The sequence below is a fragment of the Chionomys nivalis genome, chromosome 5, assembly GCF_950005125.1.
Source record: "Chionomys nivalis chromosome 5, mChiNiv1.1, whole genome shotgun sequence".
NCBI lineage: Eukaryota > Metazoa > Chordata > Mammalia > Rodentia > Cricetidae > Chionomys > Chionomys nivalis.
This window is the reverse complement of record NC_080090.1, coordinates 88,173,952-88,244,840: the sequence shown is the minus strand read 5'-3', so window position 1 is coordinate 88,244,840 and position 70,889 is coordinate 88,173,952. Positions and strand designations below refer to the sequence as shown.

Genomic DNA, 70,889 nt, shown 5'->3' with positions numbered 1-70,889 from the left:
ACACACACACACACTACCTAGGCCCCCACCTCCATCCCTCTGCCCCGATCCACACCTGCTCTCTTTTGTTTAAATAGATGACTTGAAAATTAGCTGTTTGTTTACAAGGTGTGCCAAGGTCCCAAGGCATGCAAAACACAAATGTTACAGCCTTCGCTTCTGTTCGTTTTTAAAGAAGTCAGTATGCAAAGAAAGGATATGATAAGCAGTTCAAACGCATTTAGCCACTTACTTAAGGCGTGTTTATGAAGGGCTTAGTGTGTGCCGGGAGTGGAGGACAATGAGGTGAGAGATAGAATCCAGTCCTAACAGTGTTTCAACCGGCTGTGCTGAGGCAGGCCAGGAACAGACCAGGCAAGGGGGTGAATGAGCCTTTCTTTCCCCATGCCGTGGTGTGTAAATTTTATTATGATGGTAATGGTGAGCCATTGAAGTATGTAGTGTGTGTGTTACTTAGACTCTAGTCCAGGGAAGTGTTTTACAAATCATTACTGAATTCATTAATGAGTGAAAACATTACGATAACACTAAAAATGGATTAACCGTGTGTGGCTGATCAACAAATCAGAGTGAACGTGAACCAACAGTTGGTGCTGTCCAGGGTGTGATGTAGAACTCCTAATCTCTCGCTGGAAGGCATGTAGCTCTCTGTTCATATAGAGGTAACAGTCCTCTTTATGTGTCGTGTAATCTAAACTCAATTCTTCTAAGTATTCCATTACCTATTTTGGTCAGTACTTTAAAACTCATCCAGGGACACGTCCCTGCGTCCCCATAGGTACTGTGAATTAAGATGTGTACTTTCCGGCTGCCCCCCACCTCTGCTTCGCCACTTGACACCCAGCAGGATGAGAGTCAGTGTGATGCTCTTAGTCCATGGGATGCAGGGCAGGAATTAGAGGTGACTCCACATTTATTTCCAGAGAATGGCTTTGTAGGCATTTGGTGTTCTCTGATAGCTTGGCTTCTCCCTTTGCCCAGGTTCATCCATGACCCCTCCACACAGGAGACCCCATTCTGGAGAGCTGCAGGCTGGCTCTCCCCCTTCCAGGACGCCTCTCTGCACTATGGAAGCACACAGGGCTTCAACACCCTCTTGCTGTTGGAAAAACTCCCTTACAGGTACAGCCCCTCCTCTATCTCGGTCTGGCCAAAGATCTCCTTTGTCAAACCAAGTCCTGGTCCTGTGTAAGGTTTGTCTCCATACCCCTACCCCCAGGGGAAGACTTAGCAACACACTACTGTTCGGTAATGATAGAGATGAGTGAGATCCCAGGTCCCCCACATCCACCAGGAAGCAGAGAGTTAGCAGCAGGCTCTCCAGGTGCCTTGATCCCAAATGTCAGCCCATTCTTTAGTTCTCACAATTGACTAATACAGAATTCAAATCCTTTCATTGTTATGGAGGCCAAGAACTACTGGTTAGTCACTCACTACTTGAGTACTTGAGGTATTGGTTCTTAATTCTGGTAATAATGAAAAGTTATGTGTACAAGAGTCAATCAAAGATTCTCAATCAGCAGAGCAAGGCTGCCTCACCCCCCAACTAATGGTGCAGTGCTCCTTTTAAATGTGCCAACTCTAGAACACAAGAACCCCTAGAATTGGGGCCTGTCCTGGAACTAGCTCTTGTAGACTAGGCTGGTCTCGAACTCACAGAGATTCGCCTACCTCTGCCTCCCGAGTGCTGGGATAAAGGCGTGCGCCACCACCGCCCGGCTATTCTTGCTTTTTAAATATAAAATGTAATACCAGTAATACCAGAAACCTTGATTGTGAGTGGTGTGGTTTGGAGCATGTTGTTAAGTTAAGCCTTCAGTGGTATTGCTACAACCAAAGCGGTCATGATTGCTGATTGCTACTCTCCTGTAATTAGACCTTAGGTCACACATAAGAGACAAGCCACTTACAAATCCATCTGTACTCAGAAGGTGGCTGGCTTTATGCTCTGCTGTTGCTATCGCAAAATTTTTTGTTGCTATTGCTGGTTTGTCTTTGTCTTCTTAGTCTATTTTTTTAGTTTTATTTATATTAGTATATATTAGTTATATATAACAGTGGGCTTCATTATGTTTTATATATGTCTATGTATTTTGATCATCTCCACCCTACCACCCTCTCTGGTCCCTCTTCCATTCTAGCAGATTCCCTTCCTCTTCCTAACTAGTCACCTTTAGCTTTCATGTCGTGTGTGTGCGTGTGTGTGTCCATCCCAATTACTTTAATTAGGGTGGCTGGCAGGAGCATGAAGGCTTGTTTACAGGAATATGGTCAGCCTACTGCTGTCTATACCACCAACCATTAACTACCAATAGATCCTCAGAGAAGGGTACCTCACGAGGCCCTCCCCCGGCAGGCATTAACTACTTATAAGTCCTCACCGAGGGTGGGGTCTTCTGAGCCCCTCTCATCTTCATATTAGAATATTGGCAGACCGGTTCTGGTGTCAGTCTTGTTCACAGTGACTGGGAATTCATGTGTCTGTGTTCATCAGGAAGACTGGCTGAGAGTTTTCCTTTCTGTTGGGTCTCCAACTGGTTTTGATATCTGATAACACTGGTTTATATATATATATATATATATATATATATATATATATATATATATTTTTTTTTTTTTTTTTTTTTTTTGGTTTTTTGAGACAGGGTTTCTCTGTGGTTTTGGAGCCTGTCCTGGAACTAGCTCTTGTAGACCAGGCTGGTCTCGAACTCACAGAGATCCGCCTGCCTCTGCCTCCCGAGTGCTGGGATTAAAGGCGTGCGCCACCACCGCCCGGCTAGATAACACTGGTTTAGCAGAGACTTTAGTGGTGCCCCTTGTTTTCCTATATCATGCAATGGTTTGGGAAGCATTGGTGTAAATTCTGAAGGTCTGGGAGAATCCACCTGTGAATCCACTGGGGCCAGGAAATTGTTTCTTCCTCCTTTAATCTCACTGCCTTTCACAGACACAGTAGATTGTTTAGTTCTTTTTGGTTTAATTTAATATACAACTGGATATATTTATTTCTTTTGGATTTCAGTTTAGTGGGATGTGTTTTTAAGTTGTGTACTAATAATTTTCTGCATCTCATTCGTGTTTTTTGTTAACACACCTTTTTCATTTCTAACTTCATTGATTTGGTCTCCTCTTGTTTTTTGTTAGTTTGACTAGGAGTTGGTCAATCTTATTTATCTTATCAAAAAACAAGCTGTTTATGAAATTCTTATTACTATAGCAAAATTTATTATAATGAAAATCTTCTTTATTTCTATTGTACTAATTTATGCCATAATCTTAATTATTTCTTCCCATCTACTGATTTGGGGTTTAGTTTGTTTTTTTTTTTTTTTTTCCAAAAACCTAAGGCATATCGTCAAGACATTTGAAATACCCACATATAGAAATTTTCCTATTAGAACAGTTTTTATTGTATTCCATAGGTTTTGCTATGTTGTATCTTCATTTGAATTCTAAGACTTTTGGTTTTTCGAGACAGAATTTCTCTGTGTATCTCTGGCTGTTCTGGAACTCATTCTGTAGACCAGGCTGGCCTCAAACTCACAGAGATCCGCCTGTCTCTGCCTCCCGAGTGCTGGGATTAAAGGCGTGTGCCACCACCTGGAGTGTTCTATAGTTTCTTTAGTTATTATTGAATATTAATTTTATTCTATTGTATCCATTTAGAATATAATGGATTTTTTTCAGTTTTCCTATATTTATTAAGATTTGCTTTGTGTCCTAACCCATTGGGCTGCTGAGGAGAATGTGTATTATGTCAGATTTGGTCAGAATGTTCTGTAGCTCTCTACCAGATCTGCTGGTCCGTTAAATCTATGATGTCATCTTTCTCAGATGTTTCTGTTTGTTTGTGTTACCATGACTGTCTGTTGAGTAGGGTAGTGATGTCACCCAGTCTTACTGTGTTAGGATTAATCTATGTCATTATATTTAGCATATTTGGATGTCCTTGTGTTTTGTGTGTGTTTGGAATTGAAATATCCTCTTGAGAACTGCTCCCTCAATCATCAGGAAATGTATCTATTTGGATTGTATTGGAAAAATGATGCTTGTATGTTTCCAAGATCAATTTGCTTAGAACACCTTTCCCCACGGTGTTGCCGTAAGGTAGTATTAATCCATCTTTTATGAGAAATTGAAATGTGTGCACTAATTTCTGTCAAACTTTGTTGTGTTTGAGGTTTTCTTATTCCTGTCTTGCTTAACTATTAATATTCAAGACTGGTTTATCCTTTCCTGCGACCCCATGGGTGCCTTTGGCTTTCTCTTCAGTTGGGAGGATTTCTTGGAGTATTTTCCACTAAGCTGAGCTAGTAGTTATAAATTCCTTTAGCACATTTTAACTGTGGGAAATTTTTTCTCCTTCAATGACAGATAACTTTGATGGAGATCACAGTCTATGTTGGCAATTGTTACCTTTCAAGACTTGAAATAGAGTATCACAAGCTCTCCTGGCTTTCAGAGTTCCTATGGAGAAATCTTCTGTTACTCTGATGGGCCTGCATGTATATATGGGCCTGGATGTTTGCTGGGTGTTTCCTATGCATTTCCCCTTGTTCTCTATATTTAGCAGTTAAATTATATGATAAGAGGAGTTCTCTTCTGGGTCTCATCTGTTTAGTGTTCTAAGTATCTCCTGTATCTGGATTGGCATCCCTTTCAAAATTTCTTGAAAATATAAAGGTTCACAGGGACCTTAGCCAACTTCTTTTGCCCAACTAAATAGCCAGTTCTTATTCACTCGGCTGTGGCTAGCCAGGGGGATGTGAGGAAATCGCATCTCTGGTGGTTTCCACGGCCTCTGCCCAGGTAGCTCGGATCATCCAGGGGCTGATTTCCAGACGTGTCTGTTGGCATCCTCACGAGCTGGGTAGTGTTATTTTTGAGGCAGGCCTCACTTCTGTAGCTTAGGCTGGCACTAAATACAAAGCTTTTTCTGCTCCTGTTTCTTGATGAGATTGCAGCATGTGCTTCCTACGCAACCTCATCTTGAATCGAGATAATTCGGACAAGGAGTCTCGCATTTTTCCCTTGTGCCAGGATCCACAAGTTCATTAACTGTTCCCAGTAGGGGAATACTGATCAGAAGTTTCTTGGGGTCAGAAGCCCTAAACACACTACAAACTACCAGGTACTCACGTTCCAAGCCAAAATGTTTGGTGGCCTTCCTGTAGGAAGAAATTATGAAGCTGATTTCAACAATAGCCCAGCTGGCAGCCATCCTGGCTCCTTAGGGAGGGTAAGAACCCTAGGAGGGCTGAGGAGCTCCACGTAAGAACTACTCTGGACAGAGATGGGTCACTTCCTCTTGTTCTAATCTGAGGGAAAGAATGTCTAGAGAGAGACCAAATAAATTTGTCATGATACTTCAGGCTTTTTTTCTGACAGGAGGGCAAAGAGTGCTTCCTTTGACCCAGTTTATGGTCCTCAACAAGGAGAACCAGTCACAGGGGTTTGTGACCACAAAAGAGGTACAAATAGCCAGAAGTCACAGGGCTGTTATGGTATCCATAGAAGGCCATCAAAATGAGAAGCTGTTCTTACAATGAGAAAACTAGAGACAGAGGCCGCCAATAGATATCTGAGCAGCAAATAAAAAAGAGACTATTTTGAACACTAGCCAGGTAAAGAAATGCTGTCTTATGCAACACTACTCTCTTCTCTGTGCTCGTCCTGGAAGGTACCCAGGCCTCATCTCTGAGTAGCCAAAGAAAACAAAGCAAGAGACCCAACCCCTCCGTCTCTTCCCTGGCAGTCTCTGAGTCTAGGGGAAACAAAGAAAAAACCTTTAGCTAGATGAGACACTGTCTGCATTCACATCGGTCTGGATGTAGAATTTTAGGCTAGACTAGACTCTGTGTGCCAGAAGAGGCAGCGAATCTACTTATGCCGGGTATCTCATGAAGGAGCAGAGAATCCAGAGATGGTGGGAAAAGTCAGTGAAAGAATAAACCTTCTTCTTGCTTACACCTAATCAAACTAAAGGCTTCCTACATGCTGGCTTATATATACCCAGCTCAACTAATATTGCTAAAGCAGGTGTATTCGTGATACTTCTTGCCTGTGTTCTTGTAGCAACTGTGTGCCACATGTGTGCAGTGTTCTGTTCTATAAAGAAGGGGTTAGTGGGAAAATGCCAGCCATTGAGCTGGAGGACGTATCAACCCAGCAAAGCAGAATAGGCTTCTCTTCAGAGGAAAGCACACTGACACAGCCACACTAGTAATACTTCTCTTTTACTGGCTCTGCAAACCGGATCCCTCTGCCTGGGCTTGCCTTCTCCTTACAAGCTTGTAGATGGAGTTTAGTGGCTGGAATGCAGGCTCCAGATAGATTTGCAGGAGGACACCTAGCACACAAGTGGTAGCTAAATGCAGGTAAGAGTCTTTGAGATGAGGCCTTGAGTCCGGCTCCCTTCCGTACTTTGGGCAAGGTCTGCTTCCTCTGTGAGCTCTTCAGTTCTGTGCGCCGCCTTCACAGCTGCTATTTTCTGATGAGCAGAGTTCATAGCTACCTCCCTGACAGTGGTGATGCTCACTATCCCTTCCTTTGACAATTTCTCTGCCTGCAGGTGCAAATGCACTGAGAGGCCCAAGGCTGGTATCCGGGGAGCCTGGAGGAGCTGTCACCATCCGTTGTCATTATGCCCCATCCTCAGTCAACAGGCATCAAAGAAAATACTGGTGCCGCCTGGCACCTCCATTGTGGACCTGCTACACGGTCGTGTCCACCAACCACTACACCCACCGTGACTACAGGGGCCGTGTGGCTCTCACTGACTTTCCACAGAGTGCTCTGTTCATGGTGAAGCTGTTCCAACTGTCCCCGAATGACACGGGACTTTACCGCTGCGGTATCGGTGACCGAAATGACAAGCTATTCTTCAGGATGAATCTGATTGTGTCTCCAGGTAAGAGCTGATTGAAGGCTGATGGGACAGTTTTAGTAAGACCGAGGTTGAGAAGAAATGGGCCCAAGGATGACTCGGCTCTGAGAGGTGTGCTTTCGGCTTAGATAGACATCATCTTTGAGAAAGCAAATACTCAGGAAGAGTGCCCAGTGAAGGACATACAAGGTTATCCACCTGGTTCTTTCTATCCTGAATGCTGTAGAAAGAATGTTTGAACTACGTTTCAAAAACACTGTGAGGTAGAGTTCTCTGATTCCAGAAAACTTGGTGCTCAGATGTGCAGAGAAGAGGTAGCGCTGGTGCAGCCTACACAGAAGGACAGGTTTGAGGCTAGGCTTCCCTACAGTAGCACCTTGCTGATTCCCTCTGCAGACATCTGTAGCTCCAAGGCTCTGTTCCAAAGGCTGGTTTCAGATTCAGGCATAGAGGTCTAAAGCATGGTGTGTGTGTGTGTGTGTGTGTGTGTGTGTGTGTCTATGTGTGCACACTCCAAAAAGATTACACCTAATCAGAAGTGACCATATAAATTCCCTTGAATGCTGGAGCCCACCTTCCTGCTGCAATTGAAGGCTTATTTACTCCCTTGTTGAATAATAGCACAGGCTCCAAGGTATCTGGATAGGGAATATGTAGGCCTGAGGGACAGAAGTAAGAATGTCAAATCTGCAAAACCATAGAAGCACATTGAGATTGTCACCTTCTAATTTTATCTGACTTATTGCAGAGGATTTCATCTCTTAGTGAGCTGCATCCTACTTAATAAGCACTTTGATCAAATGTCCTTTGCTGGATCTAGTAGGTAGCCTAGAGAGCATTCCCTCATGGCCTCTCTCTGGGTGTGTCCACACAGGTCCTTCCAACACCACCTATGCAGCAGTTCCAGCTTCTGGTGAGCTCATCACAGCATCTTCTGGGATAGGATCCGCAGCAGCCAACAGAAGCACCCCAGGAGTCACCCAGATTCTAGAAGGCCGAGGCTCAGAACCAGACAGAACAGCTCCAACTACAGCCAACAGATGGACCCCAGGGGTCACCCAGATTCTAGAAGGCCGAGGCTCAGAACCAGACAGAACAGCCCCAACCACAGCCAATAGAAGGACCCCAGAAGTCACCCAGATTCTAGAAGGCCAAGGCTCAGAATGGGGCAGAACAGCCCCAACCACAGCTAACAGAAGCACCCCAGGAGTCACCCAGATTCTAGAAAGTCAAGGCTCAGAACCAGACAGAACAGCCCCAACCACAGCCAATAGAAGGACCCCAGAAGTCACCCAGATTCTAGAAGGCCAAGGCTCAGAATGGGGCAGAACAGCCCCAACCACAGCTAACAGAAGCACCCCAGGAGTCACCCAGAGTCTAGAAGGCCAAGGCCCAGAACCAGACAGAACAGCCCCAAGTACAGTCAACAGATGGACCCCAGGGGTCACCCAAATTCTAGAAGGCCAAGGCTCAGAATGGGGCACAACAGCCCCAACCACAGCCAACAGAAGGACCCCAGGAGCCACTCAGATTCTAAAAGGTCGAGGATCAGCATGGGACAGAACAGCTCCAACTACAAGAATAAGCAAAACTACAGTTTCAGCCAATGGAAGATCAACCCCAAGAATAGCCAGGACAACAGTTCCAGGGAAAAGCAGCAAAGAGGAGGGCTATATCAAGACAACAGTCCCCACTCCAGAGAGTTCAGTTTCAAAATCAAGAAGCATGTTCAGTACAACACAGGGTGCTTGGATATTGGGTGCTAGGAACTCAGTAACAACTAGTGCCGGCACCAGTGAGGGTGGGAGGACAGGTGCAGTTCCAGAGGCTGAAGAACCACAGGGGGAAACAGAGGTCAGCGCATCTCCAGGAGCACCGGGAAAGACCGCAGGAACCACCCGGCCATCAGTCCTGATCTCAGAGCCTGTGACTTGGGAAACTCTCCAAGAAGCAACAGAGGACAATTTGTCTAAGCAACGATTGTTGTACTCCGCAGAAGAGCCATCCCCAGCTCCAAGTGCATGGACATTGAATGCTACACACATGCAAGTGGCATCTGGAAGCATTGGTAGGAGCCTAGAAAACACTGGTGGAGAAAGTAGCCCCCCAACACCAAGCAGACTTTCATCCGGGGACCCGATGTGGACCCCTGGCAAGAGATCATCAATGAAGAGGTAAGCCTTAGGTCCCTGTTGGCCTTGCTTCCAGGCCAGCCCTTCCTCTTGTGGACCTCTTTCCCCTTGTATTTACAGATCAGTAAAGAGTAGGACGGGGTATGTAAGCATCAGCTACCACCCTCCAAACTTCAGGGACCCCACGGTGATAAGCTGTCTGAATGCTTTCTGGTAGTTTGTGAGCAAAAATCTCAATGATACGATGAAATAATTTTAGGCTGAAACCCTTGAAACTCTCTATTTAATGTGAGGACCAGAACTCCAGGAAAGGGAAACAATTTGATGAAGACACAAGGAAAACTTGTGACAGAGCCAAATGCCAAAGCCCACCTCCTGATTCTCACTCACCCTCTTCCTCAATATGGCACATTGTGGCCCATGCACGGGAGGGTGGAGTGATGCAAAGGATTGGGGCTTGAGGAGCTAAACTGCTGGGAGCCAGTTACAGGGACAAGGGTGCCCAATTGGCTTGGAGCTCATCTTGTCCACCTGTGAACTGAGAGAGACAGGCTCCCTGCTCCGGGCTCCTCTCACCCTTACCGTGACTCCTCCCTCTGCAGTGTTTTTACAGAAGGAGAAAGCAACTCTTGGATCCTGACTCCAGTCTCCAGTGTGCTGGTCCTGGTTCTGCTTGCGACTCTGGTCCTCTTGAAAAGGAGACTCTGGAGGACCTGTGAGTTGAGCTTACGTAGCCCCAAAACTAGAGAGAGGAATGACCCTTTCCTCCTGGTACCCTCAGGACTGGGTTAGGTTAAATTGAATGTCCAGACATTTGGATGTAGAAAAGGTAGATTCTACTCTGAACCATTGAACTCTGCTTGGTCATGGCTTCATCAAATCCCTTCTCCTCCACTTGTGCCTCAGCATCATTCCTTGGCGTAAGGAGATGTGGAGGATGACAAGAACTATTAGCCGTAGGTGTGGAACCACGCTGGCACACTTTCTGCGCAGCCTGCGCTAATTACTCTCCCAGTACCAACCCAGAGATGCAGGCTGCTAACACGAGTGATCCCCAGTGCACATCTTGGTCAAAAGAGATTGAGACTTTCGGGGGGGGGGGCAGTGAGAGAGGCTGAGGCTCCCAGGGCCAGAAATCAAGTCATCTGGACCCATCATTATTGTTGTAATGGGCCCAGCTACCAGACTTCTGTCTTGGGAAATTCTCAGAACCGTGCCTCTCACTCTTAGGAAGGCAAATCTGTCTGTGTGCCTCGGGACACTCACAGCCTTCTCTTGTGTCTCTACAGCTCAGAAGACAGAAAGGTCACCAAGGATCACTCTGATTCAGATGACACATTTCCTACCAGACAAGCTCTCCGATGTGGGAAAGAGCTTGCAGCAGGGTGACCCTCCTTCTGCCCAAGCCAGCCTGACTGTCCTAAAGGACAACTCAGGACCCTGAGGACGGAAAGACAAACAGCTAAGTCACCACGGAAAGAGAACCAAGACCAGCTATCTCCACGGCTTCTTCACCCCTTTCTCACCTTCAGCCACACGAATACTAACTAAACTCAGCCTCCACCGAGAATGCCAGCTCGGGCCTCAGAGGGTCAGGCACTCTCCGAAGCCAAAGGTGACAGACAGTACATTGACTCAAAGAAGGCTTCAAGAAAGGGCTTTGTGGTCTGGCTGTTTTTCAACTGCTTATTTTTTTTTCCAGAGAAAGAAGGAGGCAGGGGGTGGGGGGATGTATGCATACAGAATCTCTTCATTCCTGGCAGTGTGGGAAAGGAGAATCTCCATTCCATTGCTGCTGCCCCTCTGGGTGCCCTTTTTTCCCTATGCCTGTTAGCACTAAGCCTGCGGCTCACACTCAGCAGCATTCTCATGTACCAGGCTGCCCTGAGCAATCACAGCCGTCGCTCCTTAAGCACAGTGATTTTATCTTATCCATTTCACTACATCTCCAGAGAACTTGCCACTCGGTGGGATCCTAGTCAGTTAAAAGGCCCATGCCTGTTTGGCCAGGGATGGCATGGGTTTGGTGGACCCTGGGGATCTACTTGGGTAAGAGGTATGAATCCCCAACGGCCTCTATCACTTTTGGTTGGGAGCGATTTGGATGACCACGTCAGTGGGTGGTTTCTGTGTGAGACGGGAGGAGAGGACACCTGTCTGTCTCACCGCATCTCCCCGTTTGACACTGTCCTCGTCACGCTGCCCATCTTTGGTCAGGTCAAGATTTTCCGGGATTTTCCTGAACGATGGGAGAAGAGGGTACTTTTCAATAGGTTTTCACCCTCATTATCAATCCCCTCTTGTTGCCCTGTTTATGAATCTTTGATATCAAAGACTGTGGGCAAAGCTGGAAATGATTTGGGAAAGAAGACAGAGGGACAGATGAGAGGAATTTCATGTGGATTCTACCTTCTAACCATATCTGCCAGGGAACTTTTAGCCCACTGTTGACCCCGCCATCTTTTCAGGAATCATATCTGCTCTTTCTTTGCCGGGCGTGTTAGCCGGGGTCTGTATTCTGTATTTGGGCAGAAGAGGCATCGAGCAACAGAAGCTTTGGGGAAAGAAAGTGCCAACACCAATTTAAGAGCTGTGATGTTGACATTTCCAGAAGTTTCTGCCTTGCCTTCTAAGCTGTCAGTGACATCGAAGTCCTCCAGAAATACCTCTTCATATCTGGTCATGACCCCAGATACTGAACCAAGAAAGCCCAGAGAGATACCCTCAGGGCTTATGAGAGACTTGTCCTAGGTAAGGGGGCAGGTTGAGTGCAGCTAGCCAATTAGAAACACAGAAGTTCAGAGTTACAGAGACTTAAGTGGAGCAGCAGTTCTCAACCTGTGGGCTACGGCCCCTTTGAAGGTGGAACGATCCTTCCATAGGAGTCACCTATCAGATACCCTGCATATCAGATATCTGCATCACGATTTATAACAGTAGCAAAATCACAGTTATGAAGTAGCAGCGACAATAATTTTATAGTTGGAGGGTCACCACAACATGATTAACTGTATTACAGGGTCACAAACAGCAGGAAAGTTGAGAACCACTGATCTAGAGGGAATCTGAGGCCCAGTGAAAGAAGTCTCTTGTTCAAAGTCACCAGGTAACCAAGCTGGTAAAATGAGAGCAAAGATTAGAGCGTGCGTGGCCCTGGCCTAATGTCTTTGCACTTCGCCTCTTTCGTGTTAACTAAGAACTTGCCAAAAACCAATGCAACCGTCACTCCAGATTGTGTTCTTCCTGCTATCTCAGCCTGTCTGAGAAACCAGTAAGAGAGGCAGAAAAGTCACTACGGTCGCACCCCACCAATGAGCAAACAGTTCTTCACAGGTACATAGCTGAAACAAGACCACTTAGTTTATTGATGACTACAATGCATCAAAAATGCAGGCTGTCTGGTCTGTCTAACCCGTCAGTCTTTGCCAGGAATATCCATAGGCCATCTGCTTCTTGGGATGTTAAGAGACAGTCAGAGGAAATTAAGTCGTGGCTCAAAGAAGTTTGGGGAATGCTAGGCTAATCAACAGATACTTCTCAGAGCCTTAACTATCCAACAGAGCACAGTAAAAATAACTGAGAATGGACACGTCACCTGCCTGGACTATTGTGTTTGGCCAAGCAATCTCACTGAACTGGGTTTCCTTATATCCTTCATTATGGAAGCCAATATATTAAACCCAGACATGGCCAACTTCTCCTCCAAAGGCCTAATAGCAAACACCTTAGATCTGGCAACTCGGCAGCCTCTGAGGCAGTCACTCAGCTCCACCTCTGTAGCCACAAAGGGTACACAAACCACTGGCTAGCCTTTGTTCCAGCAAAACTCTCAGAGAAACAGGAAGCTGCATTTGGCTTTTAACCGTGTCAAATATTTTTCAATGCCTGTACATTAAGTCGTAAGACTACACAAGACTTTTAGATATATAAATGACCTGAATGATCAGATCTATCTTCTCAGGAGCTTCCTGCCACCCCTTGCTAGACCTTCTCTTCTCTCTGAACTGCTCTGATACTCTTTGTCCTGAACTGGGTAGCTATGGTATCCCACCCGTCTTAATAGAAGACAGAGAATGAGAAGAAAGGAGCCCCTGCAGTCAGGTGCTGAGGCTGGGGAAGCTTCCAGGAGTACTGGTGTTCCAGAGGAACCTGAGATCCACCAGGAGGAGCTGCTGGAGTCAGGCTGGGCCCTAGTATTTGGAGAGAGGAGGGAGAAGATCTGGGCAGAAGCCTCAGAGAAGGAAGTGGAATAGCCCCGGTTTATAGCTCTCCTTTATGGCCCAACGGATTCCACAAATGGGGCAGGCTGTGCTTAAAGGGCCAGCGACAAACCACACAGAGCAGGCCAGCTCCACCAGCACCAAGCTCCTGCCGCTGAAGTGAGGTCAAGCAGCACTTCCTTACCATGCTAGAATCAGAGGCATGTCCATTCCAGGGTTCAGGGTTGCCACTGATTTTTGCAAAGTGAAACAGCAGGGCACAGCCCTCGAATGCTTCTCTTTCTTCTTATTAATTAATGTAGTTAACCACATGTTACCACACAGCTCATTCTGTGTGCACTAGATGCAATATTTCTGAAAGGTAATTATGGCAGTTCTCATTTTGTGGATGAGGAAAACTGATATTCAGAGGAAATATCTCATACTTCCAAGGAAAAAGTAAGCTGGGACATGTGGCCCACCAGCACTCCCTGTCCTTGATCACAACTATTTTGTCCCCCATCTTGATTATATTTATTAATAGCTGTAAATCGATGACGCCCGTTTAAAAAAAAAAACACTAAAATGACTGCTTCAAGGTTAGGGGCAAGGTTTTTATTATGATAAGAGAGAGAGAACGTCCTGAGGCACCTGGAAGACTCCAGAGCAGAGAGAAAGAAGCAGACAGAACATGAGCAAGGCTAGGGAAGCAGGAACAGCAGAGAAGAGCGAGAGAGAATGGTGATTATAGTACACTTGGGGTCAGGGAGGGGAAATCCTTGCTGTTATATATAGGACAAACCGGTATGGGGAAGAGGGAAGATTGTGAACACATAGCCTTGGGCTAGCATAGTGGAGGAGGAGTGAGGGAAGTGAGAAGGGACAGGAGGCAAGCAAAGACTTTGAAATGTATAGCATTTACATGAAGAGTCAGCTTGGGCTTTGGGATGCCCTGTAGGCTTGTGTCAGTAGGAAGCCGGATGCCTCAGCTACTAGTGGAAAGGGAGATAGGGATGTACCTCTTTCTGGTTGACAGAAACCCTCTCAGGGGTTCCTGAGGAATTCTGACAGTATTCTTTAGCTGCACCAAGATTGTCATTTCTGGACACCTGCACTGCCTTTTGGAGTTTGGGGAATTGGGGTTTCCTTTACCTGACAATAACCCTGTCTTCGGGTGAGGCCTTTCCCTACTTAGAGTTTCAGGGGATTGCTTGTTTCTCTCCTTGAGACTTTTGTGTGGCAAGTTACACAATCACTTCCAGTCACTGGTTCTCTTTAATCACTAACTGGTTTATTTTTGTCTAAGCTTAGTGGGATGTGGGGTGGGAGAGTTCACAAAGCCAGACTGAGAGCTGAAACTTCAGCCCTGAGGTACTTGCTGGCATTTAGACAAATGGAGCTCAGATGCCAAAGTGTAAGCGTGTAAGGTGTGTAAGAGTGTAGGTACATGTATTCCAGGTTACCAGGTATAAACACTTCTTGCCGCACCCTACTGAGAGACTAGGAGTAAAACAGACTCTCTGGCAGGCAGAAAGGGAGAGGGGCCATAACTGGGTAATAAAGGCCGCAAATCTCCAGGCTTATTCCTCCCACTCCTGACTTGAGACAAAAGCCTGGCAACTTCAAACAAAGGCTTTGTGAGCTTTTGTCTCCCACCAGCAGGCCACTTGCTGGCAGACTGGACTTCTCAGGACATGTCACAATAGTTGTGGGCCAATCAACAGTCCTTCTTTTGTCAAACCGACCAACCCTACATTAAGGGAGGAAAAATCTTGACAGGGTTTTAAAGCGCAATCCCTCAGAAGAAATTGGAGCTGTCAGCTTTCCCAGATTCCCCCCGGCTTTGCTGAGGGTCCTTTTCTGGGTGTCTGCTTGCACGCGTGTGTTTCCTCGCCACCAATAAATGCCAGGTGTCAGTTTTTGTCTATGGTGCTCGAGGTTTCTCTGCGGCTGCCTGTTTGTGTTCCAGGTTTTTCCTGCTTTTTAGTTCCGTAACTGGCAGAGAAAAACCAACCTGGTCAGGACCCTTAGATGGTATGATCGCAAGACCCCTAGACTGGACCACTGCTCACACGGCAGAGGTGGTTTCTTTGCCTCAGACAGGAGGCTCTGAGAAATACTGAACCCATTTAATAGCTGCTGGCACAGATATTCTCTGGATACTAGGCACTGGAAGTGGACTCTGTAATGCCCGTGTGTGGCACCCAGGAGCACCATTCTCTCCATTCTTCATAAGTGCCGCAGCTTGGCTTCGGGCACTGGCCTGCTTCCCTCACTGTCAGCAGGAAAGTAAGCCCAACTCAACTGCCCACTTTGAAGGGAGCCTTCTGCTGAAACTTAGCAGAGAGGTGGCAGCCACATGAGGACTCCCCCTCACACCTCAGAGGCTCTTGAGAATTGTAATTCTGAAGTCAACACACACTTCTCAATTAGGGTCACTTCTTTCTCCGAGCTGCAAATTCCTGCCACCCAACTCAGAGTATTTTAGAGATGAGGGGAGAGTCAGGAGACTACGCCCTGAGGTACTGAACACTTGCCCAGACACTTTAGGGAAGATGTGACAATTCAGTTTGGTAAGAATTCGGACAAAGGTGGATGGACATAATCCCAGGATATGGGAGGCAGAGGCTGGAGAGATGGAGCAAGTTCAAAGTCAGTTTGTGTCATAGAGAAAACTCTGGGCTACACAGTAACACCCTGCCTCAAAAGATATAAAAACAACAAAACAAAACAGAAGGCAAAGAATGGAAAATTTGCTTCTTTAGAGGGTGGCACAAGAAAGGCAGATTGGTTAGAACACGCAACCAGCTCCCAACCATGACAGCGTAGCGTAGACAATTGAAAATATTCAACACCAGAAAGACTCTCCTTTTATAGCTGGGACCCCTGCAACTAAGATGGACACAGGCTGCAGGGTATCCCACAGGCTGCAGGGTATCCCACAGGCTACAGGGTATCCCACAGGCTGCAGGGTATCCCACAGGCTGCAGGGTATCCCACAGGCTGCAGGGTATTACAGAGACTGCAGAGTCTTACAGAGGCTAATTTTCCAGCATCTGTCTACCTGGCACACCTTGGGCTACAGGGACGTCCCAGACCAGGAACAAGGAAAGAGCAAATCTTCACGGGGACCCCAGTTGCTAATGAGAGGGGCTGGGCCCTGTCACCTGGCACTCACCTGTTGACTTTGGATGTCTACTCAAAACTTCTTCCTCCTTTTCCCTAGCCAAGTGTAGAGGTGAGGGGGAAGGAGAGTGGTTTTGTAACTTCAGAAAAGACTTGTTCGTCTGTCCCTGACAACTGGAATAATAAACTCAAAACTCCTCAAAGGCTGGAAGATCCCTAAAGGGGAACTGAGATCTTGAGATCCTGCTGGGTCACAGCCAACTTTCCATTTCTTTCTTTCTTTTTTTCTTTTTTTTTTTCTTTTTCTTTTTTTTTTTTCTTCTTCTTTTTTTTTTATTTGAGACAAGATTTCTCTGTGTAGCTCTGGCTGCCATGGAACTCACACCAAAGACAAGGATGGCCTTGAACTCACAGAGATTCACCTGCTTCTGACTCCGGAGAGCTGGGTTTAAAGTGGGTGTGAGCTCTGCCCAGCTCCTTCTGCATTCTTGCATTCAGCTTTGCTTTGTCCTGCCTTCCCCTCAACAGCCTGCCTCAGGGGCTCTGCCACAGTCTTTTTCATTTATCTCTCCCTCAGTCAAACTGATAAAGGGTTCCACAATGCTGCCATCCTAGGAACCCCAGAAGTTATGTTCTCTCTCTGATTGACTGTTAGGAGTCAACAACGCTGGGCAAACAGTGAAGGACCATATGTCAGGTAACGACACAGCAGGCAGATGGTCATGGAAGAGGTAATTCCAGGTGTTCATCTGGGCAGGAGAATGCTAAGGCCGGAATGTAGCTTTGGCCCATAAGTGACTCTTCCGAGAGCCGCTAAGATTAGCGGATGCCAGTATCCTTCTTCCTTCCTCAACTCTCCTACCCTTGCTTCTTCACTTGCCAGCCTCGTTTTCCTCCTTGGCGCCATACTGCCAGATGGCAGACTGCATGCCTTGAGACCTTCAGGCAAGTCCTCACAGAGCCCAGATGAAACTGGGGACAGACGGTTAACTGTGGTACATATTAGTATATCAGTGCACCTGCTGGCCTTCAGACTCTCTCGGCATTGACAATATCGGTTTCATGCTCTCATCCCCGCTCCTCTCAGCTCTTCTCAGCCTGACCTTTACCCTAAACCTCTCCAGCTCATGGGCTTCCCTTCTCCAACTTCGCATTCCTATATAACCCTGCCATTTTGTCCATGTGCTCTCTTGGCTCTTGGTCTTCTCTCTCTTGGCCCTCTTTGCGCTCTCTCTCTCTCTCTCTCTCTCTCTCCTCTTCCAGCCTATCTTATCCCTCCATGGCTCCGGTTCAGTCTACTGGGCCTGTTCAGTCCAATACTTTCTCTCTCTACTCTAGATTCCTCCAGAAGCCTCTGACAGTACTCTCCCTCATATATAAAATAAATAATAATAATAATAATAATAATAATAATAATAATAATAATAATAATAAACCTTCTCCTCAACCAAACCTGGAGTTGTCATGTCCCCAGTTTATATATCACCCAATGTTCAGGAAAATAGGGGATGCTTATAATCAATCTTGCTTCTCTTTACTTGCCCTTTAAAAGGAAGATTTGCCTGTGGAGAGAAAAAAAAATAGGCCTCAGTCTAGGCTCAACAAGTTTCAGCAAACTTGCCCAGTACTAGCCAAGTGGACTTTTTCACTTCCAACTCCCTTTGTGTGATTCAAAACAAGGAACACACTCAGTTTACTGCTAGCTAGCAGCTCTCTCTGGTTGCCAGCTGGACAAACAGAGGCAAGAGTCCCATTCACGCTCTTTCTCACTGGCCGCAGGCAGAACTGGAACAAGGAGCACTGTGTTCCCACTGAGTCAAGCAGCTGGGGTCAGAGAGCTGCAATGGGCTACTGTGGAGGGAACGATTCTAAACAGCTGATGCCCCTTTCAAATATGAAGAGGATGCAAGTTAGCCTTGGCAGAGTCACAGCCTCAATGCTCTTGTTCAGTGATTAATGGTACACGGACTATACTCTCGACTTGATAGGGAATGCTGGATTATACAACCGGCCATCCGGGGATTAAACATTGACTCCAGGACAAGGGTTAAACATTGACTTAGCTAAAGAGCTACGGTTGGGAGCAGAGCTGGTGGTAAACAGCACTTCATCTGTTCAGCCTTCTGCCATTCACCTTGCAAAACAACAATCACAGGCCCCATCCCCTGCCAGATGTGGAGGACTGGAAGGTAAATAGATTCATCAGAGGCAGACATAAAGAAAGAAGGACCAGTGGATAACAAAGAAGGCAAACGTCTAGCTTCTCTCTCACACTTCTCATTCCTAAAGGGCCTAGTGGGCTTTTTCTACCATCAGCAAGGCCATCTGCCTTTGCATGGCCCCAACAAGTTCAAAGCTATGTTAGGACATATTTATCCCCAAAGCTGTGGGCCTAGCAGCCTACCTGTCTTTGTTCAAACTGATCAACCCTAAATTAGGGGAGGAGGACCCTTAGACCCCAGAGTTTCCAGAGACTTCGGCTGCCTAGTCCCCTCTCCACTCTGCAGGGTGTCTTTCTCTCTATGTGTCTCCCGGCCCCTAACGAAAACCTGTCTTCACTAGTTGACTCTGTCCACTGCATCTGAGACTTTCCCCTGCCTTCTAATTCTTTAACTGGCAGAGAAAAGTGAACCTGAACAAAACTCTAGGCTGGGAGCAGATGGGCAGAGCAAAGTGAGGACGGATGTATGGTTTGAGGAACTCCTCTAGCAAATCTAGAGCATCAAGCTAAGACAAGGCGAGGTTGGATCTGTGTAGGGCCTTGACCTTCTACAATCCACTGGGTCAACCAAGGGGGCAAGTGGAAACCCCTGCTGTCCATGGAAATGTAACACAAAGTAGTCATCCTCACTGTGAACACTTTGGTGAGCTGCAGGGGTGGGGTGGGGTGGCAGGTACCCAGTGCAGGAAGATCTTGATTATAGGGCCTGTCTCTGTCACCTCCTTTCCCAATACACTTGGGCATCATTTCACATCCGTGCCCATGGATCTTCAGTGTTCGGTGCAGAATTCCTTAGTTCTGAGTTCCTGTTCTGTCCCATGTTTAATCAAACATGAATGACAAGTATCTGCTACGTTCCAGCTATCACACATGGTAACTTTGTAACACCTTTGCGGATTTAGGATAAGCAGGTCGGAAGACATTATGTCTCTTGTCCAAGCCTTCCTGGTTAGCAGATGGAAAGGCCTGGGTACGAATCCAGGACAATCTGGGACAGAGCCTGTCCCTTCTCACAGGCTACACTGTCTCAACATGCTTGCTTCCTCCCAGCTTGTGCAGGACACTGTTGTGCGTGAGTGATGGTTATACACCCCGAGGAAACAACGGCACACACGTCTGCAGTTCTCCAGTTTCCCTGGATGGCCAGCTGATTGTAGTCAGAGTAGATGCCTGAGGTGGACACAGTCTCCAGGCTATATCTACGTCCTAACCCCAGAAGCCGGTAAACATGGCCTTAGTTAGGAAATGGATATTTGTAGGCAGATAGGATTAAATTCAGAATGATCAGATGAAGAAATCATTCCAGATTATGGGACTGGCCCTTAAATGCTACCACAAGGGTCATCATAAGAGCAACAGGCAATGGAAGTAGCCACTCAACATAGAGTGACTAAAAGGCAGAGAGCCTGGGAGGTTCCGCGGCACATCAAAGGAACGGCAGCAAAGCGAGAAATTGAAAGAGGCAAGAATCGAATCCTCCTCTAGAGACTCCATAAGGAGGGTGGCCCTGCTGCCACCTTGGTCTTGGATTTCTGCTCTTCAGACCCAAAGAGGAGCGTATTTCTGTTGCTTAATGGTGCTAAGATTGTGGTCAGCTGTCAGAATCGCCACAACAAACTTGCACGGCGCTCAACTGACACACAGGCCCCAAACCGGAAGGCCTTGCAAACCTGTTGGCCCTGCTCTTTCATTTTATAGATGAAAAGTCCACAGACCAAAAGAGGAAGTGATTTGGCAGGGGCAGAGGCAGAGCCAAAGCTAGCATACAGGTGTGTTGACTCGGGCCAAGTGGTTCCGATCCTCCCGACACTGGATGAAATCTAGGTCATATTTTCTTAATATTAGGATACAGTTGGCTTGAGTAAGAGAAAAAAGTTTTGGAACGCATCGTTGTCACCGTTGTTACTAAGTTCAATACTAGACACATTCTTCAGCCGTGGGCCAGTCCCTCCTCCCTCAGAGCTGGACACCGGAGTCACTCACTGGGTTCTAGAAAGGGAAACAAGCAGTGGGAGGGGGAGCTAACCACTGTACTCATCCACCGGCGTGTGGCTGAACTCAAAACTGGCCACAAGAATTTAACTTCCTGGTTAATCATTGGGTTGTACTTTTACATTTCCTCTTTCCCAAAGCCAGATCCCGAAGCGGGAGAGGTGGTCTATGGGTATGTGGGGAACGTACCTAACACGTTTCTCTGTGGATGCATGCATTTAATATGGTCTGCTAAAACACTTCCGGGTACCACTGGGAGCGTGTGCTACCAGTACATGATCTAGAGGCCCGTTCACTATCTTGGAGTTACAGAGAAGGCAAAGAGAACAGTCCTCACCTCCAGGCAGCAAACAAAGCAATGGTTTAGTTGATATACTTCCTTCCCCCCTCTCAAATCTTCCTTCATCAAGTGTCTGTGCTAGTATCCAGGGGCCTCTCTCGGCACCTCCTGCATCTCAGACAACTAGATACAAGTTATTCCTTGCTTTGAGGGAAGCAAACAAATCCTACAAAGTATCTTGACTATTGCGTTTAAATAGACAAAGGCATAGAACAGAAACTGTCCAAGAAGCTCTCAGATGGCAGAAACAGGCTTGTGCCACCTCTGTCCCCATGCATCTCCGTCTCCCAGCACACCTCGCATTAACCATCCACCCGGAAATGGGGAGGAGGAAATTGCTAAGGAGGAAGAAAAAGAAGTTGGTCACTAGTGTGTCTCTGTGACCTCCCGCTGCCACCATGGCTCCGAGCCTGAGCTCCGGTAGAAGAGAAAAGGTTAACAATCATATCTAGAAAGTTTGGAAAGTCCAGAGTCAAGAGACTACAACACTGCCTGTCCTCTCTAAACTGACAGTGGTCCACAATCTCACCATGACCCATTGTCCCTCCAAGTACATGAGTTGAAAGGATACATAGGCATTATGGGAGCACGATTCTCCAAGAGACCCCAGGAAGCTACAGCTCAGTCAGTCCACTCTGCAGGCACAAGAAGGGCAAAGGGGGGCTGAGAAGCCTTGCAGTTCCACCGAAGGATCTGAGAGGTAGCGACAAGAGAGGACAGGATGGACTTCAGAGCCCTTGGAATGAGCAAGGATAAAAAGTCCCACCGACCACGTGGGTCGAGTTCTATCTTGGTTGACAGAATCACTTTTTCGTTTGGAGGAACAAGACTGACACGACCCAGCAGCACACCAGGCCAACCACAAAATGGCAGGTGTCCCCTCGCTGCCCCAGGAGTTACGTTGCCATTCAGAGGAGGAAAAGGGACACCAAAAGGAAAGAAACCCGATCCGAAACACCGCTGAATTGGACCGAGCTTTCCTGGAAGTGCCTATGGTTTTGTTTTTTCTTTCATCGATCAGATTGCAGATTTACCGTCTCCAGTTGAGTTCCATAATAAAAAAAAAATACAGTTTCTTTTCTTGTAGTCAAGATCTGCGACTGTGTTGTGGGTTAGCCCACACAAGTGAGCCCAGATGCACAGATGGCCCCTCTGTTTCTGTAGCCCTTGTTTCCCCTTCCCCTTCTGGCATTTGCATTAGGACTCTTGAGGAAGAGCCAGTGAGCCAGTGAGCCCTGTGCAGGTACAGTGTGTAGCCCTTCAAGGGGAGGGGGAGCTCGTGAGGGTATGGGGTGTATCAAACAATGGGTTTCTCTGTGTGGCATCGGGAAGTCTATGATATCTGGAGGATATCTAGGAGACCCAAACAGGTCATGACCTGGGAAGGTTCCATGGACTAACTAACTGTGGTGAGGAAGGAGGTGGCTGTCTCAACTCAGCTGGTGGGAGACCTTGTGTAGCCCTAACACAGCTTCCGTCCAGCACAGCATCAGGGAGCGTAGGCAGAGTTAGGGTGGAAAAGATCCCGAAGGCTTGGGCTGTGAAGGATCTCTTTGCAGAAGGTGCTTAAACGGTGGCATTTCAGGCTCCATGTGCTGGGGTCATGGGAACAGGACAATACATAGGGACTGGGGATGTGAGGGCAAACACTAAGGGATGTTCTGTCCCGTATCTTGAAGCTGCAGCAATGGAAGATCCAGAAGTGACATAGTCTCCCCAAGTACAGGGGAGGACAAATGGAGCCAACCAGGGAAGCTGGAAACTGTGGGAGTCACGTGCTCTGACTGGCTACTTTGCCTAATGGGACAGCAGGCCCTTTAAGAGCCAGGTGCGGGTCAAGCACAGAGCACAGTTTCGGTTTTGGCAGCAGTAACCAGTGCCTGACTGGAAGATTCTAGAAAAGCAGGGGTACACACTGGCTGGCAGACTGTGCCCCGAAACTGGAGCAGCTGGAGAAGGAAGTGGCTAAAAGTAAGTGTGCTGCCTGGGCTCCTCGGCTAGGATGCTCCTTGGGATCGTGGTTCAGATGATCCCCTGACTCTCAACTCCCAACCTCCCAGAGAGGGTGAGGTGGACAAGGCAGACTGTGTGCCTGTGTGTCACAAGGGATTGCAGGGGTGTATTTCAGTGGTACGAAGAAAGGCAGACATGTGTATGGGCATGCCTTTTCTGCAAAATAGCCTGGGTGAGAAGGAAGGAACGTCTGTTGCCAGCACACCCATTACCCTTAGTTTCCAAATTCCTTAATCCTCCTACTGCTACTAACTACCTTCCGTTATACAGGACCTAATCTTTCTGAACCTCAGTCTCAATCTGTAAGATGGGGATTTAAAACTAACAGCTATCGCTGCTGGTCCAGGGGGGTTCAAATGAGAAAATAAGTGCAAAGTGTAGCAATATAACAATGGCTTGGTGCATCTCAATTTAGTTAGATTACTCGAGAACGAATTGAGTGGCAAGCAGGTCTGGAATCAGATTATGCAGCAAAGCACCTCAGCTACCCTTTGAAGCGGGCCACCCTCAGCTGCTTTTTCTGGGCTTCTGCGAGGTTCTGAAATCATTTCTGTTCGCAATCCAGACTTGCACCCTCATATTTGTCTCACTAGAAACAAGCACGCTTTATGTTGTCACTTGGCGCTGCTCTAAATGGGGAGAATGATGTTTTTGTGGGGTGATAAGCTGGGGGGGGAGGGCAGAGCTACCTTCTAGGTACAGGCATCAGCCCTATGCCCCGGTGCACCCCCTAACACACACCCAGCCACAATCAGACAGCCTCCTCAGTCCTGTCTCTCCTGACACTGTTCCTTAGCCAGCACAGAAGCCAGTGATGGAGGACAGTGTGACAACTCAGCTTCATCTTCTGTCAGCTACATCTGTGCAACTGCCTGCAGACTTGGAGCCACCCAGGACAGGGCACATACATTTTGTATGACAGTTTCTGATAACACTTTCCCCTGCTGCTAAGGGACTTAGAGATTTCTTAATATATAAATAGGGGTGTGCCAGTTTGGGGGGTTTGGGTAAAAGGCATCTATTCAGTGGCTGAAAGTAGAAGCTCGGCTCTGAGCCAGATCCAGAACTTTCCAGTCGTGCTTCTGCCTAAACGGGGAGAATGGATGCCGTGTTATAGCCAATGAACTGGAATCAGGAGAACACCCAGCTCTATGACCGTGACCCACTTCTTAGCACACTTCTGCATCTGTGGGGTTCATTCACAAAAAGCCCCATCATTTCAGCTTCCACTTAGTAAGTCCACTTGCCCTGGGACTTCATAACTTCACCCCATTCCCACCCCCAAACACCAGGGAGCTGGGAAGGGTAGACACCCCCTTCCATCTTACAGTTGAGACAGCTAAGACTTCATGAGTTAATGGGAATGATGTCAAGTTCCCAGGCACATCTGAACAATACGTGAGTGCATTCTTTCTGATATGACTTTATCACCTATCAGAACAAATCACTTAACCTAAAAAAAAATGTTTGCAACTAAAACACATCTATAATTCTAGCACTTGTGGGGCTAAGGTGGGAAGATGGATGGATTGTGAGTTAGAGGTCAGCTACATAGAGAGACGCTGCCTCAAAGAATAAACAAACAAACAAATAAATGAAATTATGGTTGAGTATTCCTGAATCTATTATTTTAAAATCTGAAATGCTTTGAATTTTAGGAGCCAACATGACACAAGCAGAAGTTCCACACCAGACCTCAGGTAGCAGGCATCAATCGAAAACATAGGCACAGTAAAAACATAGAAAATTACTTTCAGGATATGTTTAAACTTGGATCCTTCCCAAGATCTCTTACCACAAATCTGAAAATATTCCAAAAATTAAAATGGAGGCCACTTCTGAACCTAAGCATTTTGGATAGGGGACACTCAGCTTATAAAATCTGTGCATTGGGAGATTATCTGTGTTCTCCTTTTCTCTCTGACTCTGGGTACAAGGAAGTTTGGGTTCCAGGGTTGCTGGCATTGATACAGCATGGCAGGAGTAACAGAGCTTTGGCATGGCTGCATCCAGATTCAGGAAACAAAGATAACACTCCCCATCCATGCCCAGTACTAAATAAATAGCAGCTAGTGTTTGCAGGAAGAACTCTTGGCACCACCTCTCCGTCCAAGTGACTCTTCGTGAGAATTGCCTTTCCTATGAAAGTGGGGGAGGAATCATTTTACTCCCTCTCTGAAGTTGGCCTTCCCACTCCTTCTTCTTTCTGATGATTCTTCTAACAGCAAGACCCAGCACAGAAGGGTGACTAAGCTCGTATGCTCATTTGCAAAAATTATTTTTACTATTTTGGCGTGTGTGGTGTGTGTGTGTGTGTGTGTGATATACATATGTGAGTGGTATATACACAACACATGTATGTGTGCAAGTGCACAGCCTATGCCTGTGCACACGGAGGCCAGAGAATCTATGCTGGTTGTGGTCCTCTATCCATCTCACTTGGGCACTTACCTTGGCCAGCTTTTTTTACACGTTTGTGCTTTATACCCTGCTTCCCGGGGTAGCTGTGCAAATTAAAGAGCTGACATCAGTAAAGGCCTTGGAAAGAATTCTGTATGTGTTCTTCTAACCCAGGTCACAGTGCTTGCTTCTGGAGTCACAGGGCTCAACCTACAGCTCTCTCTGAGTCTTGATAGGATGCTCAGCCGACAGCCTTCTAGTTTCTCTCACTCTTTGACCAAAAGAAAGAGAAGACTGCAGTGACTTCAGAGAGGAGATGTGGACGAATTAACACTTCCAATCCCACCGCTCTGCTAAGGACTTTGTCATTTGGTCTGTATAACAATTTCCTACGATGCAGAGTCATCTCCAGTTTATAGAGGGGGACCTATGGGCTCAGCTTAAAAATCCACACAGCCCGTAGATGAGAGTGGAAAGCCAAGTAGAAGAATAAGTGGTTTTACCACTCAGCCCAGTGCATAGTCCCCGTGAAGATCAGACACTACCCAACTCTCCCGCCCTTTAGAGCAATTGTAGCTGCTTTCCGTTGAGGAGCCCTTAATGTCATCAAAAATATTCACGTATATTATTCTTCCATCTTTCCCCGTGTTCTCCCATACCAAGGCATTCCCCTTCCAAGTTAGAAGAGTCAGGAACTCTAACACTCATTTTATGAATGAAAGCACTAAGTCAGTATTTTCCATCCAAGAGATAGGATGCTCCTTATACCCCACGATAGTATGGGATGCAGATCCCTACATTCTCTTCCATCCTCGACATTCCCCTTCACATGACAGTTTCCAGGCTCATGCTACCCTGTGCTCAACGCTTGGTCTGGGAAAGACGAACGTGATAGTCCCAAATGGACTTAGGCACAGAAGATGCTGTTCCTCGGGCTAAGGAAGAAAAGAGAAGGAAGCCTTCGTAGCTAAGCCATCCTCTTCTTATCCTCAACTCCAGAGCATCTTACTCCTTCAAGTTCATACTCCCGGGTTGTCAGAAACCATCACTCAGCTTCTGGTCTTCTTAACTCACATTCTCTGTCCCCTCTGAAGGCCCTGGAGCTTTGAGAACCCCACCTTATCTTCTCCTGGGAGGTGAAAGCTTTAGGTTGCTTACTAGCCAAGCTAAGCTCCGGGCCCAGCTGTCTCTCCCTCAGAAAAGGAACATCAGAGGTTAGATGAAGACAGGTTTGTCCCCAAAACTGAAAAGCTGTCACTTTAATCAAAGGGGCACTATATAAATTAGGTTTATCAGGAGACAAACTCAGTCTTCTGAGTGGCCCATACTTGTGCCCCAATCTACGAGCTTGGGGTCTTAGGTTATAAATACACTGGGAAAACAACAGTAAACCTCAAACAATATGGAACACCTCGGCCTCATTATTGGAAAACAGCTCAACCCTGGATTAAGTGCAAGTGTACCAGTGAATAACCCATGCAAGAGGATGTAGATCCCCACGCTTGTGCTGTATTAAGCCAACTAAGAACATAGTGAGTCCTCTGGTGTACTGAGCCTGGCCTGGGGAAAGACGCTTGGTACCCAAAGGAAAGTAGGTTTTTTTTCTTTTCCTTCCTTCCTTCCTTCCTTCCTTCCTTCCTTCCTTCCTTCCTTCCTTCCTTCCTTCCTTCCTTCCTTCCTTCCTTTTTCTGTTGTCTTCTCTTCTCTCTCTCTCTTTTGTTTTGTTTGTTTGTTTTCGAGAGAGGGTTTCTCTGTAGCTTTGGAGCCTATCCTGGAACTCTCTATATAGACCAAGCTGGCCCCGAACTCACAGAGATCCACCGCTTCTGCCTCTCGAGTGCTGGGATTAAAGACGTGTGTCACCACCGCCCGGCCGAGAGCAGGGTTTTTAAAATCAAAAGGCTGTAATCACATCATACCTGGTGTAGGCTATGGGTCTTTACAATGTCACCTTTGATCTTGTCAACCATCACACAAGGTATGCATCTAAGCAGCAGTTCTCTACCTGGCGGGGGGGGGGTGAGACCCTTTGGGGGTCAAATGACCCTTTCACAGGTGTCGCCTAAGACCCTCAGAAAACACATTCACATTGCGATTCATAATAGAAGCAAAATTACGGTTTTGACATAGCATCAAAAATAATTGTATGATTGGGGAGGTTTACCAAACCATGAGGAACTCTGCCAAAGGGTTGCAGCATTAGAAAGGTTGAGGCGCCAAACTGTTTTTACATGCCAGGACCCTTTCTCAGCATAGATGGAGAGAGAAGCACTCTTCTATTGACAGGCAAGTGTGGCTTCCAAGTGGGGGAGGTGAGGAGTCAGGTGAACCTGACCTTTCTTTAGCTAGTCACTAATAGATCTACGACCCCATAGAACCAATCTCTGGACTCGTGCAAGAAGCGATGCTGGACTCATGGTCCCGGTTCCAATTCTGATAAAGGTGTTGGGGTCAGGAATCCTTGACCATTAGGTCTCCTATCCACGGCAATAAGGTAATATCATCTATGGCGGGGTTTCCTGCGGCAATACATGAGATCATGGAAGAGGAGCCTAGCAAAGCACCTGGGGAAAGAGCTTTACTCTTTCTTTCCCTTCTTAAATCCCTTTTTAGTCACCCTGCCATTGGGATCTCACTGATTTCTGGGTTGTCTGACTGAGATGAAGATGTCTTAAATACAGGGTCCTTTTAGCAGCCACCAGAGAAACAGCTCCAAATTTTAGCTCTAGACAAAGAAAAATTCCTGTGTTTGAAAATGTCTCCTGCCCACCATCTTCCCTGGGAGTAGACTCATGACTTCCTTGCCAAGGTGACCCTCTCCCAGGTTGCCAAGGTGACCCTCTCCCAGGTTTTTCCTTCCAGGTATGTGTGCCTGATGCTCTCACACCTGACTTTGAGCTATACACAAAGTTGAAGGTATACACACATCTCTCCCCGCTTCCAAGTTGACTGAGCTAGTCATCCAAAATGCATCACAAAATGATTAGCGGCCTGGGTTAGAAGTCAGGTCCCCCACCACGGAAAGCCTGGCACCTGGTTCTCCGTAACAAAAGGAGTGTCACTTTGCCTGTCCAGAGGAGGGTAGCACCCCAGCTGAGCCTATCAGAAGAAGACCAGGTCCTGCCTCATGAGTATTAGAAGCTTGCTTTTCTAGAGCCAAGGACAAGATTGAGAATTAAACACAGCCACCGCTAGTTTGGGCTCTTAAACTAAGACCTTAAGATGAAACTATTTGGCCTTCCCACCTGTGACTGCACCCAGGACTGGCATAAGGGGCAGGTGTTCAGTCCCTTGGGACTTGGCGCCACCCATCCCAACTGTTACAGAAAAGCTAGGCCTCACAGCTGCTCTTGCTTGGGAGCTTCTAGCCTCTCAGATGACCCCTAGGTACCTGATCACACCCAAATAAAGCTGAGTTTGGCTAAGACTCCACTCCAGGACTTTATCATTGACTTGGTAAGAAAGCTCAGGCCATTAACCTCAGTGAAAAAAAAAACCTTTAGTTGCCATCTGACACCCTTCTCTGTCCCCACCCCCTGCCCTCACTCTTCCAAAGAACCAGAGAAACAGAATACCTTTATCTCCACAAGGAAATAAAAGGGTTTCTTACTGGGAAATTCCCCCACGGAAAAGAAATAACCAAGATAAACAAGTCTATTGCCTTTGGCTCAGCTAGTGAAGGAAGTCTCTGAGAAGCGGAGTTAGGGACAAGCAGGGAGAAGAGATATTGCCCAGGCTGCCTCCTGCTTACAGCTTTCTTATCTTTATGGGCACTCATTACTGCGTAGGGCCTATTATTACTGTTTTTCTCCTTATAAAGCTCCTTCAAATCCATTCCAAAGTTTATAGCCAAACAAAGTCCTCAAATTCTGTTGGAAAGTGGGGACTCCCCTCTCCTTTCTCCTCTCTTCCTCTTGGCCCTAGAGTCTAGGGTATCATTTGGACCCTTGAGACAGTTCAGCCTAGCATGGCCCAAGCCTCAGTCCTCTGTAGGTCTGGACTATGCAGAAGTCCACATGGTGGCTTGCATTCTCGCTCTTTGTCTGCTGGAATTCACCAGGTAGGAAACATGATAACATCTGTATTTTTGTCTCCGACTCCGGAGTGGAGTCATAGGAAACCTTGGGCATAGCTCATCATCTCCAGCTCGCTCTCTGCTGCTGCTGTGTCCGCTTTTCTGTCTTATTTCAAGACTACTTGTACAACTCCAATGAATACTGCCAGGTCCAAAGGAAACTCCAGTTCCTCAAACTGCAAGAAGCAGTCCAAATGTCTAGGAATGAACTCAAACTGGACTATAGACGGATTTCTGGTGGTTAAATAAAAACCAGCGTTCCTTAGGAGTTTGTGAAGCTGGTTCCCCTCTACCTCTTCTGGCAGAAGGGTTATATAGTTACCTGTGGTGCCTATTAGCATGTCATAGCATATGCTGGCCTCCAGGCTCCCCAGTATCACTAGTACCTGTTACACATTTCAAAGTCCATGCTAGCTAGCGCTGGCCCTTCTCACTTCCTCCCCTACCCTAAACTCCCTCCAGCTCACAGGCGTCCTTCCCCCAGCTACTCTTTCTCCTTATAACCCTGCTATTCTTACTATGCTTTTAATTTTCTATCTTTCTGCAGCTCTCTGCTCCTGCTTCTCTCCTCACGAATTTTTGTTCTCCCTCCCCTGCTATTCCTCCCTCTCTCATAGATAGGCCTGACCATGTCCAGACCGCTGGCTGTGTCCAGTCTATTCTTTTCTCTCTCTGATCTAGACTTTTCCAGATGCCTCTATCTGCAACCCCCCCCGCCACATTATTGCTTCATATCTATGATAAAAAATCTTCTTCTTAGCCAGGCAATGGTGGTACACGCCTTTAATCCCAGCACTTGGGAGGCAGAAGCTGACAGATCTCTGTGAGTTTGAGGCCAGCCTGGTCTACAGAGTGAGTTCCAGGATAGCCAGGGTTACACAAAGAAACCCTGTCTCGAACAAGCAAACAAACAAATAAGAACACCTTCTTCTTAGCCATACCACGGAGTGGTCATGTCAGCTTATACAAATGATAGCAAAGACAGTCTTTGACAAACAAGGGGCATTCCAGCATCCAATGTAAGCATACTATCATTGGGGAGGTTGAGAGCATAGACAAGTTAGGGTTCAGATTTCCCCAGCTCACTCTGTCCATCCCACAGTTAACCCTTGTGGGGCATGTGGGAGCCTTTGTCTACCTTTACAAACACCAGAATCGCTAGTCTGTCTCTTCCTGTCAGTTTATTGATCACCCACCCACAGCATGTCAGCCTCCTCCACTCTCGGGGATATAGGGTAGGTAACTGACACGGAGAGAAAGGGCCATGTTATGGTGTGCCCAATACTGTGTTCTAAATGATGACAAAGAAATGTCATCAATATCGGAGAGACAGGGCCATGTTGTGTGCCCAATACTGTGTCCTGGAAGATGACTAAGAAATGTCATCAATATCGCTATCCCAAAGAAACACTAAGTTTAGGTAAGAAGATAAGGTACTTATAACTGTTGAAGAGGAATTAAGAGCCAATTGTTTGTCCAAGACTGTCTTTTAATATCTTTCTTTCTTTCTTTTTTTTTTTTTGGATTTTTCGAGACAGGGTTTCTCCGTAGCTTTTGGTTCCTGTCCTGGAACCAGCTCTTGTAGACCAGGCTGGCCTCGAACTCACAGAGATCCACCTGCCTCTGCCTCCCGAGTGCTGGGATTAAAGGTTGATATTTTTTTGTATAAACTGACAATGTGGCTGCTCCATGGGTTGGTTAAGAGGAAGGTTTTTATTATAGATACGAAAGAGAGAGGGAGAGAGAGAGAGAGAGAGAGAGAGAGAGAGAGAGAGAGAGAGAGAGAGCACAGACGGGGACGGGAACCCGGGAGTTCTTAGCAATGAGGAAGCACCATTCACACATTCATCCAGTCATTCAACAGAATTTTCAATGGTTTCTGCAGACGGGAAGCAGCCAGGTGTTGCAGAAGAACTTCATCTCACTTGGTTGTTCTCTTTCAGCATCTCATAGAAGCCAACCTGAATGGCACAGCCCCCCTGGAAGCCACCAGCAATGAAGCTCTTCGTGTTCGCCATCCTGCTCGCTGTCCTCCCAGGTGGGTCTGCTGTCCCAGCTCCCCAGATTGCACTCTTTTCCCCTAGACTCCTTGTTCCTAGGATCCAGCTCCATGGAGACCCTGACATCAGAGTCATCCCTAGCAATGTCCCTCATAGGGTGTGTATCCCTATGCGACAGTCACACACAGCAATGCAGAAAAAGACATGTCTAAAAATGGGTTTTGATAGCACTGGAAATCAAAGACAGGGATGAGAATTCCCGATTTTAAGACAAGGAATCTGTTAGAGAGTCCTCTCTGCAGACTAAAAAATAAAAACAAGAAAGACTTTGAACTCCAAACCAAACATCTTTTCTGAATTGTATGATTTGGGGGAAATCAACTAAATTGACAAATTTTCCTGGCCCTTAATGTTTTTAATATAAAAAAAGAAGGAAATAATCTATCAAGGGAAATTATATAGTCACTGCAAAAACACAACATCCTGAAAAGTAGTGTAAGACGCCATTAGTCTGCCATTCACCGTCCTTAAAAAAAGATTTTTGTTAATGAGTTACCCTTGTGGAATTCAAGACCACCAGGAAAGACTAAAGACTCAATTCAGACTATAATTAGCCAAATTTATTGTTTCTGCTGGCAGGGCAGCTATCTCTAAGCAAATCAGAAATGGGCTGTACCTGAGCAGATGGGGGAACAAGTTTTAAAGGTCAGGCCACAATTACTCCATTTCTGCAGAATTTACAACTGCATAAAGATTGCCCCTCCCCCCTCCCCCCCCACATGAGGAACTGTTGCCCTCCCCTCCCCCACAGCTACATGAGAAACTGCCATTCCCCATGCCCGCAGTGATAAGTGTGTTTACAGAAGCCAGAACAAGCTGTTAATCATTGCACAACAGTTACACAGCTTAGGGGAGGGGACAAGGGGTCAGAGCTTTTAGGAATTTAGGTCAGAGGCCAAGAGCTACAAAAGTGGGTTCCTGGTACAAAATGAAATTTTCTTAGCCACCATATTCCCCACTGGCTTTAGATCATAGAATCAAACCATTGACCCTTGCTGAATCAATTTTTTTAATAGAGTTGGTTATTTAATGTATGTTAGCAACCGATTTAAAATTCAAAGGCTGATCATAACTCCAACGAGCGGTAAAAGGTTCAGCTAAGGCGGTCAAGGGTGGTAAACCATGGGAAGAGAAAACGGATGGATACCGATTAGAGGCCTCATCATGTTCTGCTCTTGCATCTAAGTTTTTCTGGATCATGTTTAATGTTTCTGAGATAACTCCCTAGCTGTTGGCATCAAATCAGCATGTTTCACATCCGATGGCACGAATCTCATCCCTGACAGTTTTGTAAAAACCATTTCTGCTAGGGAGTCTACTTGTTTTTCAAGTTGTCCTACAGCATCATTGAGATGTTGTACGCCCTGGTCTACTCTATTATTTAGAGCTTTGCAAGTCTGATCGTGAGGAATTAAAGCTGCCGTTTCCCAAGGCAGCTATGGATGTGATCCCTTCTGTCACTACGAGGGGTCTAACTATAGCCGAGTTACTATTCTTTTTCTTCTAACTAGACCCTGGCCCTCATGGCGGGAGTGTCCTTCATCCACAAGCAATTGTTTTCTACTCTCTTCTCTAGTCAACACACCTTCCTCAGGAAGGATATAGGTTAGAATACAGAGATTCCCTTCCATGTCCCGAATTCTGGATGCTCCGCTGTTACACATCTAGCGAGGCCAAATGTGCAGGCCCACCATGTCCCTAAAGGAGCCAGAAAGTGCATTCTCATATATTCAGACTTCATTGGTGTACACATGAGTACTAACTACAGGATTGGCCTTAAAGGGAAGCTGAGTTGCTATAAGTTGAAGAGATTAAACAATTTGGAGGTTCCTTGGAGGGCTCCGAGGGTGCGCTTACTTCCTCTGAGTCACAATTTAATTCCCAGATCTGGTAGTAGTCGAGACAATAGAGAGATTGACCCCTGTCCCCACATAAAAAGGAGGCCTAGAGTCAAGGCAAAGGCAATATTCATTTCCCAGGTTAGAGAGGGTTTGGTTTAATCAAGCTGTGTAGTAACCTTACGGTCTTGAGCTCAGGGTTACCTTTGGGAGATGAAGTTGTTTTGTGTATTTTTGTATCCGGGCTTAGGTTGAGTCTATTACCATACACCCCTCCCGGATGGGACTGAAGGCTGGTTTATTTCCATGGGTGGAGTGGTTCAAGGGGAGAGGATACACCCTAGTCTTTGGTTAAGGCATCTAGCTTTTTCCTGGGCCTATAGGGCTAACTTGGAGGGGTGTTAACCCTAACCCTTTCCCACAGAGAGAAATCCACAGCCCACTGAAAACTGAAACTCTTGATGTCAAAATGGAAACCCGGGGATGGACTCTTAAGCCAGGGCTGGGTGCTCAGTTCTTTCCAGGTCATGACTCTCCCACCAGAGGAGCTTTATTTCCTATGGGTGAACCCTCGGGGAGGGATTTCTCACTCAAAAAGGATTCCAGGTCTAGACAGGTGCCTAATACCCTTTCTCGGGCAAACTCAGCCTCACAGTTTGGATCAGTACAATGATAATCTCCTTTTTGCTGACGACAGTCTGTTGGCCCATCAGCTGGACATATATGGAAAAGGATTTCATATATTATATTTTTATCACATCCTAGAATGACCATGATGTTGCCTTCAACATACCGCATCTTAGGAGTGAGCAGTGACGATACTTTTAGTCAGACTGGATAGATAGTCCGCAAACAGGTCACAGATACCAACTCTAAACATAGGCTGGGAGGCAGCATTTTGTAGAACATATATTATTTTTCTTCAATCTGACCATGGGTTTAATTTGCATGGCTCTCATGACAACTCCCAGTCCCAAACCTTAACATTTGCAGTAGGTCAAGCATAGAAGGTACTTGTCACGATTCCCGGCATTAGTGTCGGTCTGATTCCGAGTGGCCGATGAACCGCACCTTAAGGGGGACCTAGTGATCTCCCCTTTAACTCTCCGCTTGTCGCCTTCGTTTGGCGAGTCATGTTCACCTTAAAGTAGGAGTGATGGCTCCAAACCTCAGTCCCTGCTACCTTGATGACCACGGGTGTTGTCAATATCACTGGGTACAGCCCTTTCCAGGAAAGTTCCAGGGTTCTGCTGGGCAAGCGGTGAATCCACACCAAGTGCCCAGGTTGGAACCTGTGCTTCTGTTCAGTCAAAAGCAGCATCAGCGGTGAGGGTGATAGACGATTCTGGGTTCTCAGGTGCTTTGCAGCATTGCCTGTTAGGACTGAAGAAGGAATCACTAGATATTTCAATGGTCTGTAACCTTCCCTTTGCAGGAATAAGCTGAGGCTACCGTCAAACATTATTTCAAATGATGTAGCTTGTCCCGGTAGGGGGCGCACCTGATCCTAAAAAGAACGGCTGGAGGCAGCTCTAGTCACCAGCTTCTTGCCAGTTTCTGCCCAGAACTTAATGACTATTTCTGTAATAGTCCCATTAGCTCTTTCTCCCTGTCCTGAGCTCTGAGACCTGTAGTGGCAACATAATCTCCAATGTATTCCTAGTGTGTTCACTGCTTGCTGAAAGACTTTGGCTGTGAAGGCCCGCCCATTGGTAGACCCCAAAGAGGAAAGGAGGGTTCGTGAGAGAAGTGATGAACCCCAAGGCTTCTGGTAGGACGGGACATCTGTCTGGAAGCATCCACCAGGCCTCTATCTCAGTTGGCCCCTACTCTCTGCCCCAGTTTTCTTCCTCGCAGGTGTATGCATTTGGGGGGGCTGAATGGTTGTGGTGGCCCCACTGACTTTGTGGTTCCCATTCTTGCTGTGGCATTAGCAAATCTGTCGCCTCAGGTTTCTACCAAATCCCGTTTGGTGTTCCAGGCAATGGATAACAGCAAGCTTCTCTGACAGCCAAAAAGCTGCTAGGAGAGCAGAGATCTCCCCCTGGTTTTTGATCTTCTTCTCTGTAGAGGTCAGCAGGCCGTGTTCCTGGACAAGGCACCACGGACGTGTGCAGTGGCAAAGTCGTATCAGCTTTCGGCACAGATATCGACAGCTCGGCTATTTCCCCATCTTAGTGCCTGAGTCAAGGCTATCCTTTCTGCCTTTTGGGCTGATGACCTTTGGGGTAGAGATTGTGCCCAGAAAGTGACGCATTTGGGAGTGTCACTAAAGCCCCTCCTGCTCACCTTGTACATAGCTGCTCCCATTGGTGAATAAGGTCACATCTGCCTTCCCAAGGGGCTGGTCTTAGGGATCCAGTTGTCCACACTGCAGGCGGTCAGTGACCTGGGCACAGGCAAGGGCCGGCTGTTCTTCAGGGTCCAGAAGGAGGGATTCTGGGTTTAGCACAGCAGATGTGAAAATTTGAGCCTCGGTGCACTTTTGGAGTGCCTGCTAATAAGTGAGGTGTATGTTTGACATCCTGTGTCCGAGGCTCCTAGAAGGAGCATCTCGATGGAGTGGGGACAACCAACCCCTTCCCTTCCCGTGGTTAGTTCATCAATTTCCTTTAACAATAGCACTGGGGCAGCAGTGGCCCAGATGCCAGCTGGCTATCCCGCAGTCACAGGGTCTAGGCATTCAGACCAACAGGCCGTCTCTAGGGCCCCAAGGGTTGAGTCACTGCTCCTTTTGCCACCCCATGTCACCCACCCACAAGTGGAAGGGGTTGTCAGTGTCAGATAGTCTGAGTGTAGGGGCTGACACCAGTCTTCCCTGAGTGTTCGGAATTTCTCCTTTTCTTTGCCCTCCCAGCTCACAGGTCTGCTTCCTTAGGCTCTGAAATAACCACTGTGCTATTTCAGCAAAGTTGGGTGTCCCCAGTGTTAGGAATATTTCCTAATACAAGCTCCCTGACGACGCAAAAATTCCCAGTCAAGCCAAATTAAGAAATATCCAGGTTTAATGGGAGATCTGTGCTCTTGGGTGGCCCTGAGGGGGAAATCGGAAAGCCGCAGGAACGTGACCCCCGGGAGGAAGAAAGGGAGACCACCTGTTTTTCTTTTGGGGGGAATCACTTAAGTACCCTGGGGAGTGGTCCTGACCCCATCCCCAGGGAGGGGTCAGGACCTGGCCTGCTGGGATTTGAAGTCCAGACCAGGCCTGGGGGCTGGGATAGATGCGAGGGACTGGGACCTATGCTCCCAACCTAACACCCAGTCTGCAGTATCCAACTGTACCCAGGAATTCTCTCACCTGCCTCTGAGATATTCAGGATAGCTTGAATCCTAGTTGATGACAAGGTTCTCCTGTTGCCGCCCCCAAAGCAATACATTACCCAGATAAATTACTTTATGGGAGCACAATTGGGCCTTTTTGCAGACACGTAGTAGCCCAGCAGCTGAAGCGTTTTGAGATGTCCCTCTGCGGCTTTTTGGTACTCCTCCAGGGTATGTGCTTCAGTGACCTCATCTGCATACTGCAAGAGGCTAGGACATTCAGGTGTCCTTTGCAGGTGCCCAAGCAAGTCCATGCTAAGAGCTTCATCAGAGATCAGGAGAGTTCTTAAACCCCTGTGGATAGTCTAGTCCAGGGAAACTGCTGCTGAACCCTGACTTGGGGTCTCTCCATTCAAAGGCAAATGTAGGTGGCTCACAGGTGCCGAAAGCAGAGAAAAAAAGACACCCTTCAGGTCTAAGACAGTGTGCACAGTTCATCCTTGAGGCAACAGACAGAGCAAAGTGTACAGATTGGGTGTCCTCTGGGGATGATTTCTGGTCTCCCCTTAAGATCTAAACAGAATGACAGTCTTTGATGCCTGCCTTAATGACAGAGCAGTGTTCTGAAGCGTGTTTCAGGGAAATCCCTGCATCTCTAAGGCAACTGATGTGCTTTCTGATGCCTGCTTTAATGTCTCTCAAAATAGGGTACTGCTTTTACTTATAGACAAGGCTGAGCTCAAGAGCTGAGCAGCAGCTCACGGCCAGTGTGAGGCCAGTCCAGGGCAGCAGGTTTCTGCCCACACTCTAGGGAATAATAGCATCCATCAATCCCATTAGGAGTATCTCAACTCTTCCCAGATCCTCATTACTCTTTTCTGTTGTTTTATATCCTTCTGATAATGAGCAAGTCACCAGGATTACTGTGTATGGACTCCTGAGGTCCAAAGTGGCTTTATTCTCATTGACCATGATGGTACCAACTTTGCTCAACAAGTTTCTACCAATCAGGAGGTGCAGAAAATCTGGTTTACCAAGGAGAGAATGAGTCACACTACCTTGCCCAAGGTCCACTTCTCAGGTGGTGGCTCAAATGTAGGTGCTAGTCCTGTGGTCCCTTGGATGGTGATTCCTTCTCAGTGGGGGGGGGGGGGCTGGGGGTTGGTTTAGCACTGAATGGGCTGCGCCCATATCCACTAGTAACCAGAGAGCTCTGCCCCATGCTTTTCCTGTGATCATGGGTTCCTGGGGGCTCAATGGTATGGAGTCCTAACCCCATCAATCTCATCCTGTTATATTGAGGATTTGCCCCCTCCTCTCTGTCTGCAATGAGGGCATTCATTCATCTTTTCCCAATGTCTCTTTTTTCTACAATTGCACATTGGTCCTTCTCTAACATGGATCGAAGCTGATTTGGCCACCTGGGGTGCTTTTGGTTTTTATCAGTCTCTTCTCTACCATGGCCATTTTATTATCTGGCCAGTTTTCTGGTTTTGTTTTTTGTTTGTTTGTTTGTTTTGTTTTGTTTTGTTTTTTTTGTTTTTTTATCTGGATCTCTATTGTTAAATTTTCTGAGCTATTCCTAATCAATGTGACCTATTCATTCCTTCAAACCCTTCTAATTTCTGTAACTTCTTATGAATATTAGGGGATGGTTAGTGACAAAAGCAATATTACTAACCTGCTGGTTTTCTAGGGCATCTAGATCTATGAAGGTAAATTCCCAGTAAGCCTCTCAGAGGTGCTCCAAGAACCAGGAGATTCATAATTTCCCCCAAATACCCCAGATACCTTTGAGAGATAAGTTGGGGCTCTACTCTTGTTACATTTACTAAGGCCTGGCAATAGGTGTCTAGTGCTGCCTTGACATTGGTCAATGTTGGGATCCCAGTTTGGCAAAGTTGAGGGCAATATTCACTCAACCCTTTCTTCAGCATTTGCCCTGGTAACTATGGACCAATCACAGCCTTCCTAGGCACAGTCATGATTATAACCCTCTCCTTAATAGTAAAAAGGAGACCTTGAAGCTGCCTGCAATCATCCCAGATGGGCTGGTGGATAAAGAAAAGAGTTTCCATCAGGCCAGTGAGGGGCTGAGGCACCTCAGAGAAGGGAGGGTTCTAAGTCCTCCTGTTATACAGGTGACTGATCAAGAGAGGAACAAAAACTAGAGGAGGTCTGGGTCTCTCCTCCCCCAAAACTCTTTGTGCCAATGGGGGCTGGAACCCACTGGGGGTGCCTTCCTAAGAGGGAACGCAGCTGGGGTCTTGTTTAGCTGAGGTGGAGACTAACTCAGCCCACCCAAAGTGTGTGAAGGGAATGGCAGGTCCAGATAGATCATTGAGACAGTGTTCAGTCTCAATTGATTCAGGCCCTCTCAGATACAGTCGGATACTGAACTGGCTGGATGCATAGGGAAGATTCTCCTCCTTCACACTGGCCAGTCCAGAGAGTCCAGGCATTTTACTTAGGTTTCTACAGTCTTTGATTTATTGACTTTAAAACTAAAACAGAACTTTGTTTAAGGGCACAACATTCCAGCCATAGAAGGGGTTTGAGAAGGAGGAGGAAGAACCAGCAAGCAATATAAGAAAACTGGTCTGGGTGGCTAGGGTTCTCTTTAGGAAATTAGGGGGTTGATGGACCCTACCTTTGGCCACCACACATGCAAAGATGGGCATTCAAGTTCACACAGAATGCAGAGCTCTCGAGATGACATCTTAACTCCATATCTGCCTCATGGACCTCCTAGAAGTACTGCAGTATGCAGCTCAGGGGAAACTTGGCTGTGTGTTCTAAACTTCTCCTTTCTGTAACAAAACTTATAAGCACACCAGAAAGCACAAATTCACCAAATGCAAACAATGTAAAAAGACAAAACATCCACATAGTCAGAGGAGTCAGACACAGAAATACACTGGTCAACTTCATTCATATGCCAAAGCCCCAAGGGTACAGGAGGACATCTCCTCTGTCCCTGGATACTGAGTCTACAATCACATTAAATCTCCTCCTTTATGTCTCCCAAGACGTCAGGACTTCCCAGAACAGTTCACTGATCAATATTGTCTTGAGTGCACACTACCCAGTAACCCTTACTTTTGTTTCAATTTGCAAATTTGCAGTGATCACAGTCTGGGACACCCCTGGACCTCCGAGTCCACAGAAGTTCTTGCCCCATCTAAGGTTGTATGTCGCCGGGCCTCCCAGTTGTGGTACTTGCCCCCAACTAGGGCCTGACTCTGACCAATGACTACTTAATTTGTGGCAACCATGGTCTCTTGATGTGCCTGAGTCTCCAAGTCTACCTCAGACTTGTCCCCACTTGGAGCCTATCCTGGATCCCTGGCCCTGAGTCTGGAGTATTTCAGAATCTCACTGGGGCCTCCAAGAATGTCATGGAGTTTGAGGCCCCTGGGAAATACCACAGACTCAATTGCAGAAATAATTAGTCAAAATTATTATTTCTGCTAGCAGGGCAAGTATCTCTAAGCCAAATCGGAGGTGTGCCATACATGAACAGATGGGGGAAGAATTTTAAGGGTGAACACCACAATTTCTCCACTTCTGCAGAATTTATAGCTACACGAGAAACTGCCATTCCCCATCCCACAGCAATAAGCGTGTTCACAGAAGCCAGAGCAAACTGTTAATCATTTCAGAACAGTTACACAATTTAAGGGAGGAGACAAGGGGTCAGAGTTTTTAGGAATGTAGGTCAGAGGCTAACAGCCCTAAAGTGGATGACTGGTACAAAATGAAATTTACTTACCTACCACATTACAATTAAAATGGAGCCAAATTATGATTAAGCAACCATTTTATTCCATACAATGTCGTGTGGCTGTAGGATCATGTAAATAGTCAGGGAGTACACATTAATTAGAAAATTGCATTCCTCCGGATGAGCTATGTGAATCATTTCAGCCCACTTGACCTCTCTCCATTCTTAAAACTCTTGTCTTCTGTTCCCACAGCGGTCATCACAAAAAGCCCCATATTTGGTCCCCAGGATGTGAGCAGCGTGGTAGGTAACTCGGTGTCCATCACATGCTACTACCCAGCCACCTCTGTCAACCGACACACCCGGAAGTACTGGTGCCGGAAAGGAGCCAGCGGCCTCTGCACAACCCTCATTTCTTCAAACGGCTTCATCTCCACGGAGTATGCAGGCAGAGCCCAGCTCATCAACTTCCCAGAGAATAATACATTTGTGATTAACATTGCGCAGCTCACCCAGGATGACACTGGGAGCTACAAATGTGGCCTGGGCACCAGTAACCAACCCCTGTTCTTCGATGTCAGCCTGGAGGTCAGCCAAGGTAAAAATCCCAGGCTCCCTGGGAGGAAAATAGTTTAAAACAATTCAGGTACAATGACAGAGTTTACCCAAGGAAGATACCTCCTACAGAAGGGTATCCTGACACAGAGTCAAAAGTCTCCTCCGTCCTGAGGCAAAGGCCTCTTTTTTCACAGTAGAACATCAAGACACGTGGGGCATATCTGGGGAGATGGGCGAAACTTTCTTCCGGATCTCTAACAAACATCTTAGGCTTAGATGGGTGCCAGGAGAACAGCTTTTGTTGTATTTGATAGAATTGAGACATGATGCCATGTTCAAAGAAAATTCCTTTTCCCCAAATTCTGAAGGACAGACAAAAACCCTCATTCCTCAGGAACTTGTGAAGCCAGTTCCCTTCTGCTAAAGGAGCTATTTCCCTTACAGCTGACAGAAGGGACAACTGGCTATCTGAGGTGCCTAATAGCATACTAAAACCCATGCTGGCCTCCAGGATCCCTCAGCATCAGGAGTACCTGCTGTTCATTTATTCTTCCTGACGTTCCCCTACCCTAAACTTCTACAGCTCGTGGGCCTCCCTACCACAGCTCCTCATTTCTCCTTTTACCCTGCTGTCTGGACTATGCCCACGCCTTTGGCCCACACTTTCTTTGCTCCCACCCCTACTCCTTACCATACCCCCCTTCTCTCCTAGTCTGATGGCCATGTTTAGTCTACCACTCTCTCTCTATCCTCTGGACTCTCTCTGATGCCTCTGGCTGTACTCTCCCTCCTGTTCACAATTAAAACCTTCTACTTAACAGTAGATAGTTCCATTAGAATTATCATGATGAATTAGATTATTTTTTTAACTGAAGTCTAGGCCCCTGAAGAGACTGGCCACTAAACAAGCTCACTGTAACTGAAGAGAGAAAGAGAAAAAGTTTTCTGACAAGAGTTGGTCCATCAGTGAGGGCATCTCTGATTGTCCAAGGAGAGTTAAAAGAGAAAACTCAAGGGAGGACGTTCACAGGGGCTCTGAGGGTACGCCTTACTCTTTGGGATGTGTGTGCCATTAACTGTATCCTAAAGAAGGAGGTTGTTCCTGGAGAGTCATAGCACCACATCCCTAAGAGATGAGGAGTATCCACAGCAGACCCCATCTAGATACCCAGGAGACTACTACAGGACTGGGAATACAGGCTCCCAAAAATACGATCAACAGCAGACACTGCTCCTTAAGGCAACTCAAAATATTTGGACTATTATTTTTGGACAATTCATGTTCAATTCCGATTGTTTCTACACATGTTAATTTAGCACCTACCAGAAACAGATGTGGTCAAACACAGCTAAGAGGGAAAATGTAAAGAAAATGTCTCCACCCTGTTGGAGAAGACTACTTGTTGGTTCCTGGCCACCCAGCTAGCTTAGACCTGAAATAATCACACAGAAGCTGTATTACTTAAATCACTGCTTGGCCTATTAGCTCTAGCTTATTGCTGGCTAACTCTTATATTAATTTAACCCATTCCTATTAATCTGTATATCACCACATGGCTGTGGCTTACTGGGTAAAGTTCCCAGCATCTATCTCCGGAGGCTCCATGGCTTCTCTCTAACTCCGCCTTCCTCCTCCCATGCTATAGGCAAAGCCAGTTTCTTTATTCATTAACCAATAAAAGTAACACATAGACAGAATGGCCTCCCACACCATCACCCTCCAATCTATAGATGCAGAGCCTAGACTGGATATGATGACTGATAAAGATGTCCGGGAGAACACAGAGAAGGGATAAATTAGTGCAAGCTTAGAGAAACCCTTCCTGAGGAGATGGAAGTCAGGCAGTGCCCTGGAAGAAGGCGATGGATGGGTGATTTCTGACTTCACTTATGAGTCATAGTCAACAGCTCCACTACAAAAGATAGGGTAATGAGAGAACACATAATTTCATTTAACCAAGTTGGTTTTTAAATTTTATCTATTTATTTTATGTGTATGAGTATTTTGTCTGCATACATTCCTGTGCACCTCATGTGTTCCTGGTGCCTCAGAGGCCAGAAGAGGTGTCCGATCCTGTGGGACTGGAGTTGCAGATGGTTGTGAGTCACTAGGAATGTGGAAGCTAGGAATTGAACTCTGATCCTCTGGAAGAGCAGCAGCCAGTGTTCTTAACTGCTGATCCATCTCTCCAGTCCCCATTTATTGAAGTTTTACAATCATAGGAACCTTTACAAAGACCATGCAAAGATCTGGTTCCTATGCAACCTTTATATTGAATTCCATAAAGCGGGGGTGGCCATACAGAGATGAGACAGGACAAGACAGGTATGAACTACTGGTAGAAGACTGAGTGAAAACCCCAGGAAGGCTCACCTGTGAAAACTCTCCTTGGCCCCTCAACTGTGGTGCTTCCTTGGGGGTGTGAGGCAGCCTGGGCAGTGAAGACCTTGATATATAGAATGATAGGTCAGGAGCTTCTTTCTGCTCAGTTGTTACAAAGAAAAATGGGAGGTTAAAGTAATATGTTTAGGGTTTGTGGGTGGCTAGGATAAAGGGGTTATGGTTTCTATGGTCTGCCCTGGAAAAGAGGTTCTGGTTTCTATGGTTTACTTTTGGGAATCATGGCATGAAAAACAAACGGGCAGAAGAAAATCAAAGTAAAACCTTTGCTTCAGAGGCCTTTGTTTTGGCATCATTGTAGAAACTCCAACAGAAGAGTTCTGACAGTGCTCCTCTAGGGAGGAGGCCATTCTAGGCCATTGGCCCACCCAGAACCCTCGCTGGGAATAGAAAATGGCCCTATGTTACAAAGCAAAAGTTATAATTTACCCCCGTTCTTCATTCCTCAGTTCCTGAGTTCCCAGAGGACACTCATGTCTACACAGAGGACCTGGGCAGAACTGTGACGATCGAGTGTCCTTTCCGAACGGTGAACTCTGCTAAGAAGAAATCCTTGTGTAAGAAGATAGGTCAAGCCTGTGAACTTATCATTGACTCTAATAATGTGAACCCGAGCTATGAGGACAGAGTAAAACTTGCTATGGCCGGCGGGACCGGTGCGTCAAAATTCATTGTCACCATTACTAACCTAAGACGCAGTGATACTGGGCTGTATGTCTGCCAGGCTGGGGAAGGTACTAATGCTGACATAAAGAACGCTGACCTCCAGGTGCTAGAGCCTGAGCCAGAGCTGGTTTATAGAGATCTGAGAGCCTCTGCGACTTTTGACTGTGCGTTGGGCAGTGAGGTGGCAGATTTGCCCAAATATCTGTGCCGGATGAACAAGGAAACTTGTGATGTCATCATCAACACCAAGGGACAGAGGGATTCAGCCTTTGAGGGCAGGATCCTGCTAACCCCCAAGGACGACAATGGCCATTTCAGTGTGTTGATCACAGGCCTGAGGAAGGAAGATGAAGGCCACTACCTGTGCGGAGCCAGCCGTTCTGGCCTGCCTCAAGAAGGCTGGCCCATCCAGGCCTGGCAAGTCTTTGTCAATAAAGGTGAGAGCCTCCAAAAGGCAAGCAAGATGGGGTGGCATGGGATAACAGATGAGAGAATAGGTTAAGTCTCTGAGATACTCATTGATGTTCACATCAGTCAGTGGTATCTCCTCGTGGAAAAGTCTTGAACTAAGTGGGAGGCAGTTCAGGAGAGTTAGGGTATGCAACCTCTGCCTTAAGCAAGTTCCCAAATATTCTTCTGCATTATCAAGGGCCTGGTGATGGTTATCCCTGGGTAACAAGAATAAGGAGAGTAGAGGCCCTGCTGGAGGCATGACTGGTAGATGGGATTCAGTACCATGGTAGGCCCATGTCCCCTTCCCAGCTCACCCAACCCCAGAGCAAGTTGGGCACCAAAACCCTCATACTCAGATAAGAGAACACTGGCGTACCATGACCTTAACGCTTCGAGGAAAGGCAATACCCCAGCATCTAAACGTTCTACTCCCACAGCTCAAGGAGATGTTTGTTATTTGGCACAGTCTGCCTCAGTAGCTACACCTCCGTGAGCTGTCAACAAGGCAGAATGATTCAACCCATGCTTCCTCTCACCCTGGAGCACAGTGCACAGACTGGCCCTCATGAGAAACTACAAGCCAGTACTTGGCATTCAAAGTACCTGTCCTTATGGCCTTTCTTTAAGGGGACTATGTACTATTTTCCTGTTCCCAACTCTGGGTCTTCATCAACATCCCTGTCATAGTCAGTCACCAAGGGTTCCCCTGGACCTCTGCATTAGCTCTTGAAGAGGACTCTTGGGGTCTTTACTAAAATCATACCATATTGTTTTGATTTCTATTTTAAAGTATACCTATTCCAAATGAATTTTCTTAATTTAGGTACAATAAATTTAAAGATTATCTAGAGGGAGATTTTAGAAGAAGCCAAAGGAAAGGGGCCAATATTCTCTCCTAAATGTCATTCACCCCCCTGAGATGAGGTGGAAAGAGAGGGATAGATACCCACACTGACGTCATTGGAGTCTGGCCCCCAGGCTCTGGCTACAGACCCAGGCATAAACACAATGTTTTCTTCATTCTCTGAGGAGACAGAAGTGATTTATCTAAACTTTCCTCTCCCCATGGTGGACGTCATGGGAAGAAAAGTTGCCTGGGACATCCAATGTTATTTGGGTGCTTCTGTCCATTCACACCGTTCCACCTGTCCTTCCAGAGTCTACAATGCCCACTACTCGCACTGTGGTGAAGGGTGTCACAGGAGGCTCTGTGGCCATTACCTGTCCCTACAACCCCAAGGACAGCGGCAGCCTCAAGGCCTGGTGTCGCTGGGAAGCAGATGGAAACGGGCGTTGCCCGGTGCTCGTGGAGAGCCAGGGGACCGTGAATGAAGGGTACGAGGGCCGACTGGCGCTGTTTGATCAGCCAGGCGATGGCACCTACACTGTCATCCTCAACCAGCTCACCACCCAGGATGCCGGCTTCTACTGGTGTCTTACTGATGGCGACTCTCGTTGGAGAACCACGGTAGAACTCCAGGTTTCTGAAGGTGAGAGATGACGTGGAGGCGGGAGGCCCAAGACCGTTCCAGCAGCAGTATCCCCTAGACATCTTTCCCGCTATGCCACCTCCTTCCATGCTGGTGTAGGAAGGACCTACTTGTCCAGAGGTCCCATTTCCATACCCACGGCCAGCAACCCATATTCTTTCAATCAGCACTTGCAACACTTCCTGATAACAAATATTGACCTCCTTTGCTGGAGATAGATGTCCCCTGAAGTGAGCTATTGCACATGCTCTTGGTGTGCTAAGCCTAGAAAAAATAAGTAAAGGAAAGTAAGGGAAGCCAAGAGAAATGAGCGAGCAAAGCTGTATTTCTATATCAAACTCTGGGCTGATACGGTGGCGTCAATAGTCATTCTATTCGCATTTCATCTGCTTCCTATGTATTCAGAAAAGTGCGTCACAATGCTGTCTTCAGGGGCAATGCACGTGAGACACCAAAACTGCCACTTTCACTCCCCTGTAGTATCTCCAATTCTCAATGTCCTTGTCTGATTTGCCAGCTACAGGGAAGCCAAACCTCGAGGTGACACCACAGAACGTGGAAGCCGTGCTAGGAGAGACTCTCACGCTCGACTGCCACTATCCCTGCAAACTCTACTCCCACGATAAATATTGGTGCAAGTGGAGCAACGGGGGCTGCCACACCCTGTCTAGCCAAGCTCGCCAGTCCTCTGTGAGCTGTGACCCGAACAACCAGCTCATCGCCCTGACCCTGAATCCAGTTGAGAAGGAAGATGAAGGCTGGTACTGGTGTGGGGTGAAGCAAGGCCAGACCTATGGAGAGACTACAGCCATCTACATAGCAGTTGAAGGGAAGACAGGGGGTGAGTCTCCAAGGGCAGCCAGTGCCTGCACCCACAGCCCCCCATGCCAGGACTTACCAAACATTCCTGACTAGAAGCTTCTCCATCAGGAATAACCCCCGGGTTTTGCTGTAAGAGGGAAGGATTAGCGAAGCAGACAGTAAGAGCTTTTCTGTTTAATCTCAGCAGCGAGACAATCCTCACAGGTGCCTCTCACAGCAGAGGGAAGCCCCCTCCCCATCCAGAATCCTACATGACAATTTCAGAGTCACATCCGTATAAGTCTGTTCTCCAAAGATGGTCAGGTACCTACATCTTGATCGAGGACACTAAGGCACAACACTGAGAGTTTACTTTGGGTTAGGGCATGTGCTCAGCATGCTCAATGCCCTGCTCAGCATGCTCAATGCCCTGGGTTCAATTCCTGACACCAAAAGAACAAAAGGGGGTGGGGAACAATTAATGCAAGCTCATCTAGTAAGTTCGTATTCCCAGCCTCTGTTTAAAATGTCATGAAGCCAGGTGGTAGTGGTATATGCTTTTAATCCCAGTACTCGGGAGGCAGAGGCAGGTGGATCTCTGTCAGTTTGAGGCCAGCCTGGTCTACAGAATTCCAGGATAGTCAGAGCTGTTACACAGAGAAATCCTGTCATGAACTCCCAAAGAAAAAAGGAAGGAAGGGAGGAAGGGAGGGAGGGAGGGAGGGACGGAGGGAGGAACAAAGGAAGGAAGGAAGGAAGGAAGGAAGGAAGGAAGGAAGGAAGGAAGGAAGGAAGGAAGGAAGGAAGGAAGGAAGGAGTCATATAAGATGTCTTGTATGATGAGGGCCTTTCAGTTCCTGGATATCTCAGGAAGGCTGAGTTCAGCAAGAAAACTGGCTCACTGGAAGCCATTGCTGTGCTACTGCCTGGAGGCTGCTCTAGGACAGGCTTTGTTGCTATGAAAATCCCCCTGTCAGCCTGCTGTCACAGGTGGATCTGCTACCTAGATCCTTGGTGATGGAAACAGACTTGGTAAGAACGGGGTATAGAATTGGACAGAGGTAATCGTGGTGTGGGGGGCAGCAAGAGCAGAAATAGTGTCTGGGATCTAGAACAGGTCTCCACTGCCAAGTCCAGAGCCAGTCCAGAGCCCACCCCAGCAGCTTTGAAGTCTCGCCTTGTGATTTCTTCCTAACCCACGGGTCTAAGAACACAGAGGAAAAGCCATAACCAGTTTTGTTTTGCTCTGCTTCAGGGTCACGCCAAGTCAGCGCACCAGACGCCAACGCACGGGCCAACGCCGCTCCAGCAGAGGAGGTAGGTGAATTCAGCGCCAGCGAGATCGAGAACAAAGCCGTTCCGGACCCCAGACTTCTGGCAGAAGAGACAGGGAGAGAGAGTGTGGGAGACCAAGCTCAGGACAGCAGAGCGTCGGTGGATGCTGGCAGGTGAGTAGATTCCCCACTCGGAGAACAACGCAGAGAACAAACCCCAAGTCTGGGCCACTAGAACCAAGCAGCAGAGTGTGAAGGAGACTAGTAGACAGTCGGTTCTCACAGCCTCCGCTTATGCTTGCTAGGGGAGGGGAGGCTGCAGATCCCTTCCGTACAGCCAGCGCAGGCCACTTCAATATCTCAAGCCTGGAATATAGAGAGGGCTCAGGGTGGTCCTTAGCAAAAGAGAGTTGAGAACTGCATCAAAAAGACAGAGCAGATAGACTGGGGGTGGGGGAACCTCTAGCTGGGACAGCTCTTCCAGCACATTCTGAGGACCTCCCTCTCAGTGGTGGGCTGACTTAATCCCTCTTCCAGTACCGATGGACAAAGCAGTGGGAGCTCCAAAGTGCTGTTTTCCACCCTGGTGCCCCTGGGTCTTGTGCTAACAGTGGGTGCTGTGGCTGTGTGGGTGGCGAGAGTCCGACATCGGAAGAATGTAGGTGAGTACCCAGGATGCTCCCCCACCCCACCTCCAGTTCAGCGAATCTGTCAATGCAACTCTGGTATAGTTCATTCTATCCCCCCATTTCCTCATGGAGGCAGGGCAACCACCTTTCACAGGGCTGGTTTAAGCTAGAATGGAGCGCTGTGAACTGAGCCACAGATTGGCCAGGGTCCTAGAGTCTTGACTACCCAAGAAAGGGAGTCAGACTATTTTCATTTTGATTTGGAGGTAAGCATCAAAAAGTACCACTCCTTGGTGTCCCTTGGGCTGTGGCATGTGGCAGGTCTCAGGAAGAGCAGCACACCCTGCTCTCCCTACCCATGGCCTTACCCCCTCACCGACTCCTCTGCCCAACAGACCGGATGTCACTCAACAGCTACAGGACAGACATTAGCATGGGAGACTTCAAGAACTCCAGGGATTTGGGAGGCAATGACAACATGGGGATCTCTCCAGATATTCACGAGACAGTCCTCGAAGGAAAAGATGGTATGTGTTTTGAGAATACTCAGCCCTTGGGAGAGCAGAACTGGGCCTGTCCCCATCTGGGAAGGAAAGGTGATGGCTAGGGCTAAGGACATTCTCTCTCCATGCAGAAGTCGTGACTACCACTGAGATTGCCATAGAGCCAGAAGAATCCAAGAAGGCAAAACGGGTAAGGGAGAAGGATATCTCACTGCATGGCAGGGAGTTCAGACCGCAGTTGGATATCAGGACAAAATCACCCCCATCCGGAGACTAACCCCCAAACAGGGAGGACCATATACATACCGCATTTGAGAGGACTTTCTGAGAAGGGGACAGATCTTTAGGTGTGACACTTCAGAAGGACGGGAACTCAGTTGTAGGCTGTAAACCTGCAGAAAATGTGGTCACAGGAGGAGGGTCACATGTTAACAGTAACAATTGGGTGGGCGGTCTTCCTGAGTTATGGGGGCCTCAGTGCCTTTCCGTGGGCCACACAGCCTCCTTTGAAAGCTTCCTCGGGACTATCCTTTGGCCTGAGAGTGGAAGACATTTCTTCATGGTGGGCACCTTGATCATCACTAGAAGCCCTTGTCCACCTCAACCAGTATGAAGAAACCCCAGAAGAAGCAACTCCTGCCATTGGGTTGCAAGTTATCCTCCTTTCTTGTCTTCCTAAGGTTCCTTATGATGCCCCTTGTTTTTCTAATCATGGGGTACTGACACTTTTTACTGTATCTGCTCCCCCTCATACCATCAGAGACCCCTGCATTTAGCACGGTCAGGGTGTGGAATTAGTCCTAGACATGAGTCCCTGCCATGCTCTGGCCAGTGCTAAAAAAAAAAAAAAAAAAAAAAAAACCTAAAAACCTACCTCTCTAGGGTGGTAGGGAGAGAAAACACAGGACACCTCGACTGACAACAACCTAGGCCACATCACCTGTGGACTACAAGGGCATATACAAGGGCGTAGCTTTTGGGGACAGTCCCTACCGACAGAGGGTGTTCCACTCCACTTTGCATAAGGGGGTAGTGAGACAGTGGGAGATATTTTTAGAGGCTGCAACTTTCCATTTCTCAAAATGTCACTCTTCCTGCTGAGCGTGGGGGCTGGACTGAAAGCAGGGTCTCAGAAGTGGGTATTGCTCCAGCAGAGAGGGCAAACTTCACAAGGACATCCCTCTTCTTGCCATCTGCTAATGCCTCCCTTATTGCTCCCCAGTCATCCAAGGAGGAAGCTGACCTGGCCTACTCAGCCTTCCTGCTCCAGACCAGCAACATAGCTGCACAGGTCCACGATGGTCCCAGGGACGTCTAGGCAGTGCTGACCACCTACCCCTGCCTGTGACAATCAACCCGAGAATCACCCTGATCCACTCACAGCCTGAACTCACTCGTCTCCTGACCTCTCCCTCCTGTCCTCAGAGGTGTGGTGGTCCCTTCCTCAGTTATCAAAGCCCGGCCTCGCTGCGCCTGTCTGGGAGGTGTGAGGAGTTCCGACCTGCAGCTTTTCTCGGCTAAAGGAGTAATTAAGGTGGAAATAAGGAGTAAAACCTGAGAGACATTTCTGAGAGAAGAGGGTTCGGAGTTAGGTAGGGCGCACCTCAGGTGGGAGAGCCATTTGAAGTTTCTTATACCATATGATGGGAGGTCAGTGTAACTCTTCTCTCTCCATCCCTCCCTTCATCTCTTCTCCATTCGATAAGACACATCTGAGAGTTTATTAGAATTCAGGTGCCTACTAAACGCTGAGCTCCAGACCACAGCCTTTCTACACACACCACTGGAAGAGGCCCCATCTCCTCCCAGAGTCTGACTTTTCACTGACATGGCATCAGTACCAGGCATACCTTCTGCCCCAGCACCCTTTAGGGCAACATAAGAAATCCCTGTAGTCTGAGGCATACGTAAGTCATAAGGGCACCATGGTTTTCAGATGGAAGAGACTTGCTCTATGGCATCAGTGAGGTAAACCAGTGTCAAACCAGATCTGGAAACTCCTGGCTGTTGACCTGGGATCTGCCTTCAAGACCTCTTCCCTTATTAGAAGGTGAACTTTGGTATGAGGAAGTAAGACGAAATAAGTAAAATGGGCATGGCGTTGTAGACGTGCAATCCCAGCACTCAAGAGATATAGAAATAGGATCAGAAGTTCAAGGTCATCCTTAGCTACGTAGGGAGTTTGAGGCCAGCCTGGGATACAATGAAGACCTTGTTTCAAAGCAGAAGAAGGAGGAGGAGAAGAAGAAATGCAAATGGATCTTTCCCCGGTGTCACCTTTCCCCTTCCTGTCACTCACGTGGACCTCAGATAAAGGAACAAATGCTCTCGCCGTCTTGTATTTAGAGAGTTTTGAGCAGACAGGAAGAAGATTGAGCCTGGGAGCAACTGTTCTTCTAAGAGTCAAATTAAAAGACTGTTTTTCTCTGCACTTCAACCAGCACCTACAGGCTGAAACCAACAAATCAGAAATGTCAATTAATAATTAAAGTCTATGATTGCTACCAAGGACGCTCAGACTGTGTTTGTCCCCCACACCTCAGCTCCTACTTCAGGTGCCCCAGAATATGTGTCCCTACAAACTCAGTCCCTACGGAGGCTGAGCTGAAGAGGTCTTGAGCATAATGCCTTGGGGACAGGAACAGATATTAAGCAACCTGCTCTTCCTTGATCACAATCCTCCTCTGCTCTCCTCTTAGGCTACCAACCGCAGGACTTGGTCTTAATTACATGGCCCTGGCTTAGATCAGAGTCTTTGACTCCTTCCCAGGCAAAAGGAGGTAGAGGAAAAGACAAGGAATGGTAGGTCCTTTTCTTTGTAATGTGGGTGTAGTCCTCCTTCCCTGGTAATGATAGGAAGTCACCCCAGCAGAGGAATAGCTCACTGTATGCTGTGCCCCTTGTTAGGAGACATCATGTATCTTCATCCCATATACTTCCCCACTCTACTTGTGGTACCACTGAAGGGCTCTGCTGGCACCAGGAGATTGAGATTCACTGTCTGCATTAATGTCAATAACCAAACGATCAAGCCTGGGCTTATCACATGGCCTACCCCAATCCCTGTTCTCAAAGGCCAAGAGAAGTCACTAAAGCCACAGGCAATGAGTTGTGTTATCAATAGGTAACGGCAAGTGCACCAAACACTCTGTCCTGAGGAAGATTCCTACAGGAAGGAGACTGGGTCACAGGCGGAACTGAACTTTGTTAGGATGGCATTCAACCCGTACAAAAGAATAAAATCAATTGTGAGCTTGATGATGATAAACAGATCGGCAATGACCATCAACCATTCCGGGAGTGACTTAAATATCTGATGACAAGGAAACCTTCCCTGTGTGTTAAAATTATCTTTTGAAAAGCTGTTACATAATAGTATGGCTATGCACTAATAAGGCCCACCTAGCAGTTCCCCTACCTAGCAGCTCCAAGACGCTTGATATAACCGTGCAGCTTACTTTGTGAAATGAAATAATCTCTACCCATTTAAGATGTTTCTAGATTCAAGACTAGACAACTCTTCTACGAACACTAGATATTGATTAATTAGCACGAGGTTAGAGACAAACCATTTATTTTGGTGATTATGACGCTGGACCCCAAGACAAAGAAACATGCAGTGTACCCCACTCAAGCTCCCCTGAAATACTTAACTGTGCTGAGGAGCCTGTACCATAAAAGATAATAATGAAGGGTTATTTCAGAAACAATACTTTCTAAGTGGAAAAAGGGCACACCAGATAAAAGATTGAGGTCAATGGTGCAAAAGTGGCCATGGAACTAAAACAGAAATGAGAAAAAGATCACCCAGCCATATGAAGCAAGGAGCTCAAGGATGTCTCTTCCAGGGTGGTTATATTTAATGTCACACACCTATAATCACAGCATTAAGAAGGTCGAGACCAGAATCCTGTGAGTTCCCAAGCCAACCTATATTACATAGCAAGACTCTGTCTCAAAAACAATAATTAAGATTTCTATGTATGGTGGCAGACAAGGCCTCTATGAGACCTAGTTAAAGAGAAGCATCGAGGTAAAAATGACTAGAATTCCTCTGAGTTAAATGAGAGAAGATCAGAAACACACAAAGGACAGTGGAAAAATAAAGACAGGTGACACAGGAAAAAGAAATGAGCCGTAGCGACATCTACAAAATCATCATGGTGAAACAGCCAGGAGCAGCCAACTGGCATACAGTCACTCTACAATGCTCATGCCAGGCTGGAGCCAGGGGTACCTTGCAGGGAGGCACTGCTGCCTGCTGAACACAGCAGCCATAAGTCTGACAAGCTAAAGAGAGACTACTGGCTAGACTACAGAGCTGCAATCAGGAGTTAATACACGCTGGACAAAAAGATAACCAGCACAATGCGGAACTATGGGGACCGTGGTAAACATACCGCACGAGAGTCTTAAGCTGGGTCTCCCTGCAAGGTCCAAAGGGACACAGGAGGATGCCCCTCTGCCACTGCCTAGGCAAGAGAAAAGGCAGGAATATGAGAAAAGTGTTTAACCTGGCGTAATGCCACTACTGAACACAAGAATTCCTAGACAAGAGCTATCAGAGAAGATGAATAAAAACAGCAGAATGCAGAAGGAAAGAGAGTGCCCAACAGCAATGGTGAACACACGTATGGGTGTGCCTTCCACACCCATCACAGAACGCCCTGCATGCACGCCAGAGATGAAGCTGCAGCTGGCAGGCAAGGGGCTGAAGAAAGGAGACTTCTGTACAGTCCCCTTTCAGTAGGGAAGACACACTGGGCGACTTTGTTTAAAGCCCTTACCCCACCTGCAACACTGCGGTGAAAGATGACCAAGGGGGCAGGGAAAACTGTGTTCATCTCAACCAGCAAGAAACATGTCTACTATTCTGTGCTAGCGCATAGAAACATGTCTACTATTCTGCATTTTATTTTATAGTGCATTTTCATTTTAACCTTTAATATTTGCTTTGGCACTTTAGCTGCTTAGTTTTTGTTTTAGCTTCTGTCTCATCCAAACAGACTTTTATGGCTTTTCCTTCTTTCCTTCTTCTCTGCACCTATTCTAGAACATGTTCTCCACTGTTTCTTATCACTCTAACCCACACTTACCTCCTTTTCAAACTTAACGCCATGTTTTCCTTTCCCTTTCCTGTTACTTCTTAATTATTTATTTCCTCTCTTTTTATTTATTAATTATTAATTTTCTCCACTCTAAAAGCCTATTAATTATGTTTTTCCAACTCAGCACTGTAGTGCCACTGTCTCTGAACCCTACTGAGAGCACAAGGGGAGGGCCGCATGTCCACTCCTGCAAGTTCACACCAAGACTGCTACCAATTGTTTGCACCTGTTGCTGTAGCCAGCGTCCCTTCCAAATTGTCCAGGAAACATAAGCACCAGCAAAAACAGCTTGCCCGGGGACTTGCAAAACATCAAAAGAGGGTTGAGAAAGTGAAAAGGAAAAACCAGGGCCGCAGTCACACCAACAGAAGTGCAAAACACAACAAAGACACAGCAAATATAAGAGAACGACCACAAGACCACAGTTCCCCCAAACAAGAAACCAAGGGCTATGATAGATGAAAGGCTGGAAAACATGGTTCAGAGTCCTGCTTTTTAAAGAATTGATAACTACACAGGAGCCTCAAACAAGCAGATGCACGAAGTGAGAGGATCAGCTAGATTCTAGAAATCAGCTACAACAGAAAGCTAACGAAACAGATGGACAGGTGATCAATGTGAATAACAAACTTAGAAAAATAGGGAAACTTTGGCACCCGATTCCGAGCAACCAGGTAGAAATGCTGGGATTCAAAGAGGCAGTCGATCAAATGAAAACCACAGTGGAAAGGACCAACAAACAAAACCATGCTGCCAAGGAAAGATCAAGACCATCAAGGGATGGACAAAATGAAGATGATAATTCATTCAGATAAACAAAAGAAAAGTTAGTCAGCATGACCAAAACCCAGGACATGTTCAAGACACTAAACCCAAGAATCCTCAAGAAAGAAGAAAAAGTTGAGGTGAAATCTAAAGGTGTAGTTCCTTCAATGCAATTACAGTAGGAAATTTCCCATAGTTCCTTCAATGCAATTACAGTAGCAAATTTCCCATAGTTCCTTCAATGCAATTACAGTAGCAAATTTCCCAATCCTCTAGAAGAAATGGATAGACAAACATAAGAGGGATTTAGAGCCCCAAATAGGAAGAATAGATTATAGCCAACCCTTTAAAACAAAGGAGCTATATTATAACTCTAAGGGGGAAATGCCAACCCACCTGCAGAGGCAGACACAACACAATAACATCAGGTGTACCACCGGCCCCACCTACAGAGGCGAACACAATAGGGTAACGTCAGGTCTATCACTAGCAACACCAGAAACTAGGAAGCATGGGATATGGCAAGCGCTGAAAATACACATCTGCCAATCAAGATGGTTACATCCAATAAAGCCAGCCCTTGAAACTGAAGAAGAAATAAGGACATTTGCAAATTAAAGCAGTTCATGACCACTATGCCGGCACTATGCTGGCGAGATGGCCCAGCTGTCAAGTGTGTCCCACTCTTCCAAAGGATCTAAGTTCAACACACTGCTAGCAGCTTACAACTGCCTATAACTCTAGCCCCAGGGCATCTGACACCCTCTCCTGGCCTCCACACGTATGGAATATACTCTCACACACATACACACATTGACATTTTCTAAATCTTCAAAAAATATTTTTAAAATAGCATATTAAAAGAAAATCCTATTCACAAAAACAAAGGAAAGAATGATATTTAGGAAATGAGTAGATGAACCAAGGAGAGCTAGGAAAGAATCCATCCCATCCAACACGGTAAGTCAGAGAACCTCCAACAGTAACAGGAGACAGAGAACCAACCGTAGAAGAGCCCAACCAACCAGAACAGCTAGCAAAGTCACAGGCACTAACAAACGTCTCTCAAAAATAGCCTTTGATACAAATGGCCTGGGTGGCCCCTTTAAAGATTTAAAGGCTATCTGAACGCATTAAAAAGCAAAGAGCAGCTTTCTGTTATCTCCAAGAAACACATGCACTGTGAGATCAGAATATCAGAGGCAACTCAGGAAGCAAATGACAGCTGTCTGAAAACTTCCTCAGCTGGTCTGATAGCTGCTAAGGCTGGCCCCAAGCCAGCTAGTCCAGGGAAGCAATAAAGAAAGCCACTAAGTCACTATCTTGGTTCTCAACCTGCGAGTCACAACCCAGCTGGGGTCACATATCAGATAGCCTGCATATCAGATAATTACATTAGGATTCATCACAGTAGCAAGGTTACAGTTATGAAGTTGCAACAAAATAATTTTATGGTTGGGCGGGTCATCACAACATGAGGAAGTGTATTAAAGCATTAATTAATTAAATTAAAGCATTGTCAAAGCATTAAAAAAGTTGAGAATCACTGTACTGTAGGTTAATAAAGCAAATAACCCATAAGAAGGTATAAAACACAAACACATATACATATATGTATATATTATACATATGTGTGTGTGCACCAGATGTAGGGCTTGTAATTTCATAAAGCAAACACTAAAGCGCTTGAAAAGTCTGATGTAATAACAGAGAACACTTCAATGCTCCATTCTCCTCTTCAGCTATATCATCCAAACTAGAAATCAACAGAGAAATTTCATAGCTAAAGTACACTGTAGATGAACCGCACTTAACACCTATCTATAAAATTCCCACTTACCAGTGAGAGGGCAATGGTGGCCTCTTTGCGGTGTTGGAGATTGAGCCTCATGACTTCATGAATTCAAGGGAATCACTCGACTATTGAGCTACAGATTCAGCCAATGACTACTATTGATTGGCTGGCTGATTTATATGTCCCTGTGGAAAGGACAATGAGTCACAAAGTGGGGGGTGGGGAGGTGCCTGAAGTGGCGGCCCTGAATTTGACCAGATTCAGGCCTAAGAGTTTGGCTTTCTCTAGTCATTCCTACCTGGCAGACAGAGCTCAGGCTAATAATTCTTTTGTTTAAGATTTATTTTTTTATTTTATATGGTTTGGTCCTGTGCAGGCCTCATACATGCTGCCAGTCTCTGTGAGTTCATATGGAGTCAGCCGTGTTGTATCGGGAAGATACTGTCTTGCACCCCCTCTGGCTCTCACACTCTTTCTGCCTTCTGCCTAGCTCCCTGCACCCTGAGGGGAGGGGACTGATGGAGCCATCCCATTCAGGACTGAGTGTTCCAAGGTCTCTCACTCTCTGCACATTGCACAGCTGTGGGTCTCTGTGTCAGGTGGCATCAGCAGCAGGAAGAGGCTTCTCTGAGAAGGCTGAGCACGACCTCAATATGTCCAGCAGAGTGTCGTCGGGAGTCATTTAGTTGCAGGGTTCCATTAGTAGAATGACAGGATTTGTTTTTCCCCCAGGCCCATGTTCCCGCTAGTCTAGGGTCCTTGGCCACCAGAGCAGTGCCAAGTACACTGTCCTCTCATGAAAGGGGCCTTCATTCCAGTCAGATACTGGTCAGTTACTCCCACGGTATTTACACTGCTGTCATACGAGCCTATCAGGCAGGCAGGCCATCCCTGCGGACCAGAAGGTTTGCAGACGGTCGACCCTCCACCCCCAACAAATGCTAACTCTTGCTCTTCCCCTCATATGAGTTCTTAAAGGGAATCTGTGTAGGCTGCACATGTTAAATGCTCTGCTTTCATTCAGCCCTGACGGACAGGCTCATCCAGCAAATTCCAGAACTTCATAGACACGCAGAAATTACATACCAACTATACATAATACACACTTAGAGCCACATCATCTACTCGCATTCCAGATCATGTACCACAGAACACACATCACATGCCTACATACCACACAACACCCATTTACATATGTCACGCTGCTCATTTGCACAGGACACTGACTTCACACGTCCACGAGGCACTGACACCCACACTCTCACACCCATCATCACACTTTGTACATTCACTCATTTTCTCCCTCCTTGCTGCCCTCTCTCCTTTCCTTCCTCTCGCCTGCCCCAGGACTCCAAGACAATCCCAGCCAAGGGAGAGCCCAGCTAGCTGCCTGGCCGGTGCAGGTCACGGGGAAGAGCTCTCTAAGTAGGAAGTGTCAACACTGATCCTGGCTCAAACTGACCTGGGTTAGCCACTCTAACCAGAAGCCTGAGGCTGCCCTCAGACAGCAGGCCTACTTGCTGGCCGAAGGCTATCACATGCCAGTTGCTCGGAGCTAGAAGAGACGGGGAGAGAGATGGCCAGGGCAGGGCAGAGCAGGGCAGGCTGCTCACGCCCACACGTTTCCTCTTTCCTCTTCCTCTGCACCTGCTCTGAGCTCACATTCAATCTCCAGGGCTGAGGAAATGATTGTGTTGTGTTTTGGAGAGCATGTGACAGCTCTGGTGTGTGGGTGTGACTGGGGAGCGGCGTGCAGTCAGCCAGCCACCAACGAGCCTGAAATAGGGTGGGCACAGTAGCTGGAAAGCCTAGACCGGGGGCCCGGGGCACTGTGGTTAGCCAATGAAGCGGCCCTGAAGGAAAACCTGGGAACCCCCTGAGAAGCTACAGCTTTGCACATCTCCATGTTAAAGGATTTTAATAGCATTGCCACACCAGCGATTTCTGCTGTGCACCAGGCAAGACAGTGACTGTCCCTACGTTATTATCAGTGAGAACACCGGCTCAGGGACCCTTGCCCAAGGCTAAAACGCGTCAAGTCTGGACAAACCCTCAGGCATTCTGTCTTGAATCCAAAGTTGTTTTCATGAGCTCTCACGGACTCTGCTTCTCTCTTCTCTCCATCAATGGCCTTACCCTTGTCTCTTCTCTCCATCAATGGCCTTACCCTTGTCACTAGGTGTCCTGAAGACTGGCTCTCCCAGGCTGCTGGGACTCCAGGCGGAGTTGCTATGTGACTTGTCACACCTGACTCTTAGCATTGTCCTTCTCTTACCAGTCAGTGGCATGTGCCTCTGTGAGAGGGAAGACCACTGTGGGAGAATAAGGGACGAAGTACAGCTGGGGCACTGGGCAGGCTGGGGCTAAGACCCCCCAGGAATGATTGTCTGCCTGGTGGGGTGCCTGAGGCTGTGTTATCTCACTTTCATTTATTCTCTAGATAGAGTGCAGAGAAAATTAGTGAATTGCTCAAAATCTGTGGTTAATATCACACAAATAGTAGGGTGTTCACAAGTGTTCTTCAGGGGAATTAACTGACAGCCCCTTAAGACTTCAAGCAGCTGCGCTTCGGCCCACAAAGCCTTTGTTGTTGGGAGAAAACTGGAGCTGAGTCTGTGTTATCCTGAAGACAGAGAAACAATAAATGACTTTAGTCCAGAAACCAATCAATGCATAGGAATCCTGGGAGGCCCCGCTGAGAAAGATGTCAAAGCCCAGTAGCTGTCCAGAGCCCCGAGTTTCTTACAGATCCTTTGAACTCTAGTCACCCATTTTTATATAATACATGTTTTCTCAACACTCGATTTCCGCTGTGGTTTGCTGATATTTTTTTTTAGACAAAGGCCAGTTAGCAAACAGGACAGATTATCATTTCCTCATTTTTAAACCCCTACCCCTCAGGGGGGCCAGACTCTCTTTCGAGCACCCGACTGTAGAAGGTTCTCCCAGGTGATCGCTGTCCAGGCGATCACTGTGTCTCCGCCGTACTCCAGGGGCTCCTGTCTGGAATCTGGCCTCCAAGGAACCATGTGTCTTTGGCTCTGGTTACTTTGCTTCCTGCCAGGTGAGTACTGTGGGGGAAACACTCCCAGCTAATTACCAGGTTTGAATTAACCAGGGCTAATTCACCGCCAGCCACCTCCAGCCCTGAGCAAGAGCAGGCGTTTGGAGACTGTGAAGTGCTGGCCCCTCCCAACTCGTGTAGCATTCTTCCCAACTCTCATCCAGCGCAGCCGCTAGGTTTTCGAAGGCTGAAGGTGTCACGTATCCTAAATAGTCACGTATGAGATCTGAAAATAGATGTCTTCCTAGGTTTGTTCTTCTTGTATCTATTTTCTCTTTCCTTAGATCTTTCTTTTCTTTTGCACTCTTGAATTGGCAGCTATTGAGTTCAAATGAAGACTGCCTAACCTAGTCCCTAAACCTCCTATCCGGCACCCCCTTATACGGTCACCAAGATCTGGAACTCAGTGTGCCTGAAGCCTTGCCTGAGAGACTTCACTGTGCCATACAAACCAGCTATCCCATCTGTCCTAACTGTCTCTAACATTATAATGTCATCCAATTGTTCCAGCACCTACTCTTATCTTCTAAATGCACCACACTCTGTTGTGTCTTCCAGCCAAACAGGCTCTTCTTTGAACAAATGCTACAGATTCCTGCTCCCGTGCCCTCGCTCTGGCTGTCCCTGCTACGGAAACACCATCCCTCCCAGTTTACGGTTCTTCCCAAACCTACTTACCTCTCGTTCTTGAGCACCCTCTGAGTCCAGTCAGTCACATCATAATTTGGCTCAGTGTGCTTATCTTACTTGGTCCATCAATAACATCTCCTTTGCGAGAGCTAAGCTTTGTTGAGGATCTGATTGGATTAAGAAATGCGCAGGTATTAGTCAGGCTTACCATTGGATGTGGTGGTGAGGATGTTTCCAGAGAAAGTTAACTGAGGGAGAAGCTCCACCTTGCCTGTGGATTGGACTATGGGCTGACTTCACGGATAGAATAAAAACAGGAAAGAGAGGAAGCTGCTGAGCACTGGGATTCACCTTCCTTGTTGATCCCCCACACACGCCATTCCACCCCGAGATATAATCCAGCAGCTTCATGCTTCCGCTGCTGTAGCTTCCATCCCATGGCGATCTCTACCAGCTCTTAACCTTCCTCACGCTGCCACCCTTTAATACAGTTCCTCCTGCTGTGGTGACCCCCAACCATAAAATTATTTTTGTGTTGTTTCATAACTGTAAATTTGCTACTGATATGAATGGTAGTGTAAATATCTGTGTTTTCTGATGCACTTAGATGACCCCCGTGAAAGGGCCGTTCAACCTCTAATGGGGTCGCAGCCCACAGATTGAGAACCGCTGGTCTACGCCCTCAAACCGTGAGCCCACGTAGACCTTTCATTACTGAAGTTTCTTCCTGTTAGGTATTTGGTTGCAGCAATGAGAAAAGTAACTAATCCAGGAAATTTATGCCAAGACGTGGGACCCCTGCTTGAGACATCTGACCTGTGGCTTATAGGCCTTCAGAACTCGTTTTCGGGAGGCGTCTTGAAACAGGGATGGTTAAAGAAGGTCTAAAACGCTGTACGCAGAGGTTAATTAGGGTATTCTGGTGTGAGCGCATAAGACCAGAGTCTCTCACACACAGGGGAACAAGGACTCCATCAGAACTTGGAGCAGGAGCCATTTGTGTTATAACACGGTGAAGAATCTGGCTGTAATCTGTTTGTGCCTCCATAAGCTGAATGATCCTGAACTCAAATGGAATAAGTTGTTTGACAGGAGAACTGTAAATGTGGCGTAGCATTCAGGCAGTGGCGTGGTTACGGCTCCCTGTGTTTACCCAGATTTACAGTGAGAAAGAAGAGAAATGTGTGGGAAATGCTCCGCTCAGCAAAGGAAGGAATGTGAACTCAGTTAAAGATGCAAATAGAGCAAAGAACTATGATTCGTTAAGAGATTGGTACAGTTAAGGGCGGTCTTAGTTAGGGTTTCTATTGCTGCAATGAAACACCATGACCAAAAGGCAAGTTGGTGAGGAAAGGTCTTATTTGGCTTGTACTCCATGTCATTGTTCATCACTGAAGGAAATCAGGACAGGAACTCATCAGGGTAGGAACCTGGATGCAGGAGTTGATGCAGATGCCATGGAGGGGTGCTCTTTACTGGCTTACTCCTCATGGCCAGTAAGTTTGACCAACTTATTTTCTTATGGAACCCAGGACTACCACCCAAGGGATAGCAACACCCATAATGAGCTGGGCCCTTCCCCCATTAATCACTAATTAAGAAAATGCCCCTACAGGCTTGCCTGAAGCCCAATCATTTGGAAGAATTTTCTTTTTTTTTCTTCCATTTATTTTTGTTTTGAAAAAATTACTTTTCATTTTACATACCAACCCCAGTTCCCCTCCCTCCCCTTCTCCCACCCTATCCCCCTCCCCCTTCCCATCCCCAACCCACTCCTCAGAGGGGGTAAGGACTTCCTTGGGGAGTCAACAAGGTCTGGGATACCAAGTTGAGGCAGAACCAAGCCCCTCTCCCATATCAAGGCTGAGCAAGGCATCTCACCATAGGGAATGGGCTCCAAAAAGCCAGTTCATGCACCTGAGATAGGTCCTGGTGTGACTGCCAGTCACCCCACCCACAACACATCAAGTCACATAACTGCCGCTCCCATTCAGAGGGTCTAGTTTGGTCCCATGCAGGTTCCCAAGCTCTCAGGCTGTCAGGAGTCCATGAGCTCCCACTAGCTCGGGTCAGCTGTCTCTGTGGTTTTCCCCATCATGATCTTGACCCCGCCCCTTGCTCATATGATTCCCTTTTCCTCTCTTCAGCTGAACTGCAGAAGTTCATGGAAGCATTTTCTTAATTGAGGTTTCGCTCCTCTGAGATGACTTTAGCTTGTGTCAAGTGGACATAAAACAATCCATCAACCCATCACAGGGGGAAACCTCCAACTCTGCAACGGGACAATAGAAAAGATGACCTGAGCTCGGTATTTCACCTCTCGAACAAGAGGGTGTAGTGATGAAAACCAAGGCTTCAGAGGGTGACTTTGGAGAGTCACTTCCCACCTTCTACCTACTAAAAGCAGGGTCACTCGTATTTTATCTGCTGCTATGCTACATACTTTAAGATAGTTGGCCTGTGAATTTCCAGGCAGTTTTCTCTCTGCCTCCGGTCTCACCATAAGAATGAGAGGATTACAGAAGCATATCTGGGATTTTGCAAGGGTTCCAAGGACTGAACTTGTCAAGCTAGCAGTTTCTCCCGTTGCGCCCTCCCCTGGACCTCCAACAATTTATTCTTGATTCATTAGCATGAGGATGGGTTTGGTCTTCAGCCCTTGGATGGTAGTATTATTTGCCAAGACAGAAAACTCCTTTATGAGCGAGCAGGTTTAGGAAGAGTTATCTTCTGGCTGTTGTTAGATATTATCTTAAATAGTCAATGGAGTCCAAGGGCCAGAGCCAGTTTGGATCTCAGAGGTAGTAACAAGACTAGAAGCAAACATGTGCTGAGCTAAAACTTTACCAGCACCTGTATTTAAAGGGCCCTAGAATAAATGAGTTAGTACGGAAAGAGCAGGGAAGACACAGGTACCAAGCTCTGTGCTAGTCCACCATTGAGGGGTAAATGGAGATAACTAAGTAAGCGAGGAGCCAGCACGCGAACAGCTATGGCAGTATAGCATCAGGGGGGCACAAAAAGGGGTCCTAGAAGGGAGATTCTGGTGGGTCAAATGCTGCCAAGGGGACCAGTAAGATGGGGACAAACAAGCGATCAACAGAGACAGCCACACGACAGTTGTCTTGACGTGGATGAGAGCAGTTTCGGTGGACTTTTAGAGACCAAATTTTGATCGAATTTGATCAAAGAGAAATTGAAGGAGTGGATATGAATTTGTTGAGACATTTGAGAAAGGAAACAGAAAAGAGCAAACAGCAGAGTTTTCAAGGTGCCACTATCAGGGCTTGTGTGTGAGCTGTTGCGGTGCTGAAGAGAATTCAGTCGATGATGCAGCAGAAAAGGGGATCATTACAGACAGACATTCTAAATCAAGAGGAGGGTAGACTCGAGTTGCAGCGGAAGTAGTGCCCTGGAAAAGGAAAAGAGGGCTGTTTTCCGTGGCAGAACTGAAATCAGGGAACAGACCTATTCACGTGCAGGTTGCTGTCTATGGGAATGGGACGCCGAGTGGGAAGTTCTCATGCTTTTAAATGTCTTATGACGTTTGTTTGGTTTTGTATATTTGGGGCATGTGCCACAGCATGCGTATGGAGGTCGGGGGACAACCTGAAGGAGTCATCTCTCTCTTTCTCCATCACGTGGGCACTGGGAACCAAAATTGCCAGGGTTGTCAGCTTGTGCCTTCACCCACTGAGCCATCCCACCAGCCCTCTCGTCCTTTTTAAAGGAATTTAGAATTTCACAGTCGGGAGGGTAGGTAGGGAAAACGCTTGCCACGAAAGCGTGAGAACCTGAGCTCAGAACCACAGCAGTCACATAAAAAGCCAGGTTCAGCGGCTCACACCTAGGAGCCAGAGCTGGGGAAGTTCAGGCAAAAGGATGCCCAGGATTGCTGGTGAATGGGTGAGCTACAGGTCCAGGCAGAGAGAGCGTCTGCCCCACAAACACACACTTGTAACCTATAGCCCTTTTGATAACACACAAATCCCAAGCAGTTGTCTTTCTCCTTTCGAGCATTCTGCTCCTGTGTGGGTTGAATCCCACTGCTGCCTAGAAAAATCTCTGCAGTGGCCTCAGCCCTCAAGGCCCGACCTTATTTCACCTTGCTCCGCACTGTGAGAAAGCTACAGGGCATCACTCACGTCTCAAACGTGTGTTTTCACCCAACTGTATACTGACGGTGACTTTTCAGACTATGTCATTCCCTCTTCTGTCGCCAGCAATTTAGTCACCAAAATCGAGATTGCAAACTCGATGCCATTCAATTGCCTCTACAACATTAATATCACATCGGTGGGTTCCTTTAGACACCTTCTCCCACCTCCCTTTTCTTCCCCCAAATCGCTTTTAAATGGCCAAGGATTGTATCTGGGATGTTCATTTAAAAAGTGGGTCCTGCAGCAGCCTAGACAGAGAGAGTGCCCGTGTCCAAGGACAAGACTGCTCAAAGGCACCAGCGAGCTCTCTGGGTGACTCATGTGGACAGCAGCATCTCAAACTTACGAACTGAAAGACTGTACCTGCCTTATCTCTGTCTTGGAAATCTGTTTTTGTAATCCTGGCTAGCTAGTTTACCCTGGAACCTAGTCGGGTTTTTTGGTATTTATTTGTTTGTTTGTTTGTTTGTTTGTTTGTTTATGATTCCTGCGGTCCCTAGATCAGGTCTCCTCTCATGAGACTTTGCAAATATGTTACCTTCCATTGCCGGAGTCCAGGCAGGAACCCCCGAGTGAGCTCTGCTGGCAGTAGTTTTAAACACTATTGGGTTTTGTGTATGCTCTGCACGGTTCCCGGGCAGACCACACGCTTCTGACTGACCCCTCTCTGCCTCTTCCCCTCTCTGGCATGTTAGCATAGCTATTTTTTCCATCTCAATGCTTCCTGTGGATATTGTCCAGCCCTTCACCCTTGCCTAACCCCCATCTCTAGCCCATTTTTCCCCACCTTCCTACACCTCAATGCTCCCCTCTACCAGAAATATCCTAATCTAGAAACCTCAAGCCCATTGACATTCTGGTTTTTTATTTTAACTCCCTTTGACTAAGTCATCGGAGCTCTTCAGAATGCACACAAACATTCAGTTGCAGATAAACGTCGGTAAGCTGGCAGGTTTCCCTGCTGTGTTGTTTCTCACATCCCCATCCTGATAGAGGCAGTTCTTGTCCTCTGAAAGGCCCGTCTCACCTCCACCTTAGTCCTCCAGAACACCTAAAGAGACACATGCACACTTTGCCTTATCAGTCCTTATGATGCTTAGAATAAGAATGGCCCCCAGAGGTTCGTATGTTTGAATGCTTGGTTCACACTTGGAACTGTTTGCAAAGGATTAGGAGGTGTGGCCTTGTTGAAGAGGTGTGTCACTGGGAATGGGTTTTGAAGATTAAACTCCACACCATTCCAGTTTACTCTCTCTCTCTCTCTCTCTCTCCTTCCCTCTTCCTTGTGGATCTCAGCAACTGTTCCAATACCATGCCTATCTGCCTGCTACCATGCCCCCCCCACCACCACAATGGTCATAGACTCTAACCCTCTGAAACCATGAGCCCTAAATTAAATGTTATTTTCTATAGTCTGGCTTGGTCATGGTGTTTGGCCACAGCAATAGAAAAGTAACTAAGCCTTCTCTCAGTATATGGAGGCACCTGCTGGGCCCCACTTACATGGTCTTCTGTGGCTTTAACCTCTTCTGTCGAGGGTTAAATTACACTATCCTTTTCTCCCCTGGCTTGTTGTGGTCCACAGCTTCTGCTCCTCCCTGCTGTGCTCCCTCTCAGACACACATATGTTCATAACCACACATGTGCACTCACACTCATGCCTACCTTGCTTTGGCTCCCATGAGTTCTCTACACTAGTGACGAATATCACCTTTTCTGTTGCCCTTCATGCCCGTTGGCTCAGGGTGCAGCTTGGATATCACTTCTCTCAAAGCCTTACTCCTGGGACACCATCCCCTTGGCAGCCTGAATCAGGTGTTCCTGCTTGCTCCCTTTGGGGAGCCCTGAGGTATCTCTCTCCTGGAATCTATTCTATGTGCTATAGAAGCAGTCTGCTGGGATGACTTACCACATGATTGATCTATGACAGGGGGATGCACATGAAAGGTATTTAATGGATGAATAGTTTGATAGAGTTGGAGGGGGGACTGGGTAGAAGAAAGGATTTGAGAAAAAGGGGATCTTGGAAGCTAAACGTGTCACCTTTCTCAGCCCCATACTGAAGTTACTTGGGGGCTGTGTGTCACTGTGGTCATTCCAGGCATAGTGTTTCTCTTTGGAGTAGGCACTGTGGTTGTGTCTAAGCCCTTACAGTCTCAGGTTTAATTATGAGGCTGATGCTGATGACATGGGATGGGCACAGAGTAAGCCTGAAAGAGAACAGGACCTTGAAGAAACTGAGCACGAGTCAACAGGCAGAGATCATCCTAGAGCTGAGCCTGGCTAATGCAGGGATAGGCTAGATCTAGGGAAGTGTGTGAGGGTGGTCTGGGGTCAGCACTAGGTTTGGAGAGATGCCTGAGGTTGAGGGTGTGGCTGAAGTTGAGACACATCTGGATATAGAGCTTCTTCTGCATTGATTTCTTCTCCCTACAGTATCTGGGACGCTGAAGGTCCTCCCGGAAGTACGGCTGGATGCCGAGTGGGGTGGATCCATTACCGTCATGTGCCCACTCCCTCACCCTCAAACAGGTGTGAGGATGTACCTGTGCCGGGAGATGACTGACCCCAGGATATGTGCCACTGTGGTATCCAACAGCTTCGTCAGGAAGGAGTATGAAGGACGAGTCGCCCTGCTGCCGTGGTCGGATCAAAAGTATTTCCTCGTGGAGTTGACCCAGCTGACCGAGAGTGACAATGGAGTCTATGCTTGCGGTGTGGGTGGACACACAGACCGGGGCAAGACCCAGAGAATCACCCTGAATGTCCATCCTGGTAGGTGCTTAGGAAACATTCCCAGCTGAGAAAACAGGCAATTTTGTAACTGTGACTGTTCCGTGCTGTGTTAGGCAGCCCAGTGACAATGCAGATCGACACAGTCTAAGACCAACACCCCAGCCTAGAACCTTCTATCCACAAGGGACAATGGAATAAAATGGGTGCTGTGTGTTGCCTGTCCTACCCAGGGCATGAGTGGAGAGGTAGACATTAGGCTGAGGGAACCAGAAGAAAGTCCGTGATGGTCCTATGTACTTATGAAAAGTCTCGGATGAATGGAAAGGAGAAAGACTCCCTGATCAAATCATATCTAGTTCACATTGTTACTATATGGTCGGGACCTTCATGTCTTCTTACCCCTGACTTTTCCTCTTTTCAGTAACTTCCTAACATGCACACGACTGGTTCAGCATCTTATAATCCCAATAGCCCGATGGTCTTATAGGGAATGCAGGGTGTGCTCGTGGGAAAGACCAGTTCCTTGGGGAGGGGGAGGGGGACATGTTCAGCTCCTTTTCTGCTTGTCTCAGGGGACCATGCTCATCTCCTGACAGCCTCGCCCAAGTCAGTGTCTACTTGAACCTCTAGTCCTTTCTCCTTCCTGGTGATCACCAGTGTATCCCTCTTGCCTCCAATAGACTACGAACCATTCTGGGAAGAAGAGCCTCCACCTGAGCCTCCACCTTGGTTTCACAGATTTCCGCAGGAGCAGATTCCCAGCCGGTTCCATGAGGTTGAACATGTCACTTCTTCTGAATCCATATCCAAAGGTCAGTCCTTCAAATTGAGATTTACAGAAGAGGGATTTTTTTTTTTTTTTTTTTAGTTCAAAGAGTGGCTGGCAAAGCGAAAATGGGCTTCCCATGCTTTCTTTGTCCCTGCCTTAAGAGAGGGCCTTCACCCTACAACTAGGACACCAGGCCCTAGTTGGAGGAGTCGCATATCACCACCAGGTGGTGGCACCAAACCAAAGTAACAAAGTGCCCAATTGACAAATGCCAGCTCCTTTTTCAAAGTCCGGGTAGGGCAGCTGGTTCCCAGCTGGAGGTCATTCCACTTCCGGCTATCTGTAGGGCTGTCTTCTGCCTGCTGGTAGCTAGTGGTTTTAACAACTCTATTTGACACTTAAACGATGACGGTCACGCTAAGGTTTCCATGGCATATAACAGATCAGTTAGACACACTAATTGAACATTGTTACACTAGGAGACCCTGCCGGGGCCAAGAGAAACAGTGTGACTGGGCAGATCATAGGTCGGCGGGTGTGACTGGCAAGGATGGGATGGAAGAGAATAAATGAGCATAGAAAAGCAAGAGACGCCCCGCCCCACACCCCCGGCCCCGCACTCAGTACATGGTAAGTGCTTCTGCCTGTGAAGTCAGGAAAGGCTTGTCGGAGAAAATGATATTTGAAAGAAGCATGTATGAAAATTTCCTGTGCAGATGGCATGTTATAAAGGCAATCCAGGCCATGAGCACCGCGAGGACAAAGGGAGCATGTATGGGCAGAAGGGGAGCAATGACGGAGCGAGGGAGACACACTCTTGCAGACTGGAGAATACGGTTGATCACTATTACCTTCCCCTTCTCTCTCTTGAAGTGGCCACGCCAGCTCCCAGGACCGAGGCCCCTCCAGCTCACCAGCCCTCCAGCACCGTTCCAGTCACCCACCATCCCAGAGTTTCCAGAACATCTTCCACAACAGCTGCTAGGTCCCCAGCCCTCCTGCCTGCTCCCACAGCCTCAAAGACCTCAGCTCAGCCTGCACTGCAGCCCCTAGCGGCCAGCTACAGCCACCACACCAGACTCCAGGGGCAAAGGTAAGAAGAGTCTGTGTTTAGGGCCTAGCTGCGAAGAGCCTTGGAGTCAGCTTGCCCCTTCTCGGCTTTGTCTCCAGCAGTCCCCCGAGAAATGCTGTTTTTGAGTGTGCTATGAAAATGCATTAGTTTCATTTACAAAGATGCGCTTGCCAACAGCCATTTCTGACCTTATAGAAAGGCTTGGGTCTTTCAATCATACAGATTCATTCAGGTCTGTTCTAATGAATAACTAAATGAGAAATTTTAATTAATTTAAAGTAATTAAAATTAATTACTAATTAATAAATGTTAAAATTACGCTCATCTTTTTTCCTTTCCTTTTTAATGCCGCTAACACCTTTAAATTCCTTATTTAGGTCCTAAATATCGGAACTAAATGAACCACTAGGGGGCAGCCTTATAGCAAATGCGCAAGAAAACCCACAAGTATTTTACAGTCTGAGCGAAGATGAACTCCCAGAATCATTCAAACCCTATAAGCGAGGAAACTGAGGCAATGAAGTCTAAGTGGTTTCAGTGAAGACAGGACTCTTGATTCCTATTTCAGAAATCCACGTAATAAACAGTTTCTAAATGTCAACTACATGCCTGGCACCATGCAGTGTCTTAAGACGTTAAAAAGATAAAAGACTCCAGGTCTGCCTAATGCAAGTCGGCCCGTGAAAAGGTTTCTAGCGGCGGGAACAGGAGCTGTTATAGAAAGTCCTATAGACCAGGCACCTTCAATTCTTTATATTTCCTTTGTTTTATAGCCCTAACAAATTTGTGGCAGGTTTTATGATTCCATTTATAAGGAAATACGGCTCAGGGAAATTAAGACTCGCTCAAGACTACATAACCAGTAAAATGCGGAACTTGATTTGAACCCAAGACTCCTGACCCCATAAACAAATCTCCTCGGTGGGGTGATGGAGGGGGTTTTGTTCACAAAGGGTCAACTCTGAGTCATCTCCAAAAAAGGGTGACCGCACTGGCTGAGTCTTTACGTTTCTTTTCCTCATTTACCTTCTGTGTCTTCCTTTCCCTTTTTTCCCCCTGACCAAGAACACCCCACCACAACCCACAGTATGAGAGAGAAGACCAACGGCTTCACATCCCTGTCCTAGAATTTCACATCCTGATTCCGGCCTTCCTGGGCTTTCTTTTGCTGGTTCTTTTGGGACTGATGGTAAAAAGAGCCGTTCAAAGAAGGAAAGGTGAGCAGCTTGAGGCTCTGGGTTTCGGTTGGAAGAGCTGAGATACCAAAAGAGAGCAGAGCATTCCGATCCAGCTTGAACTCCCAGGGACGGTGGGTGGGAGATGGAACCTAGGAGGGCTTTGCCCTTCCTCCTGCGCTCTGCACCCTGGGCATCTATGCATAGGTCACACACTGCCAGGCACCAGAGAGATGTCCAGTTAGAGGGGAGGAGATGCAGGTGGCCACCGGCATCTGATGCCATGTCCTTTTCTCTTCCCGGTGACTCCCTGAAGCCTTTTCCAGGCGCGTGGGCCGAGTGGCGATGAGGATTCGAGGCCGGGAGGCGTCCCGCCAGTTCCCCGCACAGCGCCCGGGTGCCCCGCAGAGACCACGCTCGCAGAACAACGTCTACAGCGCCTGCCCGCGGCGTGCGCCTATACCCGACCGAGTGGGTGAGCGCACGCACGCGTGAAGCGTGGAGACGGGAGGGGCGCAGGGGACGGGTGGCGGCCAGGCCTGCAGAGGCCCAGCCCTCACCGCTTTCTTCTGC

The 70,889-nt window shown here is 47.2% G+C and overlaps 3 protein-coding genes across 3 annotated transcripts in view; all 3 read left to right on the top strand.

The window, feature by feature from the left end:
• Fcamr (Fc alpha and mu receptor) overlaps positions 1-10,462 on the top strand; it is a 12,987-nt gene extending 2,525 nt beyond the window's left edge. The window contains exons 3-8 of the mRNA XM_057770703.1: positions 982-1,122; positions 6,572-6,910; positions 7,761-7,880; positions 8,427-9,060; positions 9,621-9,733; positions 10,308-10,462. Coding sequence (XP_057626686.1) covers positions 982-1,122; positions 6,572-6,910; positions 7,761-7,880; positions 8,427-9,060; positions 9,621-9,733; positions 10,308-10,462 — 1,502 coding nt within the window. The remainder of the gene's footprint in view (positions 1-981; positions 1,123-6,571; positions 6,911-7,760; positions 7,881-8,426; positions 9,061-9,620; positions 9,734-10,307) is intronic.
• Positions 10,463-22,730: 12,268 nt separating this feature from the next.
• Positions 22,731-51,547, top strand: Pigr (polymeric immunoglobulin receptor). The gene is made up of 11 exons (XM_057769832.1): positions 22,731-22,867; positions 31,328-31,422; positions 40,521-40,865; positions 43,676-44,329; positions 45,503-45,835; positions 46,353-46,676; positions 47,892-48,084; positions 48,448-48,572; positions 48,935-49,066; positions 49,174-49,232; positions 50,265-51,547. The coding sequence occupies exons 2-11, from the start codon at positions 31,350-31,352 to the stop codon at positions 50,358-50,360; spliced, it is 2,334 nt and encodes a 777-aa protein (XP_057625815.1). The 5' UTR covers positions 22,731-22,867; positions 31,328-31,349; the 3' UTR covers positions 50,361-51,547.
• Positions 51,548-59,634: 8,087 nt separating this feature from the next.
• The window catches only part of Fcmr (Fc mu receptor), a 13,548-nt gene continuing 2,293 nt past the window's right edge, over positions 59,635-70,889 (top strand). Inside the window, exons 1-6 of the mRNA XM_057769997.1 lie at positions 59,635-59,774; positions 67,001-67,339; positions 67,981-68,112; positions 68,943-69,162; positions 70,207-70,358; positions 70,633-70,791. Coding sequence (XP_057625980.1) covers positions 59,738-59,774; positions 67,001-67,339; positions 67,981-68,112; positions 68,943-69,162; positions 70,207-70,358; positions 70,633-70,791 — 1,039 coding nt within the window. The 5' untranslated portion in view covers positions 59,635-59,737. The remainder of the gene's footprint in view (positions 59,775-67,000; positions 67,340-67,980; positions 68,113-68,942; positions 69,163-70,206; positions 70,359-70,632; positions 70,792-70,889) is intronic.

Bases quoted from the DNA above. Each gene is read 5' to 3' on its own strand.
- Pigr (XM_057769832.1), top strand. From the start codon at position 31,350: ATGGCACAGCCCCCCTGGAAGCCACCAGCAATGAAGCTCTTCGTGTTC. The intron at 44,330-45,502 runs GTGAGAGCCTCC...CTGTCCTTCCAG, and splicing joins GCAAGTCTTTGTCAATAAAG to AGTCTACAATGCCCACTACT. The intron at 46,677-47,891 runs GTGAGTCTCCAA...GCTCTGCTTCAG, and splicing joins AGTTGAAGGGAAGACAGGGG to GGTCACGCCAAGTCAGCGCA.